Here is a 70,853-nt window from a genome sequence, read left to right on the forward strand (position 1 = left end):
GATAGATAGTATTATATTTCTGAAGGTAATTATTCGATTTTATTTTCATATGTTGTAGTTATTTTGTTCTCAATTGTGTTGTTGTTTTATTTTTATTAAACAATAGTTGTTATAGTTTCATCTTTCAGATCCATTTATGTCGTTACCCGGGTTCTATACCTCTCACTATCTTATCCATGTTTTCTTTTTTATTTGTGTTTTTTTTTTCAAACTGATATCTCCAATATTGAAGAAATTCGATAGAAATAGAGGATGCATAGAAAACTAAAATTGGGAAACACAAAGATGTCAAAAATTACAAGAAATTCTTATGTTTCTCAAGGTAATTATTCAATTTTTTTAGCTATTTTTATTTTCAATTGTGTCGTTGTTTTATTTTTATTAAACAATGATTGTTATAGTTTCATCTTTCAGAGATAAAATTCCATTTCTGTCGTTACCCGGTTCCATACATCTCGCTACCTTATCCATGTTTTCTTTTTTATTTGTCTTTTTTTTTCTCAAAATGATTAAAATTAAGATTTTGTATATTTGCATTCTTTTTAGTATATGTTATTGCTAGGTGTTATCGTTTTGATTGTTAACTCTAACTAAAATTTAGATTTCCGGCTTTATATGAACTCAATTGTTAGCTTTAGTTGAAGTTATATTAATTTTTCTAATTCGGAACCTATTGAAATCCACTCATTTTTTTTAGTTTGAGTTTATCTAACTGATATGAATTGTATTTTTATTTTTACGCATTTTGGTACAAATAGATATAAAGTTTTACACAATAGTTGTTCATTGAAGTTGGAGACATATTGAAGAAAATATTAAAGAGGTATTGAAATATTATACTTACAATACATTTGATAAGATGTTTTAACTTGAAGAATTCGGATTATACTAGATACGAATTCAAAATGAAGGTAAATAAAAATAAATTTTGATGCTCAAAATCCTAAAAATGTACATTAATTATGATATATTGAGATAACTGTTTTTGCAACATTGGCTTATATAGTTTTTAACTATTATATTGTGGTTTGTACAAAATTGTTAGTATTTCGAAAGTTTTTAACAGATGAAAATGAAACATGATCATAAGACAAGTTGTTGGAAAATATTAATTAAAAAATATTATTTTGAATCTCTTCAAATTCTCAAATATTGAGCATAATGATTCTAATTAATAGAATTAATTTCTAATATTAATTATAAAACGTTTTTTTATACTGAGTGGTTACAATTGCAGTTTAATTCTATCTAACTAAAATTAATTTATGGACTTAATATTTTAATAAGAAAAAATAAAAAATTTAATTAATGGGTAAAAAATATTTTCACTTTCCTCTTTACATGCTTATATCTTGACAGTCTCTCTTATTTAAAAAAAAAAGAGGAAGATAGTTCTCTCATAATTATCATTTTTGTCCTTTCATTTTTGTTTTCTATTCTTTTGTTTGTTTTTCTTGCTTACGAAATTCAAGGATATATAATTATTAAAAAATATTAATGAAGTCAAATGAGTGATATCTGCGTGTGAAAGAATGAAGAACAAATTGATTGAATATCTTGATGAGATATTACGAGATGAAAATAGGAGAAATAGGAGAAATTCAATTGGATATATTCGGTTATTGTACCATAATGAATAATTGAATTCGAATACTTGATGATCATGAAATTCCATCAAGCAAAATGATTATCATCAAGATGAATTTGTGACTAATTCTTATGAATTTTATTTTTTATATGTAACATATTGAATTGATAAAGTTTCTTCATGTGTAACATTAGAAAAATATTGATTGTAATCGTTTATAGCATAATATATTGATGTTACTTCTATTTTAACATAGATTGTAATTCTTTTATATCGTAGATATAATATTTAATACTAATTGTAGCTTAATTCAATTTTTAGTTTTTCATTATATTCTAATATACTTCTTGATTAAGCTCCTATTTTATTATTATTGTCTCACAAAATTCCAGTTATAAAAAATATGAAAATGTATTAAAATTACTAAAAAGTACAAATCATTTAATTTTGTGAAAATAAATAAATCATTCACCTTTAATTAAAATTCTATAAAAAAATTAATCAATTATTTTCAAAATTAATTTAATTTAATTTGAATTATCAATAAAAAAATATTTATTAATTTAAATATACATAATATAAATTTTTTTTCATAACATGATATAAAATTACATAAAAGTAAATATGTCAATTTATTTATTTAGCTAAATTATATAAAAGTTTCATATCCCGTGCATCGCACGGGTTTCCGACTAGCATTAATAAAAATGGACCTAACACATGTATAATTACTAAAATACCCCCTTATGGATCTTCCCTCTTCCAAAGAGACTGGTTTCTCATGGGTTTTCATATCTTCAATTTCTCTCTTAAACTCATCTCTCTATTAATATTGGCATATAGTTATATCTGAGTCCATGAAAAGCTGGCTTCTTCTTCTTATTTTGATGATCATACGACTAAAATTGATCTTGTTTGAAAAAGTTAGGATTAAATTTACACAATTTCATACGTTAGGATTAAATTTGACTGTTATTAAAAAAAAGGTTCAAAATAACTCTATTGAAATCCAACCTAAAATTTAGTGATTGTATTGAAAATAAAGGGAGAAAATCTGCTGTCCCCATTTCGGTGTCCCCTTCCATGTTCCTCTCACAAAAAGTAGTCCCTTTTAATTAAAATAATATATTTTATGAGTCAAGGGGACCCACATGATTAAAAGGGACCACTTTTTGTGAGAGGGACATGGAAGGGGACACCGAAATGAGGACAGCAGATTTTCTCCCGAAAATAAAAGGGTTGAGAGGGCTTTTCAAAATATAATCTAAACTTAAATGATTATTTTACCCTTATTTCTCTTTCCCAAGTTCACCTTTGCCAATGCAGATTGCTGAGCAGTAGGTAGGGGCGTGCATCGGTATAAAACCGAACCGAGCTAAATCGAAAAATGAATATCGAAATGATTAAAATAATTCACACCGATACCGAACCGAATAATAAGTCAATCGAATTAAAACTGAACCGAAATATGTGATTTGATTTAAACCGAACAAATCGAATTAAGTTAAAAATAAAAAAATAACAAATAAAAATCACTATATTTTCTCATTAAATTTACCTCAACAATAATAAAAATTGAAATATTTCCAAAATATATCGAGTTATTATCTCAATAATAATAAAAAAAATTAAACTTTGTAAAATTAAATATATGTATATATATAAAAGAATGTAAAATATGTGCAATTCGTTTTTTTTTTAACAGTTTTTTTATCAAACCGAACCGAATATCAAAATACACTTCAAATTAAAACCGATATCGAATCGAATTATTAAAAAACCGAACTAAAAAACTGAATTCAATTGATTTGGTTTGGTTCGGATGCGGTTTAAACCGCACCATGCACATCCCCAGCGGTAGGCATTCAGCTCGGCAGTTCAAAATTTTCATGAGTAAGAAGACGAAGGTTTTAGCTTAAACCCTAGTTTTTCAAGGTTGAAAATTTCTAAAACTTTCAAAGATGAAGATAGCAGTCGAAGGGTGTATGCATGGAGATCTAGATACTGTGTACAAAACAATCGAACACTCGGAGAAGTTGCACGGCATCAAAATCGACCTTCTCCTCTGTTGCGGTGACTTCCAGGTAACCTTCTTTTTTGCAGCCAAGGTTTTCTTCTTCTCTTTATGTGATTAATTTCGTTGCCATTTGTAATCAGACCGTGAGGAATGAGCGAGACATGGGGAGCTTAAATGTCCCGCCTAAATATCGCGAGATGAAGTCATTCTGGAAGTACTACTCCGGAGAAGAAATTGCTCCGGTTCCAACCATATTCATCGGCGGCAATCATGAAGCCTCCAATTATTTGTGGGAATTGTAAGTTCGATTTCACTGTTGTTTCTCGATTTTTTAGGCTTAATTTGACAAATTAGTTGAAGAAATCAGTTGTTGAGGTAACTGATATCAGTAAGCTGTGTCTCTAGATACTATGGTGGATGGGCAGCTCCTAATATATACTTCATGGGTTTTGCTGGGGTGGTCAAGTTTGGCAATGTTCGTATAGGTGGCCTTTCTGGCATTTATAGTGCCAGAGATTATCATTCAGGTTCTTCTCTTGTTCTTCATATGTATATGCCTGGTTCAAGAATTTAGTGTATCTCGTATAGTTAGCAGCTATGTTGCATAAAACCTTCGATTTTAAAGCGTTTCACATCTTCCAAATGTTTCAGAAATCGGTACTCTTTAAACATTTCGGGCCAGGTTTTCGTAACTTAAAAAAATTGAGAACTTGTTTCCTAAGTTATAATGTGTTTTCAGAAGTGGATCAATGCTAATAACATGCTATATGCAATTTTTTTAATGTATATTTTTGAAAAGATCAAACATACATTCTTATAATTTTAAAAATTTATAGATATATCTATATATTTCTTATTATTTACATGTTTCCCTCAGGTTTCCATTTCTTACATTTTTTTACAAATTTTGTTTCCCTGTTTCGATTTGCGTTTCCATGTAACATAGCTTAGCAGCTGAACTAGAATTTACTTAAGCAGGACACCATGAGCGGCCTCCTTATAGTGAGAGGACCATAAGGTCTGTATATCATGTTCGTGAGTATGATGTCCACAAACTTATGCAAGTAGAGGAGCCAATTGATATTTTTCTTTCACATGATTGGCCTCTCGGCATCACTGATTGTGGGAATTGGAAGCAACTTGTTCGATTCAAACCACATTTCGAGAACGAGGTAATTATAATTCTTGTTGATACCATTCGTCGCATTTGTAATGTCATAATTGTACTGGGCAATTCGGGTCATTGTGTCATTGTGTTATGTTATCTATATGTGTCAGAGATAAATATAAGATATATGATTGGGCATTAACTATTAGCTCGAGTTTTTAGTTCAATCGGTCCCATGACATGGTATCAGAGCCTCTAGGACCAAACGGTCGAGGGTTCGAGTCCTGGCAACCTCAAATTTGTGGAATTAAAAACACATGGCGGGATGGGCCTGTGTTGTGCACGCTGCAAGCCCAAGGGGCATTTGCGTGTGGGGGTGTGTCAGAGATAAATATAAGATATATGATTGGGCATTAACTATTAGCTCGAGTTTTTAGTTCAATCGGTCCCATGACAATATGTTCCATTATTCCATATGATTTTATATGATATAAATGCTAGAAAATGTGTCTTGTATGTCAGATTATCTTTGTAAATCGTGTTAACGTGTAAAAAATTGCCATTGATGATAATTCTATCATAAGCAAACAGAAAGTAGAGGGGGAAATGTCTATTCCAGGTCTAAAAATTAAGACCTTTGCTCATGGAACCTTGTAGAAATGACAATGTGGACATTTCTATCTGCTTCAGTCTACCACTTAAATTGTTTATTGTTCCTGATGTTATTAGATTAAGGAAAGAACCCTCGGAAGTAAACCTGCTGCACAACTGTTGGAAAAACTGAAACCCCCTTATTGGTTTTCAGCTCACCTGCATTGTAAATTTCCTGCTGTTGTTCAACATGGAGAAGGTGGCCCAGTGACGAAATTTCTTGCACTTAATAAGTGTCTACCTGGACGCAAGTTTTTGCAGGTATATAATTTAATATCTCATGTTGCCTTTCTCGCAAATATGTAGTAATTGTTGGAAGCTTTTACCATCAATGTTATGTAATGATTTCACAGGTTATTGAAATTGATTCAGAGCCTGGACCTTTTGAGATTTTATATGATGAAGAATGGCTGGCAATAACCAGAAAGTTCAACTGTATCTTCCCATTGACATTTAAAAGCGCAAATTTTAGGTATGTATTGTGAAATTTGTTTTATATGGTTATTACACAACTGTTAAGTTATGTTGCATGGAAACCTTGATTTTAAAGCTTTTCGTGTTTATGAAACGGAAACTCTCGGAAACTTGTACGAGACGTTTCGGTTCACGTTTATGCAGTTCAAGAAAATTGGAAACCCATTTCTTAGAATTTGGAAATTCTTTTCCTAGTATGTAATGTATCTTCAGAAGTAAATTAATGCTAATAACATGCTCAGAAAATCCCTAATTTCTTCTAGATAATCTTCTATAAGCTTTCAAAATGATTAAAAAAACTCTATTTTTTCTCTCTATTATGATTTGTATGCAATTTTTTAAATGTATGTATATAAAAAATTAAACATACATCCTTACAATTCTAAAATTTATTGATACACCCTTGTATTTTTTTTTTTCATATTTCCCCCTCATGTTTTCTATATTTTTTTACAAATTTCGTTTCTGGGTATCATTTTCCATGTAATATAGCTGTTAAGTCGTCTTTTTGGTCTTCTCTTTTATTTACAAAAGGAATCAGTTTTTGTTGTTGGTAATGTTGCACTTTGATGTAACAGGGGCACACAGCTAGAAATGCAAGAATGTAAACAATGGGTTAGGAGCAAGCTAGAAGCAAGAGGGACCAAACCTTTTGAATTTGCAAGGACTGCTCCTCCTTTTGATCCTCGCCGGCCTGAATTAAACAATTCCTTTCCTGGTAATGCTGCTCAGTTATTTTGGTGGTTTGGCTAGTGTTTGATATAATGTAGATAAATTAGGAAGTAGTTATAAACTAATAATTCTGTAGACATGGTTTTGCAAATTCCATGATTTTGCTGTCTTCCAGAATCCATTACATGGAAATGGAAAAGGATTCGGAAACTGAACAGATACAGAAACCAGAAAGCGACATTTTTGTAAAAAAACATAGAAAATGGAAACAATAAACACATTATATTCTAGGAAACAAGTTTCCAGTTTTTGTGAAGTACAGAAATGTGATTCTAAACGTTTCGTACAAGTTTCCAAGAGTTTTAGTTTTTGAAATGATCGGAAATGTGAAATGCTTTATAATCAAAGTTTCTGCGCAACATGGTCTAGAACTCATCAGTGCCATTCACTTCAGTGTGTGAGAAGATCTTCAATTAACTTAATGAACAAAAGTTCAGAATGCTGCTCAGGCTCTTATTGTAGATGGCTTATTCTTATTTGTCTTTTTTTTTTCTACTTTTGCAGATTGTCCTAGGAATCCTCAAACAGAGTCTTTGTTGCAGTTTTTGGAACTTCCATATCTTCTGGATAACACATCAGAGTCAAGAGAACCAACAAGTAGTCCCGCTCAAGGTGGTAAATTTATTTTGTTCTTGTGTAAAAAATTGCAGTAAACAAGTTTTACATGGTCCAAATCATATATTGATACTGAAATTATTATTTTCTCTAGTGAAAGCTGGATAGATTCTCCAGTTCCTGTTCCTCTACCATACCTTCAGTAGGACAAGATTTCTTGTTGTGGCAGCATCTTAGTTTTAATGATTCTTGGGTAAATTACATTCATGGGTCCAGAATTATACCGCTACCTGGGTCCAGAATTATACGGCTACCAACATTATGCCCCTAAACTTCATTTCGTGACATAATACTCCTTGAATTTTACATTACTGTAACATTAAAGTCCAAATCAACAAAAATCTGTTACAATATTAACGAAATGATGAGAGTAAAATAGGTAATGGACCATAACTTTTGGTGACACGGATAGAAGAGAGAGTTAATGATGTCGTCAAACTTGTCCAGATCATCATTTCGTTAATTGTTTTTTACGGGATTTTGTTGATTTGGACTTCAACGTTATAGTAATGTGAAGTTCAAAGATTTTTATGTACGAAATGAAGTTTATGGGTTATAGTGCTTGCTGCAATTGCACCCCCAACAGATGAAGAATATAAGCAGACAAGCTGGCAAAAAAATTTGTACCCCCAACCTTCAAAGGTTGGCTCTGCCACTGGTTCAGGGGCCAGCGATGTATTTTACACAATGATTCTCCATTTAACCTTAGTCCACAGAACTCTTGGACACTGGCTTAATCCGACATCTGTTGTACTTGTACTTAGATTGTAGGCTACGAAAAGAACATGGTTGATCATAGGCTAAGCCTAGTTCTGCAAAATATTATTTAGATTCAGTGTCGGAAATCCTGGAACTATAACGTATAAGATGTCATTGGCAAGATTGATATGCTCTGAAATTCATATGTATATCACATTCTCCGAAGCTAAATTCGCATTTCTGCAGATAATTTTGTTTAGTTATGCTCTGAAATTGGCAAGGGAAGGCTTGCCCCCAATACACCCTTGTGGTGGGACCCCTCCCCGGACCCTCGCTCAGCGGGGACGCGTAATGCGACCGGGCCGCCCTTTATGCTCTGAAATTCATATGTATATCACATTCTCCGAACCTAAATTCACATTTCTGCAGGTAATTTTGTTGAGGATAGTGAAGAAATTCCCTTAGATGATGTGGATGAAGTGGAAGAATCTGCAGAGGTTGATGACGTGGAGACTGGAAATGAGTAATTCAGGTACTCCGCCTACAGTTTAGCTGGATAAAGGGTGATAATGCTGTTCATTTCTACGATGCTGCTAAGGAAGAGGGAGGAGGATAATTGCAGCCATTGGATTTCTGATGTGCATTGATTCATTAACCGGCATGCAGCACCGGTGGGGGGAACGGCCTATTGGTCTTGGTGGAGGCAATATTTTTTGCTATTCAAGTGCAGGATTTACGATGATTTTGCGATGGGCATGAAGTGCAGATTATGGAAGACTAATTGCTAACTCAAATTAGCTTGCTAGAGATTTTTTGAACTCAGTAAAGAGTTCCAGTTTTTTATTGAATAGAAGCAATGTTAAGTGTTTGTAATTATATGATTCTAACTTAATTGAAGACAATATTTGTTTGTAATGGTAAGAAATTTAAGTGAAAACACGAGCTTCTCAGTTATGTGTCTCAGTCTCAGTGTGGTTGATTATCCTCTCGGACCAGTTCCAATGTACTTGATCATTCTCTTGGACCAGCTATTGATCATCACCTTAGTAAGTTATTGTCTCACCAACTAGCTAATCAGATAGTTTCTCGGACAGATTTCTCCTTTTTGCTTGGCCTATGAAGGTGTTAGCAGTCTTTTCCAGTTCTCCTCTTAAGGGCAGGTTTTTACGCGTAACTCACCCGTCTGCCATTATAAATATTACTTCTGGTTTGACTTGCATGTGTTAAGCATGCTATTGAACTCTCTCCCTGAAATTTTAGTTGCATTACATTTAGCTTCTCTGTTTGTAGATAAAGCTGATTGAAGCCAATTTTTGTTCGTAATGGTATGAAAATTTAAGTGAAAATGTGAGCTTCTCAGTTCCAGTGCGGTTGATCATCTTCTCGGACTGGTCCCAATGTAGTTGATCATTCTCTCGGACAGCTGCTGATTATCGCCTTAGTAAGCTATTGTCTCACCAACTAGCTAATCAGATGCTAGCTTCTCGGATTTCTCAGTTCCAGCTGTATTTCTTCTCCCAAGGGCAGGTTCTTACGCGGTACCTCACTTTTCGTTTGACGTGCATGTGTTAAGTATGCTATTGAACTCTCCATGAAATTTTTAGTAGTTGCATTACTTATAGCTTCTTTGTTTGTAGATAAAGCTGATTTGGATTTGTTTTATTTTGTTTTTTATTTTTTCATTTCGAGACATAACTTTTATCCTTATTGGCTCGAAGAAATATAGCGATATAACATAGGTAATAAATGATACCAGTAGAGGCATGAATTTCTTAAATGTGTTCACCTAGGCAATAAATGACAACACCAGAGGCTGGAATTTCTTAAATATGTCAACTCGTTGTATCATTTAATACTATATCAACTTGTGAATAAGTTTTGGCACAATTTTCTATCTTTGGACAGTCATATTACTCTTGAGGCTTTCACAGGAAATGAAATGGGTTCTGATGCTCAACAAAATGGCTGTCAGAGAACAACATTTCTCAATTTATACCTGCAATCAAATCACTGAGTTGACTCAATGGTCACAGACAGGTTTGGTTCTGCTCTGCTCTATCTATGTTGCCCATATAAATGCCAAACGAACAGTAAAGTTCAGAGGAATGTACATACAGAAAAACATTAATAAGAGGTAAGTTTGAAATATGACCTTAATTTTCTATTCCCATCTACTCTCTGACATTCATATAAATGCAGCTTTAAATGCAGAGTATTCATGGTGGTGAGGCAGGCTGTGCTTTGTTTTTATACTTGAAATGCATCAATTTTATGTAGAAGACAGCAAAAAGTGGTCTGATTGTTGTAAAATCACCCAAAGAGTTTTTCATGGAGACAAAAGTTTCCATTTTTTCTCAGGGATTTCGGTTTTACTATGTTGGGATTTTTATTGTGTTTGCTCTTGTTTCTTCTTCTTCTTTAGCGAGTTTGTCTTTTAACTTCTATGAAGCTTCATGTCCTAGTGTTGAATTTATGGTTTCAAATACAGTTAGATCAGCTTCCTCTTCAGATCCATCCATTCCAGGGAAGCTTCTTCGCTTGCTCTTCCATGACTGCTTTGTTGAGGTCAGTCCATTTCTCTTCCCTGACTTGTAATGCACAATGTTGCACGGAAACCGACACCGGAAACGTTATTTCTAAGAAAAATTAGCTGGGAAACAGTAATGTAAACGGAAAAGGAACGGAAACAGACATGAAACGCAGGAACGCTAATGAAGAAGAGTTTCTTGCAACATAGTGCACAACTTAAATAAATGTGTTCTTTTCTTTTCTTCTTCTTATTAGACTAAATAATTGATTAGTCTTTACATTTTATTTACATTTTTTATCTAACACTGTTTAGTCCTCCTATTTTAATAATACACTGTTTAGTTTTAAATTTTGTTTTACTAAAAAGTGAGGCTCCGAACTATTTAGTAATTCAAATATTTGAGCAGCTAAAATGTTGAATAAAACGAATGTTAAAGACTAAACAATGTATTATTAAAATACGAGGACTAAATTGTGTATTAGGTAAGAATGTAGAGACTAATAAATTATTTACCTTTACTATTATTATGGGATAGTCCAAATTTGCCACTATTGTTTTTGGGAAGTGCATATTGACAGCTAACATTGGAAATGATACAATTTTACCTCTAAGATACCCAAGCAAGATCAATTTTATCCTTATCTAATAGAAAATTTGATCAGACCGGTTCACATGGAACTTTCAAAGCATCAAATTAATGCATAAAATATTTATTAAATTACTAACACATTTATGAGTAACCTGTCGAAATGTCAAAAACTAAGTCTGACGCATTCAATTTTATTTTAAAAAACCGCCTAAACTATTTACTATGTTATTAATACAATTATAAATAACCTGTCAAAACGCACGAAACTGCTTCAATTTATCGACAAACTTATTTAGAAAGTCTGATGTCGTAATTAGATAATTGTCAAAGCAGTATTTTTAAATTTTCTATTAGGCAGGTGTTGAAAACGAAGCTAAATAAAACAGAAATTAATCAAGCAAAGATCGAACACCAGGATTTGTTAACGAAGTTCGGCAGTTTTGAATTGCTTACGTCTCCGGGAGCGATTAGCGGTTTTTTTATTGATCGTGTAACTGAAAGATACAGTTTTTACATGTATTTATAATGCGCAATACAAATTACTGAAATACCCCTGTACCATAATGCGGGGGCTCTGCCCCCGCACCCCGGCCCACTAATCCTAGCGTGTCAATGTCGTTCCAGGATAAGCCCCTTTGATATTATGAGCCATATACAACAGTAGGGGTAAAATTGATTTTCGTTGGAAACATTTAGGATAAAATTGTGCCATTTATTACATTTGGGGTAAATCTTCAATTCCTCCAGAACGATAGGGCAAGTTTGAACCTTATCTGAAAGCAAATTAGAATTAATGACAGAAAATTCTACTGCTAAATGTAAAACATCCGTCGGTAATTTACTATCTAATCAGAATCTATAATGGCTTTGACAGAATCTGCGACAGAGTTATAGGTTCCTGATTTAGTCGAAATTTTTTTTTATGTAATTTTGAACATATTTTTGTCCGTTAACTCAACTCTGGAGTATCTGATTCTGGCTCCATGACTGGTTGCAGGGGTGTGATGCATCTGTGCTGCTACAAGGAAACAATGCAGAGCGAAGTGATCCAGCAAACAGATCACTTGGGGGATTTACAGTGATAGATTCAGTTAAAAGACTGGTTGAAATATTCTGTCCACTTACTGTTTCTTGTGCTGATATTATTGCTTTGGCTGCTAGAGATGCTGTTGCTTTTGTAAGAACTTTCTGCTTTTTATTTTCTTCCATTTCCATATATGCATTCTTCACTTGATTATTGATTCTTGAACATACCGGAAAACAGACCGGAGGACCTCTGATCAATATTCCGACTGGTCGGAGAGACGGGAGGGTATCTGCAGCTCCAAATGTTAGACCAAATATTATAGATACAAGTTTTACCATGAATGAGATGATCAAAATCTTCTCCTCTAAAGGTCTATCCCTGGATGATCTTGTTATCCTATCAGGTATTTTCAACTTTTGATTAGCACATTGTATCTATTAAAATGGATTATCGTGTCATGTGATTTATATGTGATATAAATACTAAAAAAAGATAATCTAATCAAACGGGTGTGTCAATCACTGAACTAAAGTCAACTTTTGTCTGAATAAAATCACTAAGATTTAATTTCGGTGGTCACTTAATTAAATAGGTATCAATAAGTACGGTGATAATTTTTGACACAATCACACGATTTACTGACACAATCTAAGTAGGATAGGACACTATTATTATTTTTAATTACATTTACATCATGTATAATCTTATAAGCTATGTTGCACGAAAACTCCTCTTAAGTAGCGTTTTTGCGTTTCGTGTCCATTTCGGAAATGGAAATTTCCGGGAGCCCATATGACATGTTTTCGGGTGTGTTTCTGTAAATACTGAAAATAGGAAAACACATTTTTTTTAACTGTTTTCGCCGGCAAACACAATCTGATTCCAATTCCGACAATGATTGTAGCTAATTGAAACTTCCGCTTTAGTTAGAACTTTTTTATTGATGATAATTTTTATTCCACAATTTCTAATTATTTATTTATTGATTATCGTAATCATATGTAGAGCATAAATACAATTTCTTTTTATTGTTATTATACTTTTAACGTTTATAAATGTCTATATTTTTAATATTTGATATTTCCCCGTTTTTGTCCCAATGTTTTTGTTTCCTATGTTTTTTAGAAATAAAGTTTCCCGGTGTCCATTTCCGTACTCCATGTCTATTTTTATTTTCGTGCAACATAGCGTAGAGATAACATAGTACAATTTTGACACGATAACCTAAATTGTTACCTCAATTTGAACTAAATTAGCTCGAAAATAAAACATCGAGAGTTATTTGACTATAAAAGTTAATTTTAACTTATTTATCCCAACTTCAACAGGTGCACATACTATAGGAGCAGCTCATTGCAGTGCATTTAGCGACCGATTTAGCGAGGACTCAAAAGGGAAGTTAAAACTTGTTGATCCGTCGCTAAATTCTAGTTATGCAAATACTTTAATGAAACAGTGTCCAGCTAGAGCAAGTTCTTCAATAACAGTTAACAATGATCCTGAAACTTCTACCACTTTTGATAATCAATATTACAGAAATCTTTTATCCCGTAAAGGGCTTTTCCAATCGGATTCTGTTCTTTCGTTCGACCCGAGAACAAGAAAGTTAGTGGAGGAGTTTGCAAATGATGAAGCGAGTTTCTTTGCGAGTTGGAGCCAGTCTTTCTTGAAGTTAACTAGCATTGGAGTTAAGACGGGCGAAGAAGGCGAAATTCGACAATCTTGTTCCATCGCTAATTAATGATTGAACAAAAATTAGGACCCGACTCTTATGACTAGAGTCGCAAGGGGTTTCCATTTTGGGAGGGGTGGTTCGTTGGACGTGCTGTAACTACAACACCTCTAGATTTGAAATCCCGACTCTGTCATTGTTTGTAATAGGAGTAAAGAAATGTAGTTTTAGTTTCAATGGACATATATATATATATGTACATGCAACAGAAATATAAACCTTCTATTATCAATAATGTCAATTATGCGACGTGATTTTAGAGTATACTAGTTCTTTTTTGGGGGAAATTTAGCACATTCATATTCCATATTGTTTCTCAGGATCCATTTTTCTCTCAATTACAGACTGTATTGGACAAATAAAAGGGATAAGGGTTACACATAATCTTAACGTTTTCGGTGAAGTATAAATTTGGTCCTAATGTATAAAATAGTTTAAATTTAATTCTAATGCTTATAAACAAGATCAATTTATTGAAAATTTAAAAATGTTGTTTCAACTGTATTTAACCTTCACATCAGATTTTTCAAACATCAATTATGTTGAAGATATTTAAAGTGTTACAGTCACAAAAAAAACATGTTAAAATGTTAATAATGAAGTTTGTTACATATAAGTTATCATATTTTTTGGCCTAATACATCACCAGCTCCCTGAGCTTGTTCAAAATGATAGATTGGCTTCATGAACTTTGCAAGTGTCTCATCAGCTCTCTAAACTTGCTCATTTCGTATCACCAGCTCCCTAAACTTGTCCATAAAAATAGATGAGCTCCTTGAACATTGCAAATGTTTCGCCAACTTTCCAAACTTGCTTATTTTATAACAAATAAATACAAAAACCATAATACTAACTCTCGATCATCATCCATTCAATCTCTCAAACCTGCAACACTAACTCGTATAATAGGTTTAAAAGTAGGAGAAGTGAAAAAATTACCTCTCGAATAGATGAAGACGTATTTTTAGAATTTAGGTTTAATAAGTTTTTGTATTTAGTTGTTACAGAATAAACAAGTTTAGGGAGTTGGTGAGACACTTATAAAGTTCAAGAAGCTAATCTACTTTTATGAAAAAGTTTAGGGAGCTGGTGATACGAAATAAGCAAGTTTAGGGAGATGGTGAGACACTTGCAAAGTTCAGGGAGCCAATCTACTATTTTGGACAAGCTCAGGGAACTGGTAATATATTAAGCCTATTTTTTTTAAAAGTGTCTAAACTGTTTATTATGTTACTAATATAGTAACAATTAGTCAATCAAAAATATATGAAACAATTTCAGTTTATCGATAAACTTGTTTGGAATGTCTAATATGACAGTTAAATAACAGTCAAACAAACTTTTCCAAAATTTCGATAATGTATGGTTAAAATTGATATTGCTTGGAAATGTTAAAGTTAAATTTGTGACTAAAATTCATCTTGCTTAGAAATATTAAGATTAAATTTACACAAATTCAAACGTTAGGGATAACTTTATATTAAAAAAAAAAAAAGTTCAAATTTATCCTTTACACGTATAAAGAGTACATTTAATTATGTCTAGAAACAAACCATTTTGAGACCCATAACTTTACAGCTTTATAAGTTCAATTACATTAGGTTCTTAATTTTTTGTTTTTTTCTTCAAGATAAAATGAAAAACAATAATAAAAAGTAAAAAATATAATTAACCTCTGAACTTTACCTGTTTTAAGGTTCAAATCTTTGAATAATTATTTTTCCACACTGAGTCTCGATCATTGATTTTGTTATGGATCTGATTCTTATTTAACTTTTTTTTATCGAGTTTGGGAAAGGAGAAGAACGATTTGGCAGTTCTAATGCTAAAAATCGCAAAATGGGAGAAGAGAATATCGAGTTTGGAAGAACCCACTGAAAATTGATCTCTTTAATTTCGTTTTACTATTTTACTCTCTATCTATCATAGTCAATAAACTTTTATTTTTATTTGTCTACATCAATAGGCCATATCGCTCTAGCCATCTGTGCCACCTAAACTCGACAGAAAAGTTAAATAAGAGATAAATTTATAACAGAATCAACAATTAAGGACTTTAAAACAGATAAAGTTAAGTAGTTTAATTATGGTTTTTGCCTATTAAAAGTAAAAAAGAATGTGGGCTGATTTTGTTTCACAGGTTACTTGGGAAATTCAATTTTGCCATAATGGTTCAATGTTGCCTTTTATAGTAAAAATCCTGCCTCAACTGTTTTTTTTTAATTTTTTTTTTCCAGTAAATACTTAGAAAAATATAAAATTGAACTAGATGGTGTTTGATAAAACTTAAAATTAAATGCTGAAAAAAATAAATATTGTATATTATAAATACTGAAAATATTAAATAGTATAATTGTAATAATATAAAAATAAGTACTGAATTTAAAATAAGATTAATGCATATATATACACCTAATTCAATTAAACTAGATGGTGTTTGATAAAACTTAAAATTAAATGCTGAAAAAATAAATATTGTATATTATAAATACCGAATTTAAAAACCTATCACACACCTATAGTTGGCTCATTCGGACCTCCTACACACAAAATAGTTGATCTTTCGTTTTTGACGGATGAGGTGGCATACCGAACGAACTCCCGCGCTTTTCTTTTTTCTATAACACGCATACCATCTCGTTTGTTAAAGACGAAAGATCAATGATTTTGTGTGTAAGAGGTCCGAATGAGCCAACTATAGGTGTGTGATAGGTTTTTAAAGCCAACTATAGGTGTGCGATAGGTTTTTAAAGGCAACTATAGGTGTGTGATAGGTTATTTTAAAAGTTCAGGGTGCCAATAGACAAAACGTGCCAAGTTCAAGGGTGTAAATATGCATTAAGCCTTTAAAATATTAATTAATAATATTCAACTTAAAATTTTAAGTCAATTTTTATGAGTTACCAGAATAAATAATTTCGTGACTTAATTAAAATATTTAAATTGTGTTATCAAACAAGATTAAACTCAATAAACACTTAACTAAAATCGATTATCAAAAATGCCCTAAGTGTTTTTTTTATCACGGAGGTTAAATTGAATTAGAATTATACTGTAGGGTTTAGGGTTTATCTTTTTCTATAATCTCAAGGTCAATTTGACCCTTACTTATAATTTTACTCTTAATATTTTCAAACAATATCGATTTTACCATACCTAACAGAAGATTTAAACAGTATGATTTAATATTATTTGACTCGTTACTTAACTGTTACATTGAACTTTTCGAATATTAATTATGTCTAAAATACTTATTATATCACTAACACAGTTACAAAATCTGTCAAAATGTCAATCAGATACAAACTGATCACAAAAAAACTCCCTAAAATGTTTATTATGTTGTTAAAACAGTTATAATCTATCTATTAAATTTTACGAAACTGATTTTGTTTATTGACAAATTTGTTTGAAAGATCCGATATAGTAGTTAAATAATTGTCAAACCAGTCTATTCAAATTAGTTATAAGTAAAATTGATGTTGCAACGTTATTTACACTTCTAAAAAATAAGGCTTAATACATCATTTGTCTCCTGAACTTGTGTAAAATGTAATCAGTTGATCACTCGATTGCAAAAAAAAAAAAAAAGAATAAGTTAAATGCGAAAGATGTATTCTACGCATTTTATGCATAATTCAAAAACAGATTAAAAAAGAAATTATTACTTACTCAACTATGAAGATTGTTTTTTAATATTAGAACAACATACTCCGATCTTTGTCGTTTTACTTTTTTTAAACGTGTGTAATACATATTCCGCACTTAACTTACTCTTTTTTTGCAAATGAGTGGTCAATTGATTACATTTTATGCAAGTTTAAAAGCTAAATGAATATTTTATACAAATTCAGTGGTCTATCATAACACTTTAAAAGTTCAGAAGACAATCAAGTTTTTTGGACAACTTCAGTAAACAAATAATGTATTAAGCAAAAAAACAATAAACATAAATTTAGATTTTTTTTTTGTTTTGTTTTTTTATAGGAATTTTTGTTTTATTTACTTTTTCCCTATTTCTTACCTTTATCCCAAAAACCAAGGTAGAGACCAAACATAGACAATCAAACGTTACTTTTGCATCGTAGCTATGGACAAGAAAATTGGGTAAATTACACTCATGGCCACTAAACCTTGTTCATTTTCATTTTTAAACTTCAACGTATAAAATAAAAATCACTTAACTTTATGCTTTTTTTTATGTTATAGACATTAGATTTCAAATAGCGTCTCAAAATAATATTTCACGATCTCAAAATGAAAATTTCAAAAATTAAAGTTGTTTAGAACCATATTTATCATAGAGAACCTAATTATTTATTTTTCAAAATCACAATTTCTAGACATTTCTATTTCTAAAAATTCGTTTTCTCTCACCTAACCAAATAACACCTAAATGATTTCAAAATATTTTTTTTTTGAAGAATTAAAGTTGCTTATAACATCATTGCTTCTTGAAATTTTCTATTTTAAGGCGCTAATCGAAGTTTAGGCAAATTACGTCCATGGCCATTAAAATTTTCCCACTTTAATATTGTGGTCACTAAACTTCAATTCTTAACGGTATGACCATTGAACTTTACACTTTTTAACACCAGTGGTCACTCAATGCTTCAAAACGACCGTTGACGGTCTCAAAAAAAAAAAATCAAGAGTTAATGGTTCTAAGAAACTTTAATACTTGATCTTTTTTTTTTGTTTGAGGCCATTTAGGTGTTATTTGGTTGGAAGAGAGTGTGACTTTCTAGAGGAGAAAGCTCCAAAAAATATGATTTTGAAAAATAAAAAATATAGTTTCATGGTAAATGTCTTTCTAAACAACTTTAATTCTTGAATATTTTCATTTTGAGGTTATTAACGGTCATTTTGAGAAGTTAGTTAAAATTGAATGACCGCCAATATTAAAAAGGGTAAAGTTCCAATGTCCATACCGTTAAAAAACCACAGTATTAAAATTGATAAAATTTAGTAGCCATGAGTATAATTTACCCGATTTTTATATTAAGTTTTGAAATTTAATGGTCAATACCTTAAAATAAGTAAAGTTCAGTCGCCATGGGTGTAAATTACCCTAATAAAATTAGAAAAAAGAAACTCCAAAATTATATCGTGGTTGAGAACTCTACGAGTTTCTTCAAAGCAAAAAAACTTCTAAATCTTTCTATTTCAACTTTTTTCTTCACTTTCACACAATTTCACTTTATACCTTCTAAAGCAATCTTCAGTGGAGATTTCTAAACTCTACCCAATACCCTTTCTTCATTATCACGGATTATGACTGTGTTCCAGCATCTCAACACATATCTTGAATTCTTCTGAAGATATCTATTGTTGCTCTATAATCTTCAAAGCAACAAACTTCTAGATCTTTCTTCCACTTTCACTCAATTTCACTTCCTCTTCTTCTTCAATGGCTTTACAATTTCAATTTCAGTACCCATTTCTTTCCCACAATTCACCTACACCCCTACCCAAACCTTTCCCTTTCTCTCCCTTATTTCCCAAAAACTCCCCCAACTTTCTCAACAAGCCACTTCTAATCAAATAACACCTAGATGATTTTAAAACAAAATTTTTGAGGAATTAAAGTTGTTTATAACATCATTATAATTTTTGAAATTTTCTATTTTGACATTATCAACCGTAATTTTAAGACGCTAATTAAAGTTTGGTAGTCATTGAGTGACTTTTATATTAAGCTTTCAAGTTTAGTCAACCTTATTAAAGTTTAGGGGTAAATTACACTCATGATCATTGAACTTTATCCATTTTAACAGTGTGGTCACTAAACTTTAATTCTTAACGGTATAACCACTAAACTTTACACTTTTTAACACTGGTGACCACTCAATTTCAACCAACTCCTCAAAATGACTTTTAACGACCTCAAAATGAAAATATTCAAGAATTAAATTTGTTCAGAACGATATTTACTATGAAACCACATTTTTTTTATTTTCCAAAATCACCTTTTTAGAGCTTTTTCTCTCTAAATTTCACTATTTTTGATAACCAAACAACAGTTAAATGATCTTAAAATGAAAATTTTCAAGAATTAAAATTCCTTAGAATACCATTAACTCTTCGAATTTTTTATTTTGAGGTCGTCAACGGTCATTTTGAGACGTTGAGTGGCCACTAGTGTTAAAAAGTGTAAAATTCTGTGACCATACCGTTAAACATTGAAATTCAGTGACCACAATATTAAAATGGGTAAAGTTCAGTGGCCATGAGTGTAATTTACCCAAAGAAAATTAGAGAAAAAACTCCAAAATTATATTGTGGTTGAGAACTCTACAAGTTTCTTCAAAGCAAAAAAAACTTCTAAATCTTTCTATTTCAACTCCTTTCTTCCACTTTCACACAATTTCACTTCTTAATCTCTCTTCTTCTTCTTCTTCTTCAATGGCTTTACAATTACAATTTCAATTTCAGTACCCATTTCTTTCCCACAATTCACCTACACCCCTACCCAAACCTTTCCCTTTCTCTCCCTTATTTTCAAAAAACTCCCTCAACTTTCTCAACAAGCCACTTCTAATCAAACCATACCCAACAAAGCTTCAAGCAGTCTCTGATCTAAGTGCCACCACCATTCAAGATGATGATGTGATTTTGGGTCCAACTTCTGAGGATGATGAGGTGGCAGAATATGATTGGACAGAAGAATGGTACCCACTTTATCTTACTAAAGATGTTCCTGATGATGCTCCTTTGGGTCTTACTGTTTTTGATAAACAGATAGTTTTGTTTAGAGATGGTGGTGGTGTGTTCCATTGTTATGAAGATAGATGCCCCCACAGGTGATTTTTACCTTAACCCATGTCTTAAATATTGTTAAAGACTGTTTCTTTATGCTTAATTGTTGTTTAATGATTCTTTATTCTACAAAGGTTGATTCTTGATGAGATGTTGGGGCCTGTTATTTTTTACGAAATAATTGCAGTTCAGTTCGGTAATATTTAGTTCAGTAATTTATTATTATTTATTATAATTATAATTATTTATTATTATTATTATTAGAATCATTATTATTTTTATAAATTTTTTTATTTTAATTATTGATGTTTTTAAAGAATTATATTATTATTTCAGTTTCAATAGAATTCAAGTTCAGTTCAGTTTATTTAATTTCAGTAAATAAAAAAAAAAACAAAACCTTAGTCAAGGGTGTCAAAATGGGTTTTTGTGTTATGATCCATTAAGATTTAAATTAATTCTGGGAATACCTTTAACTTTGACAAATAAAAGCAATTTTACTATTAACGTTGTTAACTAAGAACAATTTTATTCCTAATGTTAATAAGTTAGATCAATTTCAAATATCATTAGCACAAATATTTCATTTTCTTATTTTGCATCCGTTAACTTTATTAAAAATTTCGTAATAGAATTAAAGGTTAATACTTTAAATTTGATAAAATATTTGAATTTTATATTAAAAGTAAAATTACTCTTAGTTAATATTAGGAGAAGTGATGACAAGATTCATTTCTTTGACACCAACTTATCAACGTTGTTAGTTAGAAGTAAAAATTACTCTTAGTTAATATTAGAGGTAAAATGGTATAATTTTAGACGTTAATGTTAAAATTGCTCTTAATATTTTTACACTTTATTTCTTAATTCTTGGTATAGTGTTAGTTGGGTGTGCCAAAACGGATTATAGTGTTATAATCGTATTGTGCTGTGTCACTATATATTTTATAGCTGGTTCATCTAGTGTCATTGTTAGATCTAGGTTTATTAGAATTTTACGGTGAAGATTAATTCGAATCATGTGGAGACTAATTCGAGTCTATTTGAATATAGGTTAGCTAAATTATCAGAAGGTCAGCTGATAGATGGAAGACTTGAATGTCTATATCATGGTTGGCAATTTGAAGGGGAGGGCAAATGTGTCAAAATACCTCAGGTAATTCAAATCCCCATTTCCAATTTTTTACAATGTATGTATTTGTATCGTGTTTGTGTCATGTCGTGTCGGTTATTAGATTAGTATATAATGATTCAGCTCTAACTTGATCCAAAAGAATTTACATCATAATCAAGTCAACCTAATCGTGTCTGTGGCAATTTCGTGTTGTGTTTTGTGGTCACCATTTTCCGTTTTTTTTACAATTTCTTATACTTGCAAGAGGGTTTAGTGTTTCTTACCAATTTGCGTACTGGATCGTGTTCATGACGTGTCGTTTCAGTCAGAGATCTGAGTTGACTCATGTTGACGTGTCACCTATGTCATTATTCTGTTGCTTTTTAATCATTGAAATCGTCAGAGTAACCGAACAGAAACAAAACTCAAAGTTGAGTGATTTTATTGATACAAATTAAAATTGAGCGACCATTTTAAGACAACCATATAAGTTTAGTGACCAATGATGCATTTAACCAAAAAATGTACCATAATCAAGTCAACATAATCCGCTCTATGTCAATTTCGTGTCATGGTCTCGATTGACTTATAAATTTACTACCTTTGTTAGAAGTTACATGTAAAAATATCAAAAGATGAATAATAATTTAAAATATTTATGTCGTTTTTAGATTATTAGATTAGTCTGGATTAACCCAAAATTGATGCAGAATCTATTTAATAAATCTTTAATACACTTATTTTGTTTTTAGTTCGTATTGGATTAACTGGTGTTGTGTAATTTTAGTATCTCTGTTAAAGATGATATGTAAATATCTTGAAAGGTTCGTGTCAATGTTTGTAGATCATATGTAATGTTATTGTCTCTATTAACAGTGACATATAAAAATATAAGAAAAAAACATTAATGGTAAATAATTTATTAGTCCCTATATTAATACTCCATATATTATTTAGTCTTTATATTTTCAATAATGTGTTATAAGGTCTTTAACGAATTGTTCTATTCAACAATTTGGTTCATCTATCCATTTAAATGACTAATTTGCCCTTCATTATTAAGATTACATTTTTGGTACTTGAACTCTAGCATGTTTACATTTTGATACTTGAAATTTATTTTTTCACTCAAAAACTATTATTTTAAATATTAAAAATACACTTTTATATTTTTCCTTTTTAAAAATATAAAAGTTCATTTTTAATATTTAAAATAATAATTTTTAAGTGTAAAATGCTAAAGTTTAGGTATCGAAAATGTAGTTCACCTTCAATAAGTAAAAGGCTAATAAGTCATTTAAACTGATAAAAGGCCTACACTGTTAAATAGAACAAAAGTTAAGGATATTGTAATATATTACTGAAAATACGAGAACTAGGCAGTGTATTAGGTAACAATGTTGAAACTAATAAATTATCTATTCAAATAGTAATAATTTTCAATATTTGTGTCATTTTCGGGTTAATATGTACTTAAAAAACTTCGAGTCAGTTTCGAATCAGTCCAAAAATGACAGGGGAACTGTTTCATAAAACATTGATCTACTAATTTTGTGTCAGGTTCATGTCGTGTTGGCAAGTCGTGTACACAGTTATCTTTGAATTTGAATGTATTTTCTTTTTTTATGTTTTTCAGCTTCCTGCAAATGCAAAAATCCCCAAATCAGCTTGTGTAAAGACATATGAAGTGAAAGAATCACAAGGAGTTTTATGGGTATGGATGTCTCTAAAGACACCACCAAAGGTTGATAAACTACCTTGGTTCGAAAACTTCGCTCGTCCCGGGTTTCAGGACGTTTCGACTGTCCACGAGCTCCCGTATGATCACTCTATACTCCTCGAAAACCTCATGGATCCAGCTCACATTCCTATCTCACATGACCGGACAGACTGGACCGCGAAACGCGAAGATGCACAGGCATTGCGTTTCGAGGTCACCGAGCGGACTAATCGGGGATTCGCGGGCTGGTGGGGGAAAGAAAAAGACCCGTCATTGCCGAACTTCTTGAGGTTCGAAGCGCCTTGTGTCCTTCAAAACAACCGAGAATTAACCGATGAGAAGGGCGTGAAGAATTACTTCACGGGCCTTTTCCTTTGTAGACCAACCGGACAAGGAAAATCGATGCTTATTGTGCGATTCGGGGGGACGAAAAGATCGAACCTCGCGAAATGGTTTCCAAAATGGTACTTTCACCAGAATGCTAGTAAGGTATTTGAGCAAGATATGGGATTTTTATCATCACAAAATGAGGTTTTAATGAAAGAAAAAGTTCCAACAAAGAATCTGTACTTAAACTTAAGATCGTCCGATACGTGGGTAGCCGAATACCGTAAATGGATGGATAAAGTCGGGCATGGGATGCCTTATTATTTCGGGCACAACACGATATCTCTGCCGAAAACACCTGCTGTTGTAGAGCATGCACCGGCTGGTCTTGTTGCAGGGGTTTCAGCTTCGGCTCCTGCGAAAGGTGGGATCGGAACAATGCACGCACCGAACTTGGCGAACAGGTATTTCCGGCACGTAATACATTGTAAGGGGTGTAGTAGTGTTGTCAAGGCTTTTGAAGCTTGGAAAAATGCACTTGCCTCGGTAGCTTTGGCGTTGACCGCATTGGCTATTTTAGCCTCTGGGAGGCAGTGGAAGTCATTTCTTTTGGTGTCAGCAGGATTATGCTTGGCTGGAGTTTACGGATGCTCGACCGCTATTGCGATGAACACGACGAATTTCGTACGGACGCACCGGAGGTTGTGAATTTGATGGATAGATTTCTGGGTTGCCTGTGAATTCTGAGTTTTAGGCAGAATGTAGTATATGTTTTACGGGTCTGAAGATTAGGTAGACCCAAGCAAGGCCAAACGGTACACTCATGAAATGAAAACACTAATTTGATATTTTTTTTCCCTTTTCTAAAAGAAATATGGTTTTATGCTATTTCTTTTTTTTTTCTATATATATCTAAAATTTGGGATGGGTAACGCGGGAGGTAACTGAAAACCAACCCGATACCAAACAAAAAAAATTGGTTTGATAATTTTATATTTTTAGTTGGATTCGTTTCGGTTAGTATGTATTTTATGATATTTTCGATTTTGATTATAAGTTTGGTTTTAGTTCTTATATGCATATATAATATTTATTTTCTGCTTTGATAATTTAAACTTAGTTATTTAATGTATTTGATACACTCATACTCAGTGGCGGAACCAGGACCCCGAATGATCCGAGGCTCCAACATATGAATAAAAAAAAAATTCAAAGTCCAGCCCGTTAGGGCTGGGTAAAATTTTTTTAGCCTCCAACGCATTGAAACTGTAAAAACATTATCATTTTTTTAAGAAACTAGCATTGAACTAATTGAATATTAAATATATTTATTTTTTTAATGGTAAAGACATATTAAAAATGAATTCAAAAGTGTTATGAAAATAAAAAGTCCATTTAAAAATAAAAACTTTTTTAAAAAAAAATGAGGTCGAAGGGAATCGAACATAAACCTCTCAAATAAAAGCAAACATCCTTAACCATCTCATCCGCCTTTAAACATTGATATAATACTACATAGAGTCAATATAATTCTCTCCAAAATATTACGAGACACTATTACTCAAAAAAAATTTCTCAATTCTCGGGTGGCCGGCCGGGACTGGAGCCCCCCAACCCCCCTAGTTCCGCCCCTGCTCATACTATTATGTTTTCTTATTTCATATTTATTATAAATTTTTTATCTTTTATTATTTTCTAATCTATTACAATAAACTTTTTGTTGGTTATCGGTTAATTACTAAAACCGATAAATTTTGGTTCGGTTATAGAAAGTTCAATTCTCTTGTACCTTAACCCTATCAATGAAATCTGCTACATAAGGAGTGAAGAGAGTTTAGGAGTGTTACAATTACACTTCAGACTCTCTTTCGCATCACTATATCAAATGTACTTTGTCTTGCAAAAACATTTTCTCTATATTAAAGCAATATTTTAGGTGTATTTTCCACGCATAGTTAGTTAATGTGATCTCGTTAAACACGTACACGTGATGTTGCGTGATCTAGTTAAACGGTGTTGCAAAATGAAAGGGTGTGTCTAAAAATAAAAATACAATTACATTATTAAACCATCACTTACCTTACCTTCTATCCAAACACAATAACTTATTTCATACACCTCACTTACTTCACCTTACATTACCTTACTTTAATTACACTTCATCCAAACAAGGCCTTAGTATAAGTGATCTCATTAAACAGTCGTGTAATGAAACGGTATGTCCCAAACATGAGAAGATGAAACAATAAAAAGTAAATTTAGCAAATTTTACTAATAACTACAACAGCCCAAATATTGGCTTTTCTGCCAAAAAAAAAATAATGGAAACACTAAAATATGGTTAGCTTGAAATGATTTTGTTAATCAAATCCCCTATACATATAAGTATATCACTCAATACTTGTGCAGAAATACTCACCCTCAAATCAACATTCCTGTAAAATTCCAGTAGTGGAAGCAGTACGAGCATATGCATCTGCCTCAAACTCAACAAGTGCCTGCAATAACATATTTCATTGGGGATAAAGGGTCTAACACGTACCAAAAACACAATATTTTCCGGTAAATAAACGAGGCATAATTTAAAAACTAATTTTACCGTTTAACATGGTATTTGGAATCAAATTATTCCAAGATGACATGTTTCAACATAAGAAAGTGACACTTATTTAATAAATACCAATCATATACTGACACATGTAAAATAACTACCGATCATATACTAATACGTGCCATTTCGAAGTGATTTGATTTCAATTTCAGTATGAGTAAGTGGCGTGTGTCAAATGACTACCAATCATATACTAACACGTGCAATTTTGAAGTGATTTGATTCCAATTTCAGTATGAGTAATTGACATGTGTCAAATAACTACAGATCATATACTAACAAGTGTCATTTTGGACTAATTTAGCCCGAAATGCTAACTTGAAGAACGAAATTAATACTTAAAGTTGATTTAGGATTAAATTGATCCTACTAACCTACTCCAGAGCCTAAGTTGACCCTTTATTCCATATTTAGGGATAATGCATAAATTTAGTTCGGTGATTATTGAGGGAGAGCGGATTTAGCCCCCAAGTACAAAACAATGTAATCTTATACTTAACGTTTATCAGACGGTGCAATTTCAAACCTCATTAACAAAAGATGGATTTTTATTCATTTGCAATTTATGGCTATCTATAACCTCCAGCGTTTTACCCATCCAATAAGGTTTGAAATTACACATCTTCCGTTAATGAACAAAACTCTTTCGCTCACGATGCTTGAAATTGCAACATCTGGTGAAAGTTGACTGTTTTGTAGGCGGAGACTAATCATTTCTTCCGCAATAACCATATGGCTATGGTTTTACCTTATCCCCTATATTTAACTATTTACATATGTTTTCATTTAATAAAGGTCAAAATAGCCACTAAAATTGAGAGGTGAGATCAATTTAAGTCCAAAACGAATTTCAAGTATCAATTCAGCCCTAAAATTACAGTGTTTGACAAATTAGTCCAAATACAATTAATTTTAATACCTAAACTTTGTAAATTTTGCGACCATGAATGTACAAAAGCACCCTTATTAGATTGGGACAATTGTAGAAATGTTTTATGCCAGCTTAATCCAATTAGAGAATTGACTCAGTATTTGAGCCAACTCTCTTGTTAGATCAAATTAGGTAAACTGGAATGGATGGAGGAGGAAAAGCTATATTGCACCGAAACTCTTCTTAAATAGCGTTTTTGTGTTAGTTTCCATTATTGTTTTCTAGATGTATATATTTTTTTAAATAATATCAACCTGTGTGCATTTCCGTTTAGGAGAAAAGTTATTTGACCACAAAAATTAATTTTGACTTATTTATCCAACCTGCTGAATTGAAGATTTTATACTTGTAATTCGACTGACCTTTACTGCTTGTTGCAAAACATTCAAAAGTTCTCGGGCATGTTCTCTTTCCGCAGCTACCTCATCATTCTCCTGAAAGAACTCTTCAAAATTGCCTTCCCTGGTTTTTACATAAGGAACTATTAACATTTTGCAATCAAATATCTAGGCAGAGAATCTGACACTTCAGCAAACATTTCTGACAGTTTCTTGGGGGTAAAATACATTTACGGGCTAAACTATACCGCTGCTAACATTATAGCCCCTCGTGATTTACAACTCATTGAATTTTAACATTAAAGGCCAAATCAACAAAAGCCTGCTTAAAAGATGAACGAAATGATGACCTGGACAAGTTTGACTGCATCATTGGCTCTCTTTTTTATCCATGTCACAATTAGTTATGACCAAATACCTATTTTCAGGTCATTGTTTCGTTAATTTTTAACGGATTTTCCTTGATATGGACTTTAATGTTTGTGTCACGAAATAAAGTTTAAGAACCATAATGTAAGTAGTAGTGACACTATAGTTCAGGGGCAACGAATGTATTTTACACGTTTCCTTAAGGAAGCAAAGTTCTGGAACAATATTGTATATGGATCAAAGCACATAACCATACAGCTCCTATCAATAACCATTATGTAGAATTTGAATATGAGGATTTTTTGAAAACAAAATTTCTAATTCCAAATGAATTGAAGTTAAAATTACCTGTATAGTTTATGTATGAAGGTGTTATGAAGTTCCCTTTTGGCATGGTTGACCTACAGCAAAAGGAAAAAATTGCTCGTTTAAATGAAAGTGAAAAGGTTTAAAAAACAGCATGGGTTGTGTATATATTAAGAACCAATAACCCTCACAAAAAGCTCGGGTAAAATACAACCATGGCCCCTCCTCGACTTTAGTGTTGCTAACATGATCATCTCTGAACTTTAAAACCAGGCATAAAAGTCCTTGAACTTTGGTAAAAGTCCAAAAGATTGCTTGACGGATATAATTACTGGTTAACCACATGAAATGTTAGTAAGTCACATTCTTATACTAACATGAGGGGCCCTCAACTTTGAGGGTGCTTACATGATGGGCCCTCAAGGAGTATGATTTTACCAGCACTTCACGTGGTCAACCGTATTTATGTTAGTATATGTCAAAGTGCAAAGACTTTTATATCTGGTTTTGAAGTTTAGGGGCTATCATGTTAGTAACACTAAAGTAGAGGGCAAAACAAAAAGCTGATAACCAAAGAGAAAAAAAGATATATATAATTACCAAAAAGTGCATTATGGCTTTCGGAACTAGGTCCTGAATGTTGTTTCTCACAATATCATAGTAAGACTGCACAAGCAATTTCGTTACAAATACTTCTACTGCTTCTTGCTCTGTCATTTCTGCTAATCTCCATATGGATGCAGGCTGTAATGAACATCAACAATGAGAACAAAGGATAACTCACATTTAGACATTAAAAAAAGAAGTTAAAAAAGCTTAATACATCACGACCCCTGTATTTGGCCAAATAATCTAATTACCCCCTGAATTTTGGAGTTGTTTTATTAGCTCTACCACGTAGGACCAGAGGTGGAGACAGGGGGTGGCCCTTCCAGGAACCACCCTTGAGAGCGTGGGTTCAATCCCCCTCCTGTCTCCACAAAAAGGGGCTGTTGGGGAGGCAAATTGGCACCCTCAGCTTTTGAAGTCTGTGTTCCCCCCTGCGTGGGACTTGGGGGGTTAATCATGTCACTTCACACAAGATCAGGGGGCTAATGGGACATCTCCAAAGTTCAGGGGGGCAATCCGATTATTTGGCTAAGTATAGTGGGCCTCTGATGTATTAAGCCAAACAAAAGAAAAAAGACAGACCAGAAAATGAATATAAACCCCAGAATCCTTTCATCGTGTATCCTCACCTCTCTCAATTGGATAGTTGATGATGAACACTCTGTTCCATAGATAGTTTCACCTGGGCGTCTGCTGTACGAATTCACTAGAGGTACCATGCTAGTAAGTTTCATAAATGACCTGCTCCAGGCCCTGGTGGATGAATTACTACCTATAGTGAATTTAGCTTTAGTTAAGAGGATCGTTAGGCCTGCTTTACAAACCATTAATTTGTGCTTGTTCAAAGTGATATCACTGTGTATTAAAGGGTGAATATAAAACAAGCGTACCTAAAAGGCAATGTCCTTGAAAATTAAAGTATAGAGGTTAAATACACAAATTTCACCAAGCACGGGAGCCAACAAGAATGGATTTTTTCCAGAAGGAGTTGTACCCTTATTTTTTCCTCATGTATATTTGTGCATCATAAAGATTCAGGTAATAGACATTGAAAAGACTACGTCATGCAAGATATTAAGTGCTCGCTAATATACAAAATGCACATTATTAGCTCCTTCAGAATAAGTTAATGATTCTTCCACATCAAATTTCAATCCATGAATGAGAAAAACATGGTATGCTTTAACTTGGCAGGCCCACATGACCTCAGTTTTGGCCAAACATTAAGTTTTGCTTAATTTAAAAGAAAAATAAACTTCAAATGTATCAAGTCATGCACAAGAAAGATGGCATCAATTTGGTAGTGAAACTCAATTGAAGCTTGACCAGAAATAAGCTCTGATCTTGAACATGTGAAATGCAAAATCAGACACTATGCCTCCCTGGTATATATATATCAGTTTTACAGCCCCAATAGAAACTCTCAGAAAATCCCCACAAACCCCAAAAAATGTACCATGTGAGCTCATATACACAATGAAAACCCTTAATTAATATAACATAAGCTGGAGTGGAAGAAACAATAGCTCAATAGATTATTAACTGCAAAGAATTACCTGCCGGTGCTTTACCAGTATTTGACTGGGGATGAACTCCCTGCCAAAGACCAAGCATAAAGTAAATAAAGAGAATATGATGGTTAGTTTTTAACTTATGAATTTAAGCTCGTCTCTTCCCAAAGGCCTATATTTCCCTTTTTCTACAATTTAGATTAGACCATCTTTAATTCTTCATATTTTGATTCTGGTTTCAAAAGCATTTTCTGAATGAAAAAAAACAATGTATTACCTGTTTAGTAGTAGTATTGCAGTCAGTTGTTGCTGCAGATTTCTGGCCGTTCTCAGATGTGGGTACCCTTTCAACATCAGTATTATCCTGAATCAAGTTCATGGAAAAAGAGTATCAAGATGAGCCCATATAAGAGTCAATTATGTCAACCCAGATGTGCTTTATTTTCATGTGAATTCTTGATCAGAAAAGAATTCAGTAACCAACCAGACAAGGAATCCAGATCACCCGAGAATTCAAAATTAAACAGTGAATCTAATCATAAATATGGTTCAATATACAGTGTGGCCAATACCAGTGACGGTTTCAAATGCTGCCTGGCAAGTTCAAATGCTTTGTCCCCACCTATGAAATTTGGATGTGCTGAATTTATGTAGTCCATCTGAATTTGTGAAAATGGAGAAGCATTTTAGTTCATTATAGCAAATGTAAGCACATAGAAGTTTATGTATTGTAGATATTAACTAAAATGCTCGATCCACTTGAATTTGTTTCCTAAACAGCTACTAGAGGAAGTGGCAGATTGATACATCACATCTTAATCCACCATGAATTAGTGGTCTCCTTAATATATGTTGTTCATGCAAGGGGTGAACAGGAAGGGAAGGGGAACAAAGGAGTAAAGATATTACCTCCATCTCAATTATGTTTCTGATTAAACTTTCAGCTGGTCTCACACCATCTTGCAAAAACTTTTCGGTGACTTTATCTACATTCCTTTTCAGATTGGGAAATCTTTTTAATTCAGGAGGTTTACAAGAATAGCTCATCTGCAGCGAACATGCTTTCTTAAGATCATATAACTCTATAAATCATAAGTTGCATAAATCATGCTATATCTTTTAAGCACTAGAATGGTGCCTTTTTCTTATAACCTTTAGTAGTTGATCGTAGACAGATCTTAGACACTGAAGGCTAGGGTCTAACAGAAGCGCGATTTGATTTCTAACCAGAACTTCAAATGGAACCTAAAACATCAGTTTAAGAATGGTAAAAAACTCACTTCCAGCAACCAAGAGCAAGAAGAAAGAAAATATACAAAGAACCATTTAAGTCATCATGATTCTCACCTCTGGTACAAACAAAGCATTTCGAATAGAAGTAGCATTTTGAATTGCCATGCGAATATCATTATCAGTTATGTTTTCCCAAGGATTCACGCCCTACAGAAAATTTCAAATGCTGTTAGTAGCAGCTTGGAATTTCAGCAAATGACAGAGCTACAAAGAAAGTTAACTTTAATCACGTGGAATGTAATTTTTTATAATAGGAAGAAGGCCCAAAAGAAAGAAATAGGTTTTGGTAATTATTTACTCCAATTTCAAACATACCTAGAAACTTCATATACAAAATTTTCTAAAAAAATAGAATCAACACCTCCAAGCTCTTCGGAAAAATTGACCGGAAAATGTGTTGGATCCTAGCTCCTCCAAACAGCTCTTTAGTGTGGATCTCCCGACTCTTTCCATCCACCATAGCAGTAAAACCTATTGATTAATTACAAAGAAACCACAAGGAAAAGTTATCTGTGTCAATAAACAAATGAAATGGTTGGAGAAAAAAGGTCTTGATTGAATGCAATACTAACTTTTCATATCAAATGAAAGAGAAAGCAATGTTCCTGATAATGTACATCATGCATATCAGACAAAAGTAAAGAAACTAAGCCAAAGATCTCACCTTCACAGTAATTTCTTAGAATGTTCAACAAAACTACTCCTTGTTCTGTCTACATAATGTAAAAAATTTCCTTAGAAATATAAGAAATTGGATAAAAAAAACATTAATACATGTAGATATGTGAAAGTGTGCATGGTTACAAGTTGCAAGCTTACTACAGCTATAAATGAATGTGTGACTGAGCATATCAAAAACAAGCTGCAAGTACATTCAAGGAGAAAGAAATAGTTATGCCTTCTGTAGGCATCCGTCTACATCTATTAGTCACACGAGTAAGACATGTAAGCCAGTAGTTATGTGAGCAAAAGGTTAAAACCATTTATTGTCAATATCCTTGAGATGTTGATGAAAAATCCAAGGAGAAGTTGCTCAGCACCATTATGCATAATGTTGGTGATTAGAATCTTTACTATTTCTTAAAACCACTTTCATAATTAAAATATATATTTTTTTAGTGTAATCAAGAGATGCCTTCAACTACATGGTGATTCTAGCTTGCACACGAATTGATGACATTCTACCAAAAAAAAACCCAGTTCACTGACCATCCAAACTGCATTATATAAGTGCAAATTACTGAAGGTGTTAATGAAATATTTTGACAACTCATACATTTTCTCATAGTAAGCATTAAACGTTAAACATACTTTGGACTTAATGTCTTCACCATATGTCTGCAGCTCTTTTGACACAGCACTCATACGAGAATGTAGCTCAGTCTTCAAATTTGGGAGAACCATTCTTATATGCTGCTCTAGGATCTGAAATAGAAAACAAATGTCAGATGCAAAGATCGACACAAAAAGGGAGAGGGAAGTAATAAAGGGGGAAATGGCATTAGAATTTGCATCACACAAAATTTTTCACACATTATTTAGTTGGGTACAAGATAATTATAACATCAATGAGAATATGAGTTATATGGTAAATTCTCTAAACAAACTTATTTTCCTGAACAAATTTATGACTGGACGATGGAGAAATAAAAAGAGAATGGATGAATGAATCGAAGCAAAGCACATAAAATTATCCCATGTATCCACCCTCCAAGATTCTCAGATATATTAAATCCCACCAGCATCTCAAATACTGAAACAGTTTTATTAGGTTGAATGAAAATCAACCTGATTCAGCTTCTTTGCTAACTGCGGGATTCCGCACTGATGAGAGAGACCTTTATACACCTTCAACATAAGATAAAGGTATGTGAAATTCAATATCATCCAAATCATGCATAATAATGAAACATAAATTCATTTTTGAATGAGTTGAACGCACATAATGATTACTGAAGAATTGCTCCTCCCGTGCAAGTGCATCTCGAATGCTCTTGTTGTAATTAATATCCTATAACGAGACAATAAAACATTAAGCTACACAGTGGAACCAGGATGGAAATGGGTTTAAAGCAACTGGTAGAAAATGGGAAGTATTTTGGGAATTCAGCTATTTTATGCATCTTCTAGTCTTACTGGTAATGTAGTCCTTCACCTTGAAAGTTCTGTTAAATTGTAATCAATTGTAGTGGGTTTGTGCAAAAGAAATCATCAAACATGTTCTCCAATTAAAAACAGTCAGAGAGCAAAAGGCCATTTTGCTACATAAACTGACAGATTTTTCTTTTAAATACTGTTTATTCTTTACTGCGCCAAATTTTACCATTTAGACAATTTGACATCCGGTCATTACCAGAGAACTATAAGCATCTAAAGGAATATTGGTATAGAAAAACATTATTAAATAAGATTTTAAAGCATGAACATAGTCCAAATAAATGGATTGGGCATACAAATTTTTAATTATATGAGAACAAAATATTCAAACTCGCAGTTGAAAGGCCTAAATCCAAAATTACTACTTAATAACACTAAGGATGAATTTGCCCAATTCCTACTTTGCCAATATAAAGACAACATTTCGTGAATTGGGAGTAAAAAAAGAATATAATAAAAGACGAAGGAATACAAAAAAGAAAAGTAAAGATGAAATTCAAAAATCCCCACCTCTTGACTGCGGTTCACAACACCAACATAACCAAGTTGAAGTGGAATAACTCTTCCAAGCAAGAAATTGCGAGCATCAGTGCCTCTGTCCATTATATCAAGCTAAAGAGGAGGGGAAAAGATAACAAATGACACTGTTGTCACACCAGCAATCAGGATGGTGATGAAATATGCAGAGTGAAACATACTTCTTATTCTGTAAAATTTAGAAACAGACCTTTGTGATAACACCAATTGTCCGAGAACCTGGAAAGGTTGTATACAAGATGCAGGAGGTGCCAAATGAGGAAAATAGACATTTAAAACAAAAAAGGACAAAAAAAATCCAATCCAAATACGAAAGATAGCTGAAAACCTGAAACTTAACATTCTAAGAATTGAATGAAAATCCAACAGCAACTTGTGGATTGTCAACCTACCATTTGGATCAGCTTCTTTAGCCATCTGAAGCGCATCAGAAGTAGCCAAATCCGAATTGGCTGGACTAACTGCTAATATGATACAGTTTTCTTGCTTAATATGAGTCATAATCATCAACCTAATTCTGTATTCTATATCACTAGGTTGATCTCCCACAGGGACCTTGGTAATACCGGGTAAATCTATAAGGGTCATATTAAGGACATTGGGAGAAGAAACCCTCAAGCTAATCTCTTTATTGGAAACTCCCTTGTTAGACCCTGCTTCTCTTTCAGTCTCAGCCTGCATCATCAGAAACCAGTATAAGTTGGCCTCCCCAATAGAGTTCTTAATTCCTGTCAGATATTAATATGAAATGAGGCTTTAACTATCACCTTAACCTTTTTAATTCAATTGTTTCGTGATAATTTCTAACAGGAGATCAGGATGTATAGAGACAACAGGTTTGACACAACATGCTTCACACTGTTATAGGTTTTGTCATTTATATCCACGTTTCATGTTCGTTTCCCTTTCTTTTCCGTTTCCATTACCATTTCCTATCTAATTTTTCTTAGAAATAACGTTCCATCCGTTTCATTTCCCGCTTCCATTTCCGTGCAACGTAGTTTATATCACATAAACACAATTACGACATGGTAACTGGTTTTGACAACCCTAACTCCACCATTACCAAAAAATTTGGGTATTGGCCAGCTAATTAGTTTTCCACATGCAATCATCAACTTGAAAAAGAGTAATTCGCCTTCATAATTTACTCACCTATACACACATAACCTTCCAAACTACTGATGTACAAAATGGAGATTTTCAAACAAAATCCAAGTACTCAACTATAAAAAAAAAACAAATAATCATGCATATAACCTGAATCTCCAGGCGAATTTTGGAGAAATCATAGAAACGTTTTCCAGGCAAGTGACGAAACTCGCCCCATTCTGCTCCATCATCGCCAGGGGTAAACGACCGATTCTCAAGCATTAAAACGAGAGGTCTCCGAGTGGAAATATCACAGCCACGAGGGAGAAAATCACGGCCAACGAGAGCTTCAAGCACGCTGGACTTACCACTGCTCTGACTACCAACCACCGCGACGTGTGGCAATGATAAATTCATTAAATCACTGCTAACTGGAGCGATGATGTCCTGAAGCTTGTTAAGTATAGGAATCACCGATGAACCGATCGTCGGAAGCTTGACATTGCCGTTTGGTTTTGGCTCTTGTCCCATTGTGGAAGATACAGCGGGAGAATTAGGGATTGGGAGTGGAAATGATAGTGAAGATAGTGTATGATGAGGAGGAGGAAGTAAATGAAAGAGTGTTTGAATGGGAAAGAAGGGAGAGGTCTGGTTTCTTTCGCGGCGAAAGGAATTCATTATTGACTACTTCATCTTCAAGAAGTTGACGATGATTCGGCCCACGGTCTGTCAAGTAATTAATTGGTTGGATTCGATTAATATTTTAATAAATAATTATTTAAATTTTAATGAATAAATTAATTTTGGTATTACATCCATTTGTATCCGAGAGTAAAGTAAGTCATCCATCTGAACTAAATAAAAATTATTAATTGAGTTTCGTTATATTTTAAAATAAATGGTAACTGTTTGATATAAATTATAATAATATATTTTGAATATAAATTATAATAATATTTTTGTTGGTTTAAAATGAGATTGGAAAAATAGATTTAAAATTGTTCAACCGAATGATTTTCGATAAGATCTTAATTAGTGATTTTTATTTAGAATGAGGACTTAATTGATGGTTTTTTTGTTAGTTTAGAGACCTAATTGATGATTTTTTTATAGTTTTTATCCGAAATTTGTTGTTTGATATGAAAAAAGCATGACGAAAAAATGGATTAAACAAACTTCTTAATTACCGCATTAACTTATTTAAAAAGTTTAATTGACCTTCTAAATTTATAAAGTGTAATAAGTTCTTTAATTTATTTATAGTGTTTTGATAGCTTTCTCAAAAATACATGTGATATATCAAGAGCAGCAATAAAACTAAATTAAATTGTTGTAGATATAGATAATAATATTAGTTAACTTATCACAATACTGATTATTTTTTTAATCACATTTAAATACTAAGTATCTTAGATATACATATATAATATTTTATTTTATTGTTTGGAGATTTTTCGGGGATTTTACGGTTGGTTTTTCGGGGGCGGTTTGCGGATCCCCGCGGTTCGGGGATAGTAATATCCACCCCCGCCCAATTATAATATTTGGGGCTAAAATTTCCCCCGTCCCCAGCCCCGCACCCAAAAATCTCGATTTTTATCCGACCCTGTCGGTTCGGATCCCATGATTTTGGTTTTTTTCCACCCCATTACCACCCCTAGCTCGATGGGCATGAATTCATTTGCGACATCAATTATTATAACAAACATAAAAGTAACTATTTGGGAATTGTTGAAAATACAAATTTTATATTAACCTTATACCACCTATAAAAAAAATAACAAAAAAATAAAATAATTAATATTATAATTCTAATCTCACATGGATGTCAAAATGGATTGTTGTATTGTAATCCCCAACCCTTATGAGGGTTTTTTATGATCCTTTTGTAAAGGGGGGTGGCCCCCTTTACAAAAGTCAGATTCAATCCACGATCTACACGAAGGCACTTTCAGGAACTGGTCCGATAACTAGATGATCAAGATCTGAAACTCGAATAAGGTGGAAGGCGCACTTCCCTATTGAATTGCGTTTGCGGGGCTTCTTGCCTCGGCATCTGTCTGTAATAGATACAAGAGAGAATTACAAAACTAACACTTTTCAAGGGGGTAGTTTACATTTCTAACTCATTTTAAAAAACTAACCAAAACTAACACATTTCAACAAGTAACTTCCAAATTTGCCACCGTCTTCTTCCTTAACATAACTGTGTGTCTTTGTCTTTCCCTTCTCTCTCTTTCTCGCGCTCTCTTTCTAAAGAACATAACAATCTACAAAACGACTATGAATACTACAATAATCAATCCGATCCACAGTTCATACAACAAAATTTCTACAATCATATAAGTTTTTCATTGGTTTTTACTTTCATTGAAAAGATTTAAAGCTTAGTTCATTCATCGTTAAGATCTAGCAGGTTGTTTCTCTACAACCCAAAATATATTATTTCTCTTCAGTTTTCATGTTTTTACTGATCGTGCGAACCCCAAAAACAGTGGCATTGTTGTCTGAAAATACATTTTGGTTGGAATATCAGTTTCAGACATTTTTCTCCGATAGTGTCGATATCTGACAGATACCGACACTGTAGATATCTGTAGATATTTGTAGATTGGCGGAAAAAGGGTCGCCTTCTTCCTCCTTTTCCGTTCACCGTTCGCCTTCTTCTCCTCCTCTTCCTATCGCCGTCATTCGCTTCTCCTCCTCTTGCTATCGCCGCCTTTCTCTTCTCCATCTTTTTGAGTGTGACGTCATCGCTTCTCGTTCTACCTCCTCTTCCTATCGCATCATTTGATACGTTAGAGAGATGAAGTTCTATTTAGGAATAATGAGGACAAACTTGGAAGTTACTTGTTGAAATGTGTTAGTTTTGATTAGTTTTTTTAAAAGGCGCTAGAAATGTAAACTACCCTCTTGAAAAGTGTTAGTTTTGTAATTCTCCCAAAAATTATATATGATACAAATATAAATGGAACAAAAATAATAATGAAAGTCAGACAAAGTACCTTGATAAATTGTACTGTCATGTTAGAAATTTACATCTATAATACTTTGTGAATAACAATAAGGACAAAAAAAAATCTAAAAAAGGAAAATGAACTATAAATTGAAACAAAGTAATCCATATTAATTGGCGTTTGTTTACTCTATTTTTTTCATCCTATTTCTCATTTTAGAAAAAATGAGAGTTTTAAATATTTAGTAGGGAACTACTTTTTGCAGGAATTACTTTTTGCTTTTTATACATGAAAAACAGTTTTTTCCAACAGTAAACAGCTAAATCAAACGGTCCCCCGTTAATATTAAGAGCATATGAAACAGAATGAAGCAATTAGCAAAACTAATCTAAAGTTGAATATATGATCATTTTCCAGTTTTTTCTGAACTTTTGCCTCACTTAGGAATCATCTTCCCAAAACAATGACTAAGCCATTAATGGTGATTCAAATTATCCAATTAACACTATTGCATTACACCACATTTATAATAGGATAACGGCCAAATTTAACCCTAATGTACGAAATGACATAAATTTAACCCTAAATTTTCTAAACAGCAAACAACAGGTTTTTCCAACAACAAATAACAGCTAAACCGAACGTGTCCAATAGCGAATAACAGCCTTTTCCAACAGCAAACAACAACTAAACCAAACGAGCCTGAATTCAGGCATAGGGTTAAGATTAAGAGCATATGAAAAGAATGAAGCAATTAGATCCTTTTCCTTTTCCATTTCCAGGTTTTCCTTAACTTTTGCTTCACTTAGAAATCATCTCCCTAAAACAATGACTAAGCCATTAATGGTGATTCAAATTATCCAATTAACACTTTTGCATTACACTACATTTATAATAGGGATAATGGCCAAATTTAACCCTAACTTACGAAATGACATAAATTCAACCGTAAATTTTCTAAACAAGATCAATTTTTTGTAACGTAAAGCTAAAATTGATCTTGCTCAGAAACGCTTTCTAGTTAATTTTGTACCATTTCATACGTTAAGCTAAACTTGCACTTCCCTTGAAATATTAGAGTTAAATTTTATCGTTATCCCTTTATAATCAGAAAAATTACAAATAAAACTCTTGTAGTTTCATCAATTTGCAAATAGAAGAATATAGTTTTACTTTATTTTTTCGTAAAGGAAAGCATGCATTTTTACCCGGTTCGCAAAAAGGACTTTAACTAACGGTATTAGTCTTCGATGACAAGGCACATTGACTTTGATGATATGATGGTTAAATTATTAAGTTTGCTGACTTTTTGCTAAAGATGCATATTGACTTGATGACCTATGTTGACTAGATTACGTGTCAACGGTGCAGTAATGTTCACCTGGACCCTTAATGACAAAGTGAATTTGGTCATTCACCGCTAGATAAACGCTTATTCAAATCCTAGGGTGGAGATGATCTAACGGGGAATGACCATTATATCATGGTCATAAAGGGTCGAGGTGAACACTAATGGTCAACGGTTCAAAATCCTAATTTTGCAAACTGTGTACACATGCTTTTTTGCCAAAAAACAAAAACACACTCTTTTATTTGCAAATCACAACGTTTTATTTGCAATTTTTCCTTTATAATATACACACCTCAGTCTCAAAACTTCAGCCATTTTTTCTCCTTTTCTTTGCTAACAAGTGCATTTGATGCAGAAGCATGAGCTGCCTCGGCTTCTGCCAAAGCTTTGCGAGTCTCTTTCAACTTTCTCATAGCAGCATCATACACCACCTTCTCCTTCTTATTTCTACTTGCCATTTCTTCTAGCTTTTCCACCCGCATTCTCAACTCCTTCATCTCATCGTCGTAAGCGACTAGAACTCGTCGGTCCACCTTCTTTTCCCCTGAGCTTTTGTTCGGTTGCTTTTTCGCAGACACACCGTTCAGTGCTGCATTGTGCATTGCCAGTTGATGATTGATAAGACTGAAAACATCTGGTTTGTTTTCTTCTTCGTCTTCTGCTGCCTTAGCCAGTGCAGCAGACTTCTTATCGCGATTTCTCTTCCCGCCTCTGCTTCGTTTCTTCCCTTGGTTCTCTTTGATCTCCTCTTCTTTTTGTGATTGTACAGCATGATCAAGTGATTGCTTTGGCGGGAGGACCTTCACGGAAATGGGATTCAACATTCCTTGCCCGGATGCTCCTAAACCCATGCCATTACGGTAGCCCATGCTTGCCATCATCTTAGAAGCAATGCCCCGAGTGTGATTCTCCCACTTCGCGAATATAGCAGTTTCTGTTTGTATGCCCCTTTGTTGAGAGCTGCTCTCGAGAAAACCTATGCCTTCTGTGATCTCTTCTTCGTAGTCACTAGAATCAGATCGACCTGAACTTGAATCACTTTCTTCTCCATCAGCCATCGAAGCATACTCGGACAACATCATTGCTTCACTCTCAAGCTTTGCAGAACTTCCATCATCACGAAAAATAACCTTCCCTACTTTGAGTTCATCATCCCATGATTCAAGTTCAGCTTCCTTCCAAATGCAGAGATTCCAATCTGAAACTGCCCATATACTAGAACCCACTAATGATTGATCCCACACTGTTGAGATGTACTTCTTCAAAGATGACAGTGACACATCAAACCCTACATGTATGAATCCATCTCAAATCTGAAATCAATGTGTTTGAAAATGATTAAACAATTAAACTATGTAGCATTACATGAATGTATCAGATATAAGCTAAAGCCGAAATGGAAAAGAGCTACAAAAGCTGTTCTACTGCAGTGATTAGGAACAATTGAAATAAAGAACTTCTCAAGCATGCACGCAAATAGGATTGTCAATTTCTAACACGACAACACAATTTACAGAGACAGCCCGTATGACACGATTATCATTTTTATGGAATTTATATCATATATAATCATGTGGAATATATAGAACACATAACACGACTATGACACAATAAACCGGTTTGACACACCCCTACACATTGAAGAACAATAGCTGCATTGAACGATCTCACTAGTCCATTATCATTCAATAAAGTTGCTGTCCTAATCCCATCCATTCATATCAGACACCCTTGAATGGAATGAGACTACAAATATTACAGATATCCAGAATAATTAGGATCTAGCGATCCACGTATTAGAAGTTATTGCAACATACCATGAGATAAGCGGCAGTTACTAGCAAATCGACATCGTTGTTGGAGAAAAAACTTGCACATCTGCACTTGGGTGCTCTATCATTAGTAAATGAGTATTGTAAACCATAATTAAGTTTTTTACTTTATAAACTAGCTCAATGCAACTTCAGCTATCATTTGTTGTTTAGCTTGACAATAGAGCCCAATCTCCTTAAACTAATTTGTGAGTATAACTATTAATCTGTTTCTGCATTTTCAGCGAAGGTAAAAGGCATTCAAAGAAGGGTTCTGCACAACAGAGATGTTTGGATAAAAGAAAGAAAAAAAAAAGCAAACATTAGATCAAAAAAGTTGTAACTATGGGAATTGGACCCAGCAAGTATGGAAAATAAATAAAAATCAGGAAAATGACTCACCAGCATATTTTCTGATGTGGGTGCAAGGAAAGAGATCTTTGCAGTACTTGAATCTACTAGCTGAACAATTTTACCGTTATACCAACGTCCATCACTGTAACGAAATCTGCACTTTGAACCAACAGAGTAGCTTAGCTCCTCCAATGGTTCTGGTTCAACCTCATTCGGATCAAGAGGCTCTATCTTGACATCATCAACAGTATGCTTGGAACCATATAGTGAAGAATCAATTTCCCGTAATAATCGAGTACGCTTTAGGTGAAGAAGTACGTCTTCAGCATCTTTAATCCCCTGAACAAGCTCTTCTTGAACCTGAAACAGAATATGGAATCAAGCAACGAGTGTATTCATAACAAAGTGTGAATACAAAGACACATTGGCTCTTCCTGACTAGTGTTGTACAACAATACCATATACAAACACCTCAACATTAAATTCCACTCCTTTACAAGGCCGGTAGGCTAATTGGTCCGAGCAATGGCACAGCTCCGAGCAGAATTCAGCAAAGAGTGGTAAATGGAAAGGGCACATATGAATGATTGTTCCTCCCAAACCCTAAGTTGATAAGGACTAGGAAGCAAATTGTTCCTCCCAAACCCTAAGTTGATAAAGACTACTATAGAGGACAGAAAGTCTTCGGCGCAGGATCTCTGCAACCCTTGAACCAGTGAACTGTCACTTGGTTTAAACGATCCATCCTAGTCCATCCTGGACCAGGAAGCAGGCATTGTGACACTATAAGGGTTTTATGTGCTCCTACGAAGGTCAGGCTTGATACACAGGGCAATTTCGCGGGACAGTATTGGGAAGTGGCTAACTAGTATTGGCTTAGAGGCATCAACACCAAATGAAAACATAATCTGAAACTATATGAAGCTAAACTCTAATCACCATTTAGAAAGATTCTATTCTCTTCATAGCAAGGTTAACTTCACCAACATTTGATTCTATTGCACAGAGCAATTACATCATTCACATTAACGAAACCCTAGCTGGTTGAAAGAAATTATAAAAGAAAAGAGGATTACCGAGAGGAGCTCGGCGTTCGAGGGGTCGGAGGTGAGCGCATCGTTCAAGGCAACAAGTGAATCTTTCTGCTCCATTAACTGCGATTCTAGCTGATTCTCTAGTGCTCGTTCTTCTTCCTCGCTCGCCATCGCGGTGCCTGTCTTCTTCTTCGAGATCAATGTAGTGAAGAAATGACTGATTCGGAAATACGTTTCTTCCTTCTTCTAATCTATCCCGCTCTGACGACCTCAACGAGCGTCAGAGTTACATAAACTGTGGCTGCGACCCAAAGGGCGAGCCGATGAGAATCGGAGGAGAAGAAAGCTCGCGACTTGTCGCTCAATTTATTTATTTATTTTAATACAAACGGGGAATCATTTCTAACATGTCGTTTGAAGACAGGGTGTAGTTACAACTAATTTTAGGGTTCTATTCAAGTCGAGCGGAGTTCAACATCGTGTCCATCAACTGCTCATCAATTTTGTTAACGATTTTACCTCCAACAATTTATTAATTATATTTATTGAATTTTGGGTTAAAGGTGTAAAAATATCCTAACGTTTTGAGTAGGAGCAATTTTATTCCTAACATCTAAAATGGTACTCCCTCCATTCTATTATATAGATCATTCTAGTAAATTAGTTTTTTCCCTAAATATAAATCATTCTAGGACTCCAATACTTATTGCCCAATAGTGACATGAGAGAGAATTATTTTTTTGTATTGGTATATGTGTTTTTTAATATTCCAATGCTTATTGCCCAATAGTGACATGAGAGAGAATTTTTTTTAGTTAACCAATATATTTCTTAATTTGTGTGAAATACCCTAGAATGACTTATATAATGGAATGGAGGGAGTATAATTTTATGTCTAACGTTTATAGCCAAGATCAATTTTACCCCTAACATTCATAATTTTGGTCACATTTCAGACACTATTATAAAACACATATATTTTTGTTTCTTATTTTGCACCAATTTCATATCAACTCGTTCAAAAAAATGATTTCATATTTTTTGTAATTTAATAATAGAATTGAAGATTAATATTTATAAATTCGGTGAATTTTTTGAATTTTTTTTTTGTCTAATTCGTACAAAAGATAGTATATTTTTTTTTATTTTTTTCATACCCTAACATATATTTGTGATTTGTTAGTGTTAAAATGACGCACGTGCGAATTGTAGATGGAAAGATTCATGACCGAGCAGACAGTTTGATGAATTATTTCTAAAATTGACCCAAATTATCAACGTTAGGGATAAAATTGTTGTTACAGTAAAACCTCTATAAATTAATACTCTATAAATTAATAAACTCTTTAAAATAATAATTTCTTCTGGTCCCGACTTGGGCCAGTTCAAAAAATGATCAATTTTAATAAATTAATAAGATAATAATTTTTTGGACCAACCCTTTATAAATACATTGTGTTATTACCTCTATAAATTAATAATTTCTCAAATACATATGCGAAATATATATAGAGATACATACCTAGGGTAATTTAGCAAAATATGAATCTATAGTATTTTGTTTTTTCTTGAAATTTAAATCTAGTTGAATTTCATCCCTAACTATTCTCAGTACATTCAAAAGTTCCGGTGTATTCTTGTCAAATTGTAACAAAAAATTGTAAAGAGTGGATGATGCTGTAATTGCTCCTTTTTTTTAAACAAGTAATTGCTCCTTTTTGTGACTGGTTTCAAAGCTCGACATTATTTCTTCTAAACTTTGGACTTGTGAGCATTCATTGTTTTCACCTAAATAATCCAATATTTGATTGACATTCATTTGATTGGGGTAACCAAGCTGACCAATCATTCCCTCAAGTCCATGAATGTCTTCTTCACTGATTGCTTCCTCTAAATTCGTTGTGATAGATTCATCCCTTGTACGAATTTTGCAATGTTTGAAACAATTCGTAATTTAAAATTTATTAAAAAAAAAAATTAAAATCACTCTATAAATTAATAATTATTAATTTATCGATTAATTAATATCTCTATAAATTAATAAAATTTCATGGTCCCAACATTATAAATTTATAGAGGTTTTACTGTAGCTAAAAACTTTAGGGGTAAAATTGCACCATTTTAGACGTTAGGGGTAAAATTGCTCCTAACCTAAAACGTTAGAGACATTTTTACACCTTAACCCTTGAATTTTTTATATATGTCCAAAACATGTAAAATTAAAACTTATATAAAATTAAGTTGTTTTACATTTACCTTTTATAAAAAAGATATTATTATTAAAAAAACAATCGAATTAAGCTTTCTTATACATGTGTATATGAACAATATAATCGAGTTTATTCATAAGCATGTTAATGAAGTTATAATCGAGTCTGCTCATGAGCTTTTAACCCGAGTTTCATTATGCTCAAGTTTGATTTGTAGCTATTTTTGCACCATTTTAGATAGGGTGTTGTTATATTCAGCCTCAAATTCTCCCAAAAAATGTCATTTCATGGGTTTTGGGTGGGAAAAGGCTATCTTTTTTTTTGTCTTTCCGACACTCGAGCGTGTGGCGTGTGGCTATCATGCCTCACCGTGTGGTCGGACGTGATAGCCATACGCCTCACCTTGTGGTGGGGTGTATGAACATCACGCCCCACCATATGGTCGGACGTGATGTTCAAACGCCCCACCATGTGGTGGGGCGTAAAGCTCACACGCCCGACATCAGAATTCCGAATTTTTTTCAAAATATTTAACAGAAATCATTGTATGTTGAATCGGAAAAATACATCGACTTCAGCGGCTTGGTCATTCTCGTCTCTTTCCAGTGATAACGGATTGCTCGCCATGAAACGTGTAATCTTTGATTTCGGAAAAAAATGCGTTCGGAAGAGTTTGAAAGAGTTTAAGGATTTCAATTTTTGGCTAAGGGGCGGTAACGTCTTTTTTTAGGGCTGGAGGTGAGAAAATGAGGCTGGGTTTAGTAATCCACTTTAAATATTAGACATAAAATTATTACTAACTATAAACGTTAGAACTATTTTTGCACATTATCCATACTATGATCGTTGAGCTTCAATTAACATCTAAAATTGACCATTGATGATTTAAAAATAGAAAATTCCAAGAATTTATAGCATTTTAAACAACATTAATTCTTCGATTTTTTCGTTTGAGGTTGTTTAGGTGTTGTTTGGTCAGTAAATAAAAATTGAATGTTTCGAAAGTGAAAGCTCTAAGAATACTGATTTTGGAAAATAAAAAATGTAGTTTTACGGTAAATATGATTTTAAACAACTTTTATTCATGTAACTTTACTTTTTAAATAGTCAACAGTTATTTTGAAGCTTTAATTATTAATTGAATGATTTTTATATTATTTTTGAAGTTTTAAGTCAAACCGTGAAAGTGATTAAAGTTCAGTGGTCATCAATGTAATTTAACCGTATTTCTATTTCCTAAATTCCAAGGGTATGATGGTAATTGTCTCAAATTAAATTGCAGCTATGGAGTGCTGGAGAGAGACTGCTGAGCGCGGGGAAAGAAATTCATAATTTTAAGTTGAACTGAATGAAACCCTAAACAAGGAGAAAGAAAGAGGAAAAGAAATGGGGCATCGGAATTACTCCGACCACCAGCGCCATCACGCAGTGGACAGTTTGGTGAATCTATTTACCAAGGCGAACCACGATCTCTCCCTTGTTCAGTTGAAGCTCGAGCAAGAATTTCAACGAGTCTATCCCGATAATGTATGCAACTTCAATTCCCTTTCATCGCTTTCCAATTTCTCCTTCATTGAGTACAGAGATTTACTTCCACTTGTTTTGGATTGTTTCGGTCAATTGGTAAGTTGAATTGAATTTCATAACTTTTTTCTTTCTACTGTAGGCAAATCCAATGAAACTAGTTACTAGGATAAAGAAGATACAAGATGATCTTGCTACACTGAAAGTGCAATGCCGTGAGCTTCTTGCTGCAAAACAGGTTTCGTATTTCATCTCGTTTTTCTCTATTTGGCCAATCTGCAAGTGTGATTGAAGTTAAGGATATGAATAATACCAAATAATTGTATTGATTTCAACTCAGTCAATGGACAGTAGATCATTTCTGTCTCTTTTTATGCGATTAATTGTTAGATAAATAATTACGGTTGCATACACAGAGTAAATAATACAAAAAAAAAAAAAAAGAATAGAGATTTTATATGTTTTGGCAAGTGTTCATGCTTCATGGACTGTCACTTTTGTTGGTCAATATATTAAAAATGCGAGAATCACATCCCTAGTTGTAGAAGCACTCATCAACTACGTGTATGTCTACGCTGTACAACAATAAGCAGCAGTAGAGTTGGCAAAAGTACATACCACACGAATACATAGACACAAAATCTACACGAAATTTTAGTGTTTGAGTTTAGCTTAGTAGGTAATGCTTCATTTTTGGGTTAACACGAAAATGACATGCAAATTTTGGGTTGGGTTAGGGTTAGGGTTGATATGTTAACTCGAAAACGACACGAAATGACACGAATATTTAAAATTATAGCTATATTCTCTCATATTTTTATGTCACCTAATTAAAAGAGATAATAAAATTAGAATTATTACTTGCAAATATGATTCGAACCTCCTAAATTGTTATAAACACATTACATGATCTCTAACATGATATTACGGACTTTTCTGTGGTTAGTGTTAACATACTAATCTAAAAATGACATAAAGTATTTAAAAAAACAGTACTATATGTTCTTATATTTTTAAAAGTTTTCGTTAATATATATGTATAACAAAATTACACGTAATCCGAAAACAGGTTAACACGATTGTGACACAGGAGTTTTTGGGTTGGTTTTGGATTTACTCTTCTTAACACGAACCTGAAAATGACACGACACAAACACAATAATTGACAGGTCTAGGTGACAATGACTTTTAGTTCATGCAATTGGTATATTTGAGGTAATAGAAATTATGTTACATAGAACAGAAACAGATATGGAAACTGAAACGAAACCGGAAACTGAGAAACTTTAATGTAAAAAATATAGGAAACAGATGTAGGGGAAATGTATAATAGAGAGAGAAAGGAGAATTTTTCATTTTGAAAGAATGTAGAAGATGATATAGAAAATATTAGGGATTTACTCAACATGTGATTAAAATTTATCCACTTCTGAAATACATTACATCCTAGGGAACCAGCTTCCAATTTTTAAAATTATGAAAATGTGATTTGAAACATTTCATATAAGTTTCCGAGAGTTTCGGTTTCCGAAATAGATACGGAAACATGAAACACTTTGATTCCTTGCAACATATAATGATAGAATAGAAGTAATAATGAGTTTCCTCTTTCCCTGCCCCATTGGTTTTGCTGAGAGTGGGAGGAGAGGAGACACTGTGCCAATTTTTAGCAAAGAGATGGTGGAAAGAAGATATATTATATAGTGCAGGTTTGTATTGACGCTATTGTTGTTAGAATCTTACAATTCACGATTCAATTCAGCTCTATTTCGAACCGAATCTACAGGGTGAATCTAATCTGTAACAGAATCTTACGATTTGCAATTCGAATGATACGATTTGATTCAGCTCTATTTCGAGTCGGATCTTCATCAATGTTCATCAAAAACTTCAACAACACTAACTACTAAATCCACTATCCTCTAGTCCAATTGTTATTTTTCAAGTTATCAACTAAAACTAGTTTCATTCCATCATTATCAAGGTGACAAAAAGAACAAAAAAAAAAAAAGTCAGAAGCTCAAACTCTCCATCTCCACGAAGTTATTAAATAGAATCTGATTTGTGAATTAGTTTTGTTAGAATTAGATTTGCATTAAATTTTAATTGTAAGTACTTGATTCATTTGATTTCTTTTTGACATTAAAATTGCATTTCTAGTCTAATATTTGAGTTCAACATGGTAAATATTTTATTTTTTATAATATTATGAATTTGAACTGAATCTTACGAGCCACGATTCACAAAATTGGATTTCGATTCACGAGTCGGATCTCGATTTGACAACTATGACCGATGCCAATTCAACATTATGTTGGCTGTTGGCAGGACTTGATTGATAAAGCTCAAACAACTCTTGTTGGGAACAGAAGTTTACTGCAACGAATGCAAGCATCCATGGGAATTCCTGTTGCCAGTGCTGATGAGGACTCTGCTTTTGCTAACTTCAACCAGGTTTTTCTTGCCATTATGTCTGCTTAAAGCTAATTTTTTCAATATTTTGTATGTCTGTTTTAGAGAAAAAGTTGAACAAGTAGAAAAAGGAACAGGAACAGGACAAAGAATGATTCTAAGATTTGTATATTAAGATGTTTATGTAATCGGTCTTCCATTAATAGTATCTGAACTTTTAGCATGCATAAACCGAGCTTCTCTGTTAAAACTCTGATTCTTTTCTCAGTATTGATATGGAAAGCTTTGTTGAATCTCAAAATGAGAACTGATTAGTTAACATAGCAACACCTATATATCCTATGGTCTCTGTTTAGGTTGATTTTCACAACTGTGTCACATGGAAAAGAAGATGGATACGAAAATTGAAATAGGAACAAGTTGTAGGAGCGGCCTCTTGCCAAAAAAATTGGCAGGGGAAGGCTTGCCCCCAATACATCCTTATGGTAGGACCCCTCCCCGGACCTTCGCTTAGTGGGGACGCGTAGTGCACCGAACCGCCTTTTTTATGTATACATTAAGAAAATTATATATAAGTTAGATAATGAGGGGAAAAAGATTTTATTTTTTCATTTTGAAAGTTTGTAGAAATAGTCCATAGAAGTATTAGGGATTTGCTGAATATGTCATTAGTATTGATCTATTTCTGAAAACACATTACATGTTACATCCTACTAAGCAGTTTTCAAATTCTAAACAATAAGTTTTCAATTTTCTTAAATTATGGAAACGTGATCCGATATGATTCATACAAGCAGTGGCGGAGCCAGAGCTCAAAGTCCGGAGGGGCTCCATTGCATAAAGATTTTTTTTCTTAATAACGACTTAAGGCTTTGATTCATAGTAGTCAAATTAAAATTTTCAAATTTTTGATAATATAAGGATAAATTTGATCATAGTTGGAAACATTAAGGTACAAAACAACTGAGATTCAATATAGAGCAAGGATAAGGTGCAAAAATACTCTAATGTTTACACCTAAGAACAATTTTACCCCTAACGTCTAAAATGGTGCAATTTTACCCTTAACGTTGGCAGCCAAGAGCAATTTTATCCGTAACGTCGACAAGTTTGGTCAATTGGAGAAATTATTCATCAAATTGTCTTCTCGGTCATGAATTTTGTAACTAAAAAAATACAATTAAAAATAATAAAGGAGAATGAGGTTAATAATGATTAAAAATGATACTTAATATTGATAAAAAAAATGAAAAGAAGGAGATTCGAACATAGGACCAATTGGATGTAGAGATTCCTTTAATTACCACTGCAACCAACTATGCAAACTTAGTTTTATGTTATATAATCACATTCTACATTATAAGTACTAATTTTAACTATTTTGGGGGGGCTGCTCGGGATTGAACCATTGTTCGTTAAGGGTGTTCCGGAGGGTCGGAGGGTCAGGAGACCCTCCCCTACCCCCTAGCTCCGCCCCTGCATACAAGTCATATCAATTGTTGGAAGGTTGCATAAGTTTTCCAAATGGTGTTCTAAGTTTGCATCATTTGCCACCAAGCAACCAAAATAAATCTGTATGCTTTGTGCGAGTAAATACCCATCTGGAGGTCTGGTGGGTAGCTTTTCTCTGTGAATAATAAAGCATACAGAGCTGAATGGCAAAAGGTTCATGTTTACCATGTTATCCACTGTTTACTAATCCATTTATAAACTACACTTTACTATTAATACAATAAAAGTTGCATTTTAATCCCTTTTGTTTTTTCTTTCAGATAATTGATGAATGGACTGTTCAAGTCAGGTCAAGATCAGGTAATTTTTTCAATAAATTTGATGGTTTTTTTACTATAACATTTGACTGATGGTGATGATTTGACTGGTTGCATATTAGATAGGTGTTTGTAATTAGAAACTTACTAGTTAAAAAAATTAGAGGGTTGCTATTTACCGCCTCCAAATTATTTATCACCGTCCCAATTTGAACAATTTTACCCTTTTCATAAAAAAATTCAAAATTTGATTTTTTTTTTTTTTTTTATTTGAGAGAATCCACATGTTTTATGCCTAGGCGGATGAATCTCCTGCCTGCCTGTCAGGCGGGAGATTCATCCGTCTAAGCATACAATTATTTTATGAAAAATCGTCAAACTTTTTTTGATGAAAAATGCATATTCGTCACAAAAAATATGCATTATTTTCATGATTTATTTGATAAAAAACGTAGATTTTAATGTTTCCGACTCTTAATCATCCATTTCCGGGGTTCTTGGGTTGTCACGCATCAATTGTTTTCATAATTTCAATTGTTGTTGTTCGGGTTTGTGATTTTGGAGAGAGTATTTTCTGGTTTTTGATAAAAAATTATGAGAATAGCAAAAAAATCCAAACGGGGCGGTGATAAGTAAAGTGGGGGCTGTATTTAGCAATCCACAAAAATCAGGGACAAGTTATCAAAATAGGACTAAGGTTTTTGGGGAAGTATCAATTTAGGCTCTACGTACAAAATAGTATCAATTTAGGTCTCAATAACGGAACGTGACACGTCATTCATATTACTCCCTTAAGTTCTGATTTCTCTCTCCACGTACAATTGACAGAACTTAACGAAGTAATATAAATGACGTGTCACGTTCCCTTATCGAGGCCTAATTGGTACCCTTTTTAGTGTCATTTTATACATGGAGCCTAAATTGATAATTCCCCAAAAAAACATAGCCCTATTTTAATACCTTATCTTAAAAAAATTAATTATAACAGAAAATGTTCCTTCATAAAATCTCTGATTCTGTTACATAAAGTTGTATCAGTCGATGCTGCATCATTTTTAGGACCATACTATACTTTCCATTGGTAGATTAAGGTACAAAAATACTACTGCTTGTGAGCAACTAACGAACAAGATGTCGAGCTCGAGCTCGTTAATTTTCTAACGAACCGAGCAACAACCAAAGCTCGACTCGTTTACAGCCTAAACACATGGAAATAATTGAGTTGCATATTAGCATAAATTTTTAGGATGGACAAATCATTAGTGAAGTAATTTTGTGTATTGATGCAGGGGATGAAGAGCAGAATTCAGAATCTGAGGATATTAACAAATTACTCTTCTCAGCTATAGTGCAAAGCAATTAAAGAGTGCAAATCAATTTTTTGTAATTATGTATCAGGTTTTTTTCTACTGAAATTCACAATTGGAAACATAAAGTTCAATCAGTGCATGTTTCTAACATCTGGTTCAACAATCTTCTGTTGACATATGGCATGAATTTATTTAACTAGGTTGTCAAAATGAATTACGGGACAAGGTGCAAAAATACCCTAGTATTTACAGTCAAGGGCAATTTTATTCCTAACGTTTAAAATGGTACAATTTTCCCTAATATTTGCAGCTAAGACCAATTTTACCCCTAATGTTGACAAGTTGGGTCAATTTGAGAAATAATTCATCAAACTGTCTTCTCAGTCATGAATTTTGTCATTAATTCTTCTCGCTCATCAGCAACAGATAACAAACATCTCATATGTGAAAAAAAAATTAAAAAATATGATGTCTTTTGTACGAGTTGGATATGAATTAATTCATGTATTTCACTAAATTATAAATATTAATCTTTAATTCTATTATTAAATTATAAAAATTTGAAATCTTTTTTTAAAACCAACATATATGTAATTGATTCAGAATAATGAATAAAATATATGCGTTTTATAACAAGTTCACTTCAAGATGGTATACCATGGTGCATGCTGTTTGCAGATGATATTGTGTTGGTTGATGAGACGAAAGAAGGAGTGGAGATGAAGTTGGAACTATGGAGGCAAACTCTAGAATCTAGAGGCTTTAAGTTGAGTCGAAGTAAGACAGAATATTTGGAGTGTAAGTTTAGCGGCCGTAGGAGTAGGGAGGCAGGGACAATCACCCTAGATGAGAGAGTTGTTCAGGCCTCGGATTGCTTCCGGTATTTAGGATCTATTATCCAAACGGATGGAGAAGTAGATGGAGATGTTGCCCATAGGATTAAAGCTGGTTGGTCGAAGTGGAAGAGTGCTACGGGTTTCCTTTGTGATCCCGGCATGCCTAATAGATTGAAGGGAAAATTCTACCGGACGGCAATTAGACCAGCATTGTTATATGGTACGGAGTGTTGGGCAGTGAAACACTGCCTCATCCATAAGATGTCGGTGGCGGAGATGCGTATGTTGAGATGGATGTGTGGTCACACGAGAAAGGACCGGGTGCGTAATGAAATAATTAGGACAAAAGTAGGGGTCACATCTATTGAGAATAAAATGAGAGAAAACCGACTAAGGTGGTTTGGCCATGTGAGACGTAGAGCGCTTGATGCGCCGGTTAGGAGAACCGAAGAGTGGCAAAGGGATGTAGTGGTGAGGGGTAGGGGAAGACCTAAGCAAACTTGGAGGAGGGTGATCGAGAGTGATATGAGTTTATTAGGAATTGAGGAAAATATGGTAGTGGATAGGACGGAGTGAAGGGAGCGAATCTGTGTCACTGACACGACTTGATTTTCACGGTTTTATATGATGGTTCATGTTAGCCGACCCCGAATTATTTCGGGACTAAGGCTTTATTGTTGTTGTTGTTGTATTGATTCAACTTGTCAATGTTAGGAGTAAAGTTGCACTATTTTAGAGGTAAAATTGCACTATTTTAGATGTTAGAAGTAAAATTGTTTCTGATTGTAAATGTTGGATGTATTTTTCACTTTATCCCATGAATTATTGTATTCAAAATCATATCATTTGATCTGTAAAAATCAGGTTCGCTAGAAATTTACAGCTCTTTTTGAAAAGATACAAGGTATGATCTCAACTATTGAGTAAATGGAACTATAATCACAGGTTGTGAGAAGAAATCATTATATGAAAAGAATTCAAGTTCAATATTAATATTTTGCCACAATAACAGCTACTTGGTGGAGATTGGAGGCTCCTTCATCCATTTGGCACGAAAACCTGTTCCTTTACAGTCACAACATCGCATTGATCCCTGAAACATGAAAACAACCAAAACAATACATGAGAAACAACCAAGAAAAGTTTGAGGGCTTAATTAACTTGTCGAGTTTGGGTTATAAATGTATGTAGTAGATTTCAGAGTGCGAGAGAAATCACTTAAAAGTGTATGATAAACCTTGAGTTGGAAAGACCTCAAGTTGCTTTTTTAATTGGGAGAAATCACCTAAAGAGTGATTGCTCACCCTTGAGTAGCTAAAGACTTCAAATTGCTTAAACTACATGTTTGTTTCGAGTTTGAATCTAGCATAGACAACATATTTTAGATGGAGGAGAAACCACTTAAAGTGTGCACAAACAAATAAAAGCCACCTAAAGTGTATATGACCAGTTAAGCTTTTAGTTCGGTTGGTTTTATGATATGCTATCCGAGTCTCTTTCGATTCTTGGTAGCTCCATTTGTTGATTTAATTTCAAAACATGTTAAAACGGGCATGTGTTGTGCATACTTCAAACCTAGTAGCATTTGCATGCGGGAGTGTGTCGGATATTAATATGAATTGAAACTAAAAATCTCAGGTTTGAGTTCTTGTGTTCACAATAGACTTTAACTGAGACAAAAATCGCCTAATAGTGTATGGCAAACCTTGAGTGATTAAAAAACTCTAACTCGCTTAAGCTAGATGATTCACGTTTGAATTTAGCATTGACAACAAAATTAGATGGGAAAGAAACCACCCAAAGTGTGTCTAACCAAATTTAAACTGTTAAGGACCTCAAATCGCTTAACTACATGTTTCGAGTTTGAATTTTAGTGTATAAACAAACTTTAAATAGGGAAGAAACCAGGTAACAGGTATTTGACCTCCAACCAATTAATTGAATTCTCTTAAAAAACAGTTCTCGTGTTCACAAGACTTTAATGGAGAGAAATCAACTAAAGAGTGTATGACAAATCTTGAGTGATTAAAAATCTCAAGTCGCTCAAGGTAGATGTTTTAAGTTTAAATCCTAGCACACACAACAGACTCTAAATAGGAGAGGAACGACTTAAAGCATGTCTTAATAATCTTGAATTATTAAAGACCTCAAACATGCAAGTTATATGATTCGAGTTTGAATTCTAGTGTGCATAACGGACTTTAAATGGGGAAGAAACCACCTAAAGCTATCATAATAAAGCTCTTGAAGTAATTTGAACATACCTTTCCAGCACAAATAACACAGGTAGTATTCCTAGAAGGAACTTGACAGAGCATGTTATCACCTAGGATGAAGAAGCCTGTCCCAGCACACCATTTGCATTCTACACACCCTTTTGAGTTGCACGAATTACACACTACTGGTCTTGGTTGCTGCAACCACAATCAAATTTTCAATGAATGAATTATTACAAGCCATGTTTCACGGAAATGGAAATGGAAAAGGAAACTGACACAGAAACTGACATGGAAGTGGAAACGGAAACGGAAACCGACGTGGAAATGGACATGGAAACTGGGAAGCGTTAAAAAAAAGGGCGGCCCGGTCGCACTACGCGTCCCCGCTGAGCGAGGGTCCGGGGAGGGGTCCCACCACAAGGGTGTACATAGATTATAAGTTATAGCTATATCAAATTCTAAAAAAAAAACATTTACTAAAATTTGAATTCATTTATCAAATCATTTCCTATATTTGAAGAACATTTTCAATATAAAGGCTATTGAGCTCATGTGTCCTGGCATGATTTCTAATTTTTAGAGCAACAAATAGAGGTGTAAAATGAATTTTCATAGTCAGTAATTGTATTATGTGATTTGTAGATATATTCTATATGATTATACATGATATAAATAAAAATGATACATTCGTATCAAACGAATTGTGTTAAGAAGATTATTTCTGTAATCGTAATGTCGTATCAGAAAACTAATAGTACTAACCAGAAGCTACTAATACAAATATTAACAAATTCATTTCCTTTCTTTTTGTACTTTTCGTTTGGATAAATAGAATTCAATTGAACTTAATTCTACTAAAAATTAAGTTCGTACAGACTATCATAGTAATCACTCACAAAACTCTCAAACTCAAACCTCAATATTAGAGTTGTAAATGAGCTGATTAGCGGCTCTATAAAAGCTCGACCGTGTTCAAATCGATATATAAACAAATCGAGCTTGAGCACGGCGAAACTCGGCTTGAAAGCTCGCGGAATCGATTATAGTTTCATAGACAAGCTTGATTATAATAATCATGAATAATCTAGTTAGCAAGGTTGGTTCGATTATTTTTTTAATAATAACATTTCTATAACACGGAAATGTAAAAAACAATGTAGCTTTGTAGGTTTCAATGTAATTTTTTTTTTTTGTGTTAAAAGCAATTTCACATGAACATAATTAATGAGATGTTCGCAAGTGAAGTCTTCACAGAATTAATCATGAACAAGCTCGGTAGCAGCTCTCGAACAGCATGTTGAGCTCGATCTTGTCAATTTTTTTATAAAATCAAGCAGGAGCAGGCCAAAATTCGGTTTGACTCGATTGCAGCCCTACCCAGCCGTACCCAACATAGAGAAGTTTGCGTTTAACTAGAGATTAGGAGTGTCAAAATGTCATGTTACATAATCTATAATTCTATATGATGATCACATATAATATAAATACAACAACAAAAATGATAATCAAAATGATACGGATCGTGTATAATGGAAACAATGTGAAAATGAAGGAAAAAAAATTACCTGTGAAATTAACCAGGCTTGTTCCATACGCTTAGAGAAATCGGATGAGCTCTCGTATGAATCCACCATTGAAGCCTTTACAACGCAAACCCTATAACTGGCACCGGCGAATTTTGAACCACGAGGTACGACAACTCCGAAACTGATTGCTGGTGTATTAGTAGATGAAGCAAAACTCATTTTCTCAATGGATTTGGGCAAAATCACAAGCTTGCTAGAAGAACATATACAATTGATCATTGATTCTACCTTATTTTGGGGATTATTGAAAGAAACGAAGAAGACGATGAGAAGAAAACTTCAAAACTATGAATTCCGCGAAAATTTGTTGTGGCGGAAACCTAACGGCAATTTCTTAATTCCGCCAAACAACGATGAAGATTATTATCGGCGATTTTGGGCCACTTTCTTGTTCGAACCGAGATTTTGGACAAATCTGAGATAGAGATCGGCGAGTATGGGCTTTTTTGGGTTTTACTGGGCTGGGCTTTATAAGTGTTTAATAATATAAGCTTTTCAGCCCTAATACTAATATATTTAAGGCAGAGTGTGGATCTTGCAGATTCTTGAACCGGACCGAATATCCGAAAGTAAATATTTAGAATTGGATTGAGTCATTGACTTTTATCTATATGATGACTGAATTGTACTGTTGACTTAATTAGGTACAATTCTGAAGATATTCAAATTTCTGATTTTATTGAGTAAATATGTTAGAGATTCTAGAACCGAATCGATTATCTGAAAAAAGAGTCAGAATCGGATTGAACTGTTAACTTTTTTGTTTAAAACTGAAGTGAATTATACAATTGACTTTATTAGATACAATTCTGAAAATTTTTAAATTTCCAAATTGTACCGAACTGTACTCACCCCTGCCCCTATCTAATACATACGTTGTAATTAGGATACGCGGAACAGTGATCCGAGCTCTCTTCGGGGGGTGCTCGTGTTCCTCGAGGGTCATCTCTGTGCGGGGAGCGGTCCCTGGGAACACTCCGACGATCAAGATAGCTAGTCGCTCGAGAGTATTGATAATCTATTCAAAATGAGTTAGAGAGTATGTTACCCGATGCCTTTGCCTTGGTTGCCTCCTCCTTATTTATAGTGAATCCTCTTGGGCCTTTGAGGCCTCTCGCCCTTCAGCCCGCCGGGCCCATGGGCCTAATGGGCCAATGAAATATTCCGAATCAGGTAGTCCCCCCCGGTCATGCATACCGAGTATTGCATGCGAGGAGTAGTTGGGAACCTGGGAGCCTTATGTTCGCCTAGTGAGCGGGGGGGTAAGCTTGGGAAACGCTGCTCGCTTCGCGAGACAAAAGACCCTTTCAACTTCAGCATGTGCTCCTAGTTTTTAATGCAGAATTAAATGCTTGTACATTAATGCTCCTGCATGCGCCGTAAAGCATCGTTGGATACCGTGCTCCGCCGGCGCCCCCGTTTGAGATATAAATATAGGAGAGAAGGTATTATTTCTTTTTTCAAATTCTCACTCGGTGTGCATTCTTAGACAACTTCTTTCTTTGGATTCCTTGCTTCCATGCCGTCATTGTGGTCTGCGTTCCGTTGCTTGTCGGAATTTGTTGAGTATCGGGTTCGTCTGCTCGCGGCGGTCGTTTGAGGGCGGTTTCTCCTTGTTGTTGTGACGTCGTTTGAGGTCAGTCGTGCCTCTTTTTCATCTTTTCTCTTTCGTTGTTATTTCGTTTGTTTTTCTTGGGAGGGAGAGTATGTCAGAGGGTTCTTCACGGGGAGCCTTAAAACGACTGTCGTCAGTGACACCGGGTGACTTTACGCTTCGTGACGCCTCTCGAACGCGATCTGCTAAACGAAAAAGGCGAGTAGGGACGGAAGGGGGAGTGGTGCTTCTGTTGGAAAGAAAAGGAAAACCGCCGTGGTGCGTGAGGCACCTAGTGTTGAGCGGCCGTTAGGAGGAGTTGCCATCGGCGTTCTTGAAGTGACTGTGGTTGTACCGGAGGGCGTGATTACCGAAGACCGGCCCTTAGCCTTGATTTACGAAGAGATGCGTGAGAGAGTGTGGACGCGGTCACCGGGTGTGACTAGTGTTGATGGTAAACGCTATGAGGGGAGGCAACGCCCGAAGAGACCGGAGTCCTTTTCGGTGGATGATGCATATAGTATCATAGTGTCTGTGGACTTGGACGCCATCTCTGCAGTGTACCGATTAGGGCAGCCATACGAGTTGGTTGCACTTGAAGAAGATGATCGTGCTCATCATACGGGTGGAGCAAATGAGCTGGTTGTGTACGAGGAGCAGTTGGAGTCAGGGATGCGGCTACCTCTTCTTCCCTTTTTTGTGGAGGTACTGAAGGAGTACGACTTGTGTCCCGGGCAGATCCATCCAAATGGGTGGAGGATGATGGTGGCGTTCTACTCGCTATGCCAATCGGCTGGATATAGAGCTACTGGGCTGGTGTTTCGCGAGTTCTTTCGCCCGAATAAGGGACCCCGATCACAACATGTGACCTTCTCGCACAAAAAATTCAAGGTTATTGGCGGTTTGAAGGATAAGTTTCCCGAGTATCGGCATCGCTACTTCCTGGTGGGGAAACTGGATGGCGACTTCCCTTTCCGGGTTTCATGGAATGGGGATCCCATGGATTCTAGCCGGTGGTTAAAACCACGCCAGATGTTGCCATCGGAAGAGCATCTCGTGAAGTACCTAAAGGGGCTGCCGACGTGCCGACGGATAAAGAACGTAAGAAGGATGTGGATGAGCTTGTTGGTCATTTTCTTGCCGCAGGGTATTACATCTGGAACCAGTGGCGAATGGCTCAGCTATCTGGTTGGTCGCCGGCGGATTTCGAGAAGTGGAAACGCGGATAACTTTTCATCCGGAGAGCTAGCGGAGTTGGAGTCGATAACCGTGAATGTCGCTGTCGTAGGTGAGGGTCTGGGTTGTGTGTTTTATTTTGCATGTGCTTCGTGTGTTTGCTTGAAATATACTGACCGTGTTGCTACTTATGCAGGTCCAGGTGATCCTCGCGTGAGTATGGATTTTGACCCGAATGAGTTTGGTGTTGGCCTGGAGACTGCGGAGGAAGCATTTACCGGTGCATCAGGTTCCCTGGCCTCCTTCTCTTCGCTTGAGGATGCGAACCAAGTGGTTCAGAGCATAGGCGGGGTGCTTGTTGCGCACGAGGATACTAAAGTGACTGGTGACATACCGCAAGGTATGGCCGTGCTAGAAAGCGAGGCGAAGGAAACTGCGGAGGTGATGGCTGCTGAACCGGAACAGGTCGATAACCATATTCATGGAGTGCTTACTCGGAAGCGTAAGAAAGAGAAAGGCAAGGCAGTGGCTGGACTTGAAGGTGAAAACGTATGCGCTGGTGATGATACTGTTGGGGCAAGCGATGGCTCTAAGCGAGCATGTACTGATGGCGGGGCCGAGCTTTCAGCGGAGATGATGGATCGGGTAGGTGATCACCCAGAGATGGTGAAAAGAATGGACACAAAGATTGCCAAGTTTCGGGAATACGTTATGGGGTTGTCGGTGCACTCTGACATGGCAACGTCGGACCTTGCGCGGGCGATGGCTCGTGTTGCTAAGGTGCCCGGAGAAGTTCACCGAATGGATGGTGTGTCCAAAATGAACCTCGGTGTGGAAACTTTGTCGGCGCTTAGTGTGGTAAGTTCTCTTGACATGCTCGTTCAGGTTTGTTTCTAATGATCGTGTCCTGATTTGTGTATCTTTATGCAGGCCATTCAAAATGCTAACACGGTATTTGACATATGTGTGAATGATGAGAATTTGTTTCGGGATATGGAGCAAGGTTTGCGGAATGCTGTGAAGGAGCTGGAAGCGGCGAATGGAAAGTTAGCCACCACCGGAGAGTTATTAGAGCGTCGTGAGGGCGAGATCGCAGTGCTGACCGAGCAGCTTAAAGTGGAGACAGGGGGCCAAGTGGAGCTATCGAAGAGATTGGCACATGATGCTGAGGAGCTCCGCTCCTACAAGGTTTTGCTTAAGGTGGCCATCTTATGGACCCGTCGAGTGAAGGAGAAGGTCGACGAGAGAGCTAGGCGAGCAGTTGCGTTGTCCGATGAGAATGAGAGACTCAAGCGAGAACTTGAGGTGGCTCGGAAAGAGGCTAGCGATTTGTGTGCCTTCGCGGGACATCGCGAGGAGAAGCTGATCAAAATGGATCGAATGATGCATATTTCTGCTGCTCATTCTGCCGTGTATGAGGTTCCTCCGGAGGTCATATTCCCTCCGAATGTGTATGATAAGCTGCCCAGGCGAAAGCCGTAGAGTTCTGTGGCCGTTTTAAGAAGAAATAATTGTAGATGGAGATAGCATTCTCCTTTTGTTTCTTTGATTCAAAGATGTAATAATTTTTTGTACGGTTTGAATCTTTGGGGATCTTTTGGCAGCTAAGTTTGAACATCATTGTGCATGTTGATTTGATTTGAGGTTCTGTGATGTGTTTGTCATGTCTTGTCTATTCTTGCTATAAATAGGAGTTGGTTTGTGTTTGTGCTCTTCGTTTATGGGGTGTCCTTGCTTCGTTCGTTCGTATTTTTAGGCGCTTGTTTAGCCCCATTTTCGTGTGATGTCGCTTCGGGATATCGTGGATTCCGCTAAGGTGCTTGAGGTGCAGAAAGCGATCTCGGTGATGCCTCACCCTTATGTGTATTGTCCGCCAAGGGATGATCATGATCTTGACAGAAAGGTGTGATATGCCTCCCCGGTGTGGATGAATCGGGGTGTTTCGCGAAGAAGCCGAAATGGGGAGAGTGAGAGTTCCGCTCCCTATACTGGGTCTGCGACAGATTCGTGTGACGTGGTTGTCAGTGCCTTGTCTTCGACTGAGAAGAAGGCTTGGTCGCAGGACGGAATTGGTTTTCTGAACACTGACGAGACGGTCGTGCCCGTAACGAATCCACATCCTGCATGGGTGAGGAGGCTTCTTACCGATGAGCTCGACAGGGTGATGAATCTTCCTCCTGAAATGAAAAACCGGCGTGTTGGACGCCATGCTTCACCGACTCGTCTCTATGGACCGACGTTCGTCGATCCTTTGAAGCCTTGTAGTGTGGTTTTTCTTGAATTTTCTAGGCAGGGCTTTCTAGGGCCTATTCCGGCAGATCCGGCGCATCGAGTGACGCACGTTGGGAAAGCCTGTCTGTATCATAGGCAGAATGGGCATAATACGGATGAATGTACTGATTGGCGGACAGTGCACCAAGCTTTAATGGATGCTGAGGCCATTCCTAATCCTGATCATGCCAACGTATTGTCGTAGGAGATTGGACTTTTTTGCGTTTTGTGTCTGTGCTTTTGTGTAATCTTTTAAGTTGCGTTGTACTAGCGATTTCCTTTCAATTTTTCCAATCTTTTGTAGTTTTGCTGTCTTTAATGAAAAAACTGCAAATTCGGTTTCCTTTGTTATTACTGCGACTAAAGCCGCCAGAGGGGCATGTCGAGCCTTTTTGGCCTGACCGGCTGACTTTCGGGACGCGCGAGAAATTTTGACATGTTTTGGGATTTCGTCCCGAAAATCCGATTGAGGATCGTATTTGATAGCTCATTTGTTCTGTACGGATACGTAGCCAACTCGCTAATTTGTGCGAGATTCTGTTGAGTTGTGCGTTTGCTAAGGCTTTCGAGATGCTCGAGAAACCTTAGCATAACTTTTGATGTTATCTGAGCGAAGACCGCATATGGTAGCGCGCTTCGTAGTTAATCGGTAATAATATGGGATTGTTTACGCGATTTGCTAAGAGGCGTTTCGAAACGATCGAGAAGCCTAGGAATAACGTTCTTAGTTATTTCAATGCGAGGACCATATCGAGTAGCTCGCTTCTTGGTTAATCGATAACAACATGGGGTTGTTTGTTCGATTTGTTTAAGAGGCGCTTCGAGATGATCGAGAAGCCTGGGAATAACGTTTTGAGTTATTCAGTGCGAGTACCGTATCGGGTAGCTCGCTACATGAGTAATCGGTAACAACATGGGGTTGTTTGTGCGATTTAAGAGGCGTTTCGAGATGATCGAGAAGCCTGGGAATAACGTTTTTGTTGGGGTTTAGTGTCCTATAGACAATTGTTCTAGGATACAAACTTAATGTAAATGAATTGTTCTTTATATCATTTGTTTTAATGAGATATATGTTTTATAACTATATAAAGGCAATCCCTTTTAAGCACTAAATAAAGTCTAATAAAAGGAAATCCGTAAGTTTGTTTAAAGTGATTATAAAGTGTTCATACAAGCATGAAGTGAGACAAAACTTTATAATAAACTAATAAACTTAAAACCACCCCAAGTCAATTGATATGTTTAGGATTGATATATCACTGTTGAGACTTGTATGTAACAATGTCTTCTGTCCGACAGAAAGCTGATCTCACAAGCTTCATATATATAGATATCTGGACAGTTACATAGATCCGATGAAACGTCGTTCATTAGGATTGGGGATCCGATTTGAGATAACAGGATGGGTAGATTCATCCTTGTCACCTGTTCATCTCATTGGTATTAATAGGTATAACTAATCCTCAGACTCAAAGGAATGTTAATTGGTCATCCTGAATTACTGAATGTGAGACTTTGATCCTGCTGTCCCACGATCCTTAACAGAGATGACTCTGGGGTGTGAACGGCAAAGGTTGGGTGTCACAGGAGGTAATGTCAGGGTAGTTATACATTGGATTGAGCATTTATCACTCCCGATTAATAGGAGATACATCCAAGGATCGCTTGTGGAAGACTCGACTCTAAATCCTTACAAGGTGATAGCTTAAGAGTAAGAAATACAGATTTCACTTAACCTATCTATTTTGAGTTGACTCGGCCTATACAAGTAAAACGAACGTCTCGCTATATATGACTTGACATCACCCATAGTCATAAGATTCAGTTCAAGGATGTAGTTGATAAAGGATCGAATTATACTGTAACTAATACGGAAGGGTTAACGACAGAATCAACCTGTCTTCTTAACGGACTCTGGGGGAATGATTACAGACTTGCCAATAACATACTCAGTACATCATTCCGTTATGCAAAGATTAAATATAATTCTTGAAGAAATTAATTTAATAGTTGCATACGGCCAGAAGTAGTAAGAACCTAATGGATCACACATAAGACTTAGAACCAAAAGAGAGATGGATGTCATTAATAGATGGAAGCCCAATTGAGCCCAGTAAGGCCCATTTAAATAGAGGGGGCCGAAATTTATATATAATTAGTAAGGAATTATTTTAATTCCATTAATCCTAATTTGATTAGGAATGTGAATTAAATTAATTAAGAGATAATTAAGTTAGGAGTTTTAATTAGATTAATATACTCCTATTATTATCCAATTAGGTTATTTATTATTATCCTAGATATATTAGATATATAATGAGATAATAATTGGGAATCCTATTCCGAATGGAATTCCTATTAAGTAACCTATTCCTATCTAACTAGGGTTTAGATACAAGTGATTATATATACCCCCTACTACATGAATTTCGACTAAGCCTCCCTAATCCCACCTAGTGATTTTTGAAATCCCTAGCTTAGAGAGAGAAAGAGAATTCGACTCCCCTAGTTCGTGGACAAGAATTCATACGGCTTCCGTCGATCGATTAATTTCATCTATCTCCTTTTTCTTTGATCTTGTGTTGGTTAATTAGAGGCAATCTATTTTGGTTGCATCTCATACGGTTGATTCTTACTTAACCCCACCGTGTTTTACTTCGTGCTTGGGAACTCGGAGAAGAGTTGTGGGTGCTTCTTTAACAACGATAGATTGTTCTTCAAAAGGTATTTCTTCTTATCCCTCTTTATATGAAATAACGATTAACGGATCCTATGGTTAAAAGGAAATAGGCTAAAATTTTTATATTTCCGCTGCTATACCTTAGCCTAATTTTCCTTCAGTGGTATCAGAGCCATCGTTAAATCCGTTATTTCATATATGAAAATTTAGAAGTTTTTCAATAGGATTGAATAAATATTTATGGTTAGGATTAATTAATAAATTATTTGATTAATTAATTCTAAAGATAAATAAATTTTAGTTAATTGTTAATTAAAATAGATTATGTGTATGTTCCTAATTATTTCGGTTGATAATCATTATAACAAAATCTATTAGTTTTATAGTTAGGTTAATAAAATTAGTTTTATTAATTCTAAAAGATAAAACGGAAATCTATTATAGTTTTTCCTATTTCTGAAAATCGTTTTTAAAACCGTTTTAAAATCTGATATATATATATATATATATATATGTTTTAATAAAAAATATATATATATAAATACGACAGCGGCTCGGGTCGCGCCTCACGGCGCGACCAGCCGCTGTCGCGCGGCTGCTGCCAAACGGCAGCAGCCCAGTTTCGGGCCCCCGGCCCGAATCCCACTTGATTTTAATTGTTAAAATCGGCTTGAATATAATTTGTATATATATATATATATATATATATATATATATATATATATATGTTTCGGAAATCAATAGTTTTCTGTTTTGATTATCGAATGAAAATTCGTTTAAAAGTTTGTTTTTACCAAGTTGTAAATCAAAGTGTTAAATGAATTGAAATCAAAATAATTGGGACATGCATAATCGACGTTTTATATGGTTATATTAATCTAAGAATTAATATAAAGATACAAAACGATTAGAAGTAAAATTGGATGAAAGTTAATTTGACGAGTTAATGTGATTAACCTAAATATTACATAAGCCGGTTATGTAATCAACCAATTAAATTTATTTAATTGAGTCTATGCATGTTTGGAGTTATGGACATATTTGGACCCTCTTTTAGTCTTTTGGTATTTTTGAAATAGGGCCTGCGCGTCCTGCCTTTCTACTATCTATTGTAATTTCTCCTCTCATCTGATTCCCTTCAATTCAATTGAAGTTTTCTTATAGTAGTATAGAAATTAATATGTAATTTCAAGGTGCCATGGAGAAGACGGAGGACCTAAAGAGAAATATGTAATAGTTAGTATTTCCTTAGGTTTGCCCTTTTATTCCGTCTCTGGCTCGACGGAATAATTTAGATGATATGTCCATAACGCCAATGTATGTGAATGTATGTGTCTGATGTATGCTAAAGCAAATCAAGACTAAGTTAGATTATGAGACCTTAATAAAATCCCTCGTTAAAAAGTTAAGTAAATAAGCAAGTTATTAAAATCGGTTGCCCCTCCCTAATATTATAATTCAGCCGGCAGTACTGGGGGCCTTGGGGTTGTTGAGCAAACTCAAGCTCGGGGTCTTATGGTAACACCTGAATTATCGAAAGTCATTCTTTCATGAATATGGGGTAATACTTAAATTAGATTATGATAATTGGATGAGCAAACTCATGTTGTCATAAACTAATGGGCAATATGGTTGGGATTAATGTGAATAGCATATTAGTTACTAATGTGGTTAGTAACCCAATAACCTAGGAGTCACATTCGAGATGTGATTGATTACATGAATCTACCTAACAAATGAGACTAGCTTGTTGAGCAAACTCAAGGCGAAATCTCAAGAGTTAGGATCCTAGCTCACTAAAGGATTTGTGAAATTCTTCGAATTAATATGGAGGGCTATTAATTTGGCAAAATAGTGGGAGCAATCTGAAATAAATTAAAAAGGCCTATAATTTTAGATTGTTATACTTTAAAGCAAATGAATGACATACGTTTACTCTTTCTCACTCTCGGGTTTTGTTTAAACACACTCTTAAAATCATGACTAAAACCAATCTGCAAAACATTCTTACCGATAACAAACTGAATGGTTCAAACTTCACCGACTGGTTTCGTAACCTCAAAATTGTTTTGAAGTTCGAGAAAATTGGGTATGTACTTGATACACCGATACCCTCTGTCCCTGAAGATGATGCTCCCATCGAGGAAATTGATGCTTATCAGAAGCACAAGGCTGATGACAATCATGCCGGATGCATCATACTTGCATCGATGACATCAGAATTACAAAGGCAACATGAGGAGATGAATGCCAATTCCATCATCATGCACCTAAAGGAATTGTTTGGGAAACAAACCAGGTGCGAACGCTACGAGATATCCAAGCTGTTATATCGTTGTAGGATGCAAGAGGGCACATCAGTCATGACACATTGTGTCAAGATGATTGGCTACATTACCAAACTTTCTAGTATTGGATTTGCGATGGATAACGAATTAAGTGTTGACTTAATTCTTCAATCCCTCCCAGAAAGTTATTCACAGTTCATTATGAACTATCAGATGAATGACTTGCAAACCTCTCTTGAAGAGCTTGCAAATATGCTCAAGTCAGTTGAGCCCCAATATGAAGAAAGACAAGACCATACCGACTCTTGTAAATGAGGGATCAAAGAAGAGGAAAGGGAATTTTCCCAATCCTAAACATCCCAAGAAAGGTAAGAAAGCTGTGTCCAAGGGAAAGGAAGTGAAGAAGCCCAAAGGAGAATGCCACTTCTGTGGTAAAGACGGGCATTGGAAGAGAAACTGTAAGGAGTATCTAGCCACCCTCAAGAAGGGCAAAGGCGGTGCTTCTACATCTGGTATGTTTTATATTGAAATAAATACAGTTTCACAGTCTGAATCTTGGGTACTTGATACCGGATGTGGATCTCATATTTGTACAAATATGCAGGAGCTAAATCAGACTAAGGAACTAAAGAAAGGAAGCATAAACTTGCGAGTAGGAAATGGAGCAAGAGTTGCCGCCCTCGCAATTGGAGATTATGTTTTACCTTTGCCCTCTGGGCTTGTAATAGAATTAAGGAATTGTTTATACGTTCCTGAGATGTCTCGTAACATTATTTCTATTAGCCGTCTTGTTGACGACGGTTTTCATATTTCAATAAAAGACAAGAGTTGCAATTTTTATAAAGATTCGATCTTTTATTTTTCAGGAATTTCACAAAATGGGATTTATGTGTTAGATAACAAAATTCCTGCTTTTGCAATTGATACCAAAAGACATAAGCTAGATAATTCAACTTACTTGTGGCATTGTCGTTTAGGCCATATAAACAAGAGACGCATGCTAAAGCTACATTCAGATGGGCTTATAGATCCAATTGATTCCGAATCATTGGAAACATGCGAATCATGTTTAAAAGGTAAAATGACAAAGACACCCTTTAGCAATAAAGGTGAGCGTGTATCAGACACTCTAGGACTCATTCATTCAGATGTATGTGGTCCTATGTCGGTCCAAGCAAGAGGAGGATTCAGATACTTCATAAGCTTCATAGATGACCATACTCGATATGGTTACATCTACTTGATGAGGCACAAATCAGAAGCTTTTGACAAGTTCAAATGCTTCAAGAATGAAGTGGAAAATCAATTAGGAAAGAAAATAAAGACGCTTCGATCCGATCGAGGTGGCGAATATCTTTCAGATGATTTTCTGAATTATCTAACTAAATGTGGGATATGCTCACAATGGACACCTCCCTATACACCACAACACAATGGTGTATCCGAGAGGAGGAACCGTACCCTATTAGATATGGTACGATCCATGATGAGCATGACCTTACTTCCAAAGACGTTCTGGGGCTATGCCTTAGAAACTGCCCTCTTCACCCTGAACTGAGTACCAACTAAATCCGCTAGTTCCACACTATATGAATTGTTCGTTGGTAGGAAACCCATGTTCTCATTTATGAGAGTATGGGGTTGTTCAGCGTATGTCAAACGCATTGCGTCCGATAAACTAAATTCTAAATCTGATAAATGTTTCTTCATTGGATATCCCAGGGAAACCGTAGGGTATTACTTCTATCATCCAGATGATCAGAAAATAATAGTATCCAAACACGCAACCTTCTTAGAGAAAGAGTTTCTCAAAGAAACACAAAAGGGAAGCGTGATTGAACTCGACGAAGTTCAAGAGGAAGAAACACCGACTGAAACAACAGAAGCGGTTGAGGTACCCGAAGTAGTCCCATTAGATGAGACTCCAGTGGCACCTATTCGTAGATCACGAAGAGTTCGTGAACTCCCAGTTAGATATGGTTTTCTAGTGGGAGATAATAATGAGGTTCCCGTGTTAGACGACGAACCCGAAAACTAGGAAGAGGCTCTTACTAGTCTAGATTCTAAAGCATGGCTTGAGGCCATGGATTCTGAAATGGATTCCATGTATACTAACCAAGTGTGGACTTTGGTTGATCCACCCGAAGGGATAATTCCCATTGGGTGCAGGTGGATCTTCAAAAAGAAGACAGACATGGATGGAAAAGTTAGCACCTACAAGGCTAGGTTGGTAGCGAAAGGATATCGTCAGAAACAAGGTGTTGATTATGACGAAACCTTCTCTCCTGTTGCTATGTCCAAATCAATCAGAATCATGCTTGCTATTGCCGCTCACTACGATTATGAGATTTGGCAAATGGATGTGAAAACAACTTTCCTAAATGGAAACCTGCTTGAGGATGTATACATGATGCAGCCTGAAGGTTTCATATCGAAGGATGCAAATAAAGTTTGCAAACTTCAGAGATCCATTTATGGACTCAAGCATGCATCTAGAAGCTGGAATAAGCGTTTTGACGAAACCATAAAACAATTTGGTTTCGAACAAAATTGCGAAGAAGCTTGCATTTACAAGAAAGCAAGTGGGAGCTCTATAGCATTTCTCATACTATATGTGGACGATATACTATTAATGGGAAATGACATTGCTCTATTACAGTCGGTAAAATTATGGTTATCTGGTAACTTCTCAATGAAAGACCTTGGTGAAGCAGCTTATATACTTGGTATAAAGATCTATAGAGATAGATCGAGAAGACTGCTTGGTCTTTCACAGGCTACATACATTGAAAAGGTGCTAAATCGGTTTAGCATGCTTGAATCGAAACGAGGTAACTTACCCATGCTACATGGAGTAAAGTTAAACAATCATCAATGTCCTAAAACTGATGATGACAAACGACGCATGGCTGTAGTCCCGTACGCCAGCGCGATCGGTTCGATTATGTATGCTATGCTATGCACTAGACCTGACGTAGCGTTCGCGTTATCTATAACGAGTCATTACCAAGGGAATCCGGGAGACGAGCATTGGATTGCCATCAAGAACATTCTTAAGTACTTGAGAAGGACTAAAGATATGTTCCTAGTGTACGGAGAAGGAGATCTGAAAATTGAAGGATTTTCAGACGCTAGTCATCTCACAGATGAGAATGATTTTAAATCCCAATCAGGATACCTGTTTATCTTGAATGGGGGCGCGGTCAGTTGGAAGAGTTCCAAGCAGGGAAGCGTAGCTTTCTCTACGACCGAGTCAGGGTACATCGCTGCTGCGGAAGCAGCATAGGAAGCAGTTTGGATTAGAAAGTTCATTACAGAACTAGGTGTGGTGCCTGACATTGTCAATCCCATTACTCTATACTGTGATAACAATGGAGCCATTGCGCAAGCAAAGGAACCATGGTCTCATAATGCATCCAAGCACTACCTAAAGCGATACCACATCATAAGAGAGATTGTGGCTAGAGGAGATGTGAGAATAGAAAGAGTACCTACAGAGGACAATGTTGCAGATCCGTTGACAAAGCCTTTAACCCATAAAGTACATGATCGTCATTTAACTTCTACTGGGATAAGTTTTAGAAATAATTGGCTTTAGTCCAAGTGGGAGTATGTTGGGGTTTAGTGTCCTATAGACAATTGTTCTAGGATACAAACTTAATGTAAATGAATTGTTCTTTATATCATTTGTTTTAATGAGATATATGTTTTATAACTATATAAAGGCAATCCCTTTTAAGCACTAAATAAAGTCTAATAAAAGGAAATCCGTAAGTTTGTTTAAAGTGATTATAAAGTGTTCATACAAGCATGAAGTGAGACAAAACTTTATAATAAACTAATAAACTTAAAACCACCCCAAGTCAATTGATATGTTTAGGATTGATATATCACTGTTGAGACTTGTATGTAACAATGTCTTCTGTCCGACAGAAAGCTGATCTCACAAGCTTCATATATATAGATATCTGGACAGTTACATAGATCCGATGAAACGTCGTTCATTAGGATTGGGGATCCGATTTGAGATAACAG

General features: G+C 34.9%; 7 protein-coding genes across 10 annotated transcripts; 4 read left to right on the top strand and 3 right to left on the bottom strand.

Moving 5' to 3' along the window:
• Positions 1-3,441: 3,441 nt before the first annotated feature.
• LOC136202858 (lariat debranching enzyme) lies at positions 3,442-8,838 on the top strand. The gene is made up of 9 exons (XM_065993796.1): positions 3,442-3,672; positions 3,746-3,903; positions 4,011-4,132; positions 4,584-4,777; positions 5,443-5,625; positions 5,718-5,836; positions 6,417-6,556; positions 7,075-7,182; positions 8,314-8,838. The coding sequence occupies exons 1-9, from the start codon at positions 3,550-3,552 to the stop codon at positions 8,409-8,411; spliced, it is 1,245 nt and encodes a 414-aa protein (XP_065849868.1). The 5' UTR covers positions 3,442-3,549; the 3' UTR covers positions 8,412-8,838.
• A 71-nt stretch (positions 8,839-8,909) lies between these two features.
• On the top strand, positions 8,910-14,033 carry LOC136202859 (peroxidase 46). Its single transcript, XM_065993797.1, has 5 exons — positions 8,910-9,044; positions 9,175-10,449; positions 12,001-12,180; positions 12,268-12,433; positions 13,359-14,033. Exons 2-5 carry the CDS (start codon positions 10,213-10,215, stop codon positions 13,769-13,771), a joined length of 996 nt encoding a protein of 331 aa, XP_065849869.1. The 5' UTR covers positions 8,910-9,044; positions 9,175-10,212; the 3' UTR covers positions 13,772-14,033.
• Positions 14,034-20,080: 6,047 nt separating this feature from the next.
• Positions 20,081-24,570, top strand: LOC136203799 (protein TIC 55, chloroplastic). Its single transcript, XM_065995035.1, has 3 exons — positions 20,081-20,565; positions 21,575-21,677; positions 23,272-24,570. The coding sequence occupies exons 1-3, from the start codon at positions 20,168-20,170 to the stop codon at positions 24,388-24,390; spliced, it is 1,620 nt and encodes a 539-aa protein (XP_065851107.1). The 5' UTR covers positions 20,081-20,167; the 3' UTR covers positions 24,391-24,570.
• A 1,270-nt stretch (positions 24,571-25,840) lies between these two features.
• On the bottom strand, positions 25,841-36,147 carry LOC136203131 (dynamin-related protein 3A-like). Its single transcript, XM_065994204.1, has 20 exons — positions 35,605-36,147; positions 34,737-35,019; positions 34,535-34,563; positions 34,318-34,419; positions 33,593-33,661; positions 33,439-33,498; positions 32,962-33,075; positions 32,315-32,363; positions 32,012-32,121; positions 31,705-31,797; positions 31,510-31,602; positions 31,267-31,404; positions 30,930-31,016; positions 30,635-30,721; positions 30,403-30,442; positions 29,476-29,618; positions 28,838-28,981; positions 28,280-28,332; positions 27,587-27,686; positions 25,841-26,180 (listed from the first exon to the last, which is right to left on the bottom strand). Exons 1-20 carry the CDS (start codon positions 36,112-36,114, stop codon positions 26,109-26,111), a joined length of 2,376 nt encoding a protein of 791 aa, XP_065850276.1. The 5' UTR covers positions 36,115-36,147; the 3' UTR covers positions 25,841-26,108.
• Positions 36,148-37,213: 1,066 nt separating this feature from the next.
• LOC136202573 (zinc finger CCCH domain-containing protein 18) lies at positions 37,214-43,421 on the bottom strand. 4 transcript variants are annotated; one of them, XM_065993273.1, is made up of 5 exons: positions 42,986-43,421; positions 41,958-42,269; positions 41,562-41,622; positions 40,037-41,032; positions 37,214-37,496 (listed from the first exon to the last, which is right to left on the bottom strand). In XM_065993273.1, exons 1-4 carry the CDS (start codon positions 43,112-43,114, stop codon positions 40,044-40,046), a joined length of 1,491 nt encoding a protein of 496 aa, XP_065849345.1. In that variant the 5' UTR covers positions 43,115-43,421; the 3' UTR covers positions 37,214-37,496; positions 40,037-40,043. The 4 variants fall into 4 exon arrangements, with proteins under 4 accessions (XP_065849345.1, XP_065849344.1, XP_065849343.1 ...); XM_065993272.1 differs by lacking the exon at positions 37,214-37,496 and adding an exon at positions 37,514-38,214; XM_065993271.1 differs by lacking the exon at positions 37,214-37,496 and adding an exon at positions 39,082-39,213.
• A 3,034-nt stretch (positions 43,422-46,455) lies between these two features.
• On the top strand, positions 46,456-52,302 carry LOC136203076 (uncharacterized). Its single transcript, XM_065994125.1, has 5 exons — positions 46,456-46,680; positions 46,820-46,915; positions 49,006-49,131; positions 50,862-50,901; positions 52,148-52,302. Exons 1-5 carry the CDS (start codon positions 46,540-46,542, stop codon positions 52,219-52,221), a joined length of 477 nt encoding a protein of 158 aa, XP_065850197.1. The 5' UTR covers positions 46,456-46,539; the 3' UTR covers positions 52,222-52,302.
• Positions 52,303-53,826: 1,524 nt separating this feature from the next.
• LOC136202169 (uncharacterized) lies at positions 53,827-57,196 on the bottom strand. The gene is made up of 3 exons (XM_065992672.1): positions 56,789-57,196; positions 55,269-55,418; positions 53,827-54,097 (listed from the first exon to the last, which is right to left on the bottom strand). The coding sequence occupies exons 1-3, from the start codon at positions 57,026-57,028 to the stop codon at positions 54,017-54,019; spliced, it is 471 nt and encodes a 156-aa protein (XP_065848744.1). The 5' UTR covers positions 57,029-57,196; the 3' UTR covers positions 53,827-54,016.
• Positions 57,197-70,853: the final 13,657 nt, after the last annotated feature.

Source organism: Euphorbia lathyris, chromosome 8 (assembly GCF_963576675.1).
Source record: "Euphorbia lathyris chromosome 8, ddEupLath1.1, whole genome shotgun sequence".
NCBI lineage: Eukaryota > Viridiplantae > Streptophyta > Magnoliopsida > Malpighiales > Euphorbiaceae > Euphorbia > Euphorbia lathyris.

Bases quoted from the DNA above. Each gene is read 5' to 3' on its own strand.
- LOC136202858 (XM_065993796.1), top strand. From the start codon at position 3,550: ATGAAGATAGCAGTCGAAGGGTGTATGCATGGAGATCTAGATACTGTG. The intron at 4,133-4,583 runs GTTCTTCTCTTG...TTACTTAAGCAG, and splicing joins TGCCAGAGATTATCATTCAG to GACACCATGAGCGGCCTCCT. The intron at 5,837-6,416 runs GTATGTATTGTG...TTGATGTAACAG, and splicing joins TTTAAAAGCGCAAATTTTAG to GGGCACACAGCTAGAAATGC.
- LOC136202859 (XM_065993797.1), top strand. From the start codon at position 10,213: ATGGAGACAAAAGTTTCCATTTTTTCTCAGGGATTTCGGTTTTACTAT. The intron at 12,181-12,267 runs GTAAGAACTTTC...ACCGGAAAACAG, and splicing joins CTAGAGATGCTGTTGCTTTT to ACCGGAGGACCTCTGATCAA. The intron at 12,434-13,358 runs GTATTTTCAACT...CAACTTCAACAG, and splicing joins TGATCTTGTTATCCTATCAG to GTGCACATACTATAGGAGCA.
- LOC136203799 (XM_065995035.1), top strand. From the start codon at position 20,168: ATGGCTTTACAATTACAATTTCAATTTCAGTACCCATTTCTTTCCCAC. The intron at 20,566-21,574 runs GTGATTTTTACC...ATTTGAATATAG, and splicing joins GAAGATAGATGCCCCCACAG to GTTAGCTAAATTATCAGAAG. The intron at 21,678-23,271 runs GTAATTCAAATC...TATGTTTTTCAG, and splicing joins AATGTGTCAAAATACCTCAG to CTTCCTGCAAATGCAAAAAT.
- LOC136203131 (XM_065994204.1), bottom strand. From the start codon at position 36,114: ATGAATTCCTTTCGCCGCGAAAGAAACCAGACCTCTCCCTTCTTTCCC. The intron at 32,122-32,314 runs GTGAGATCTTTG...ATTAATCAATAG, and splicing joins TCTAAGAAATTACTGTGAAG to GTTTTACTGCTATGGTGGAT. The intron at 30,722-30,929 runs GTATTGGCCACA...AACTTGATTCAG, and splicing joins AGCATTTGAAACCGTCACTG to GATAATACTGATGTTGAAAG.
- LOC136202573 (XM_065993273.1), bottom strand. From the start codon at position 43,114: ATGGCGAGCGAGGAAGAAGAACGAGCACTAGAGAATCAGCTAGAATCG. The intron at 42,270-42,985 runs GTAATCCTCTTT...ATTCTGTTTCAG, and splicing joins CGAACGCCGAGCTCCTCTCG to GTTCAAGAAGAGCTTGTTCA. The intron at 41,623-41,957 runs GTGAGTCATTTT...ACCCAAGTGCAG, and splicing joins CCACATCAGAAAATATGCTG to ATGTGCAAGTTTTTTCTCCA.
- LOC136203076 (XM_065994125.1), top strand. From the start codon at position 46,540: ATGGGGCATCGGAATTACTCCGACCACCAGCGCCATCACGCAGTGGAC. The intron at 46,681-46,819 runs GTATGCAACTTC...TTTCTACTGTAG, and splicing joins AACGAGTCTATCCCGATAAT to GCAAATCCAATGAAACTAGT. The intron at 50,902-52,147 runs GTAATTTTTTCA...GTATTGATGCAG, and splicing joins TCAAGTCAGGTCAAGATCAG to GGGATGAAGAGCAGAATTCA.
- LOC136202169 (XM_065992672.1), bottom strand. From the start codon at position 57,028: ATGATCAATTGTATATGTTCTTCTAGCAAGCTTGTGATTTTGCCCAAA. The intron at 55,419-56,788 runs GTAATTTTTTTT...TTGTGGTTGCAG, and splicing joins AAGCCTGGTTAATTTCACAG to CAACCAAGACCAGTAGTGTG. The intron at 54,098-55,268 runs GTATGTTCAAAT...TTCATGTTTCAG, and splicing joins GTGTTATTTGTGCTGGAAAG to GGATCAATGCGATGTTGTGA.